Source organism: Manis pentadactyla, chromosome 18, assembly GCF_030020395.1.
Source record: "Manis pentadactyla isolate mManPen7 chromosome 18, mManPen7.hap1, whole genome shotgun sequence".
In the NCBI taxonomy this organism is placed as follows: Eukaryota; Metazoa; Chordata; class Mammalia; order Pholidota; family Manidae; genus Manis; species Manis pentadactyla.
Genome location: NC_080036.1, coordinates 2044239 through 2116327, shown reverse-complemented (window position 1 = coordinate 2116327; position 72089 = coordinate 2044239). Strand labels below are relative to the sequence as shown.

General features: G+C 38.2%; 1 long non-coding RNA gene across 1 annotated transcript; it reads right to left on the bottom strand.

The window, feature by feature from the left end:
* Positions 1–18751: 18751 nt before the first annotated feature.
* On the bottom strand, positions 18752–71575 carry LOC130681468 (uncharacterized). Its single transcript, XR_008994646.1, has 2 exons — positions 71309–71575; positions 18752–18847 (listed from the first exon to the last, which is right to left on the bottom strand). It is a non-coding gene; the product is annotated as an uncharacterized LOC130681468 (long non-coding RNA).
* Positions 71576–72089: the final 514 nt, after the last annotated feature.

Genomic DNA, 72089 nt, shown 5'->3' with positions numbered 1-72089 from the left:
CTCAGAATAACTGACATACCACAGCACTCCTGGACTGAACATAACCCAACAGACTGCAGGTGTCCTGCGTTTGACTTTGAACATGAATGCCTTAGATACTTTCCATGACTTAACTCTCTCTGCTTGCTTCTCACTAGTGGAAGGCTTAGAACAAAAGGTGATCACAGGAGGAAATGAGAGGGAAGAGGCAGTTAAAGTCACTATATGGAGCTGTAATCTTCTACAAAATGGATATTTTCCTACAAAATAGGTACACACACAAATATATACACATATGTACATAAAATACATACATGTATATCACCATCAAACATGATTCTATACTCAAGAAAACAATCATTTTTCCAGGAAAAACAACAGGAAGCTAAAAAATTACATTAAGTACTGTCTACTAACACCCTCTTTTTCTGTAGCAAATTGATTTTAAAGCCCTTACTGCAAGCCAGATATAAATTCATTTGGATTATCGCAATCCATACAGCCATCCTATGACATAGGTACTATCACTATTTCTGTATTCCAAATGAGGAAACCAAGGCTTGAAGAGGTTGCACAGGTTTTCCAAGGTCAATACCTGATGAAAGGAAGAGAGAATTAAATTCAGATCTGACTTCAAAGCCCAAGCTCTTATTAACACATGTAAAAAGCTTAAAATGGTACCTAGCATATAGTAAGCAATTAGAAAACATTAACTACTGAAACAGTACAATAATTTATCTTAAAACAATGTTGTGTTTTTTGTGCCTTTGACAGTAGGTCGACCTTTCTGTGCCTATATTTCCTCATTTATAAGATCAGGACACCTATTTCACAGTTATTATGGAAACCACATAAATTCAGGCTATAAAGACATTTAGAAAAATACATAAGAGTTTAAAAAGGCAAGGCACTATTGTATCACCATTACACGTAAAATCTCTCTTGTACCACAAAGGAGGCTTTTGCACTGTAAGCACAGGCGCCTAGAACTTACTGCACCATCCTCATAACAAGTTACATTAATAAACTTAGTAAAGCTGTACTAAATTATTCCAATATGATTCTTACCGAATGACAAGCAAAGAAAACAATGAACTCTATTCACGAGTGTGATTATAAATTTGGTGCTTAGGAAGCTATATTTGCTCTTTCAGTTCACTAGCATTGAGGGTGAATTTGGGTTATACACCAGCAGTTCTGTTCAAATACAGCCAGGACAAAATACCTATAGTTAGAAGTATAGCAGTGTAACTCTAAATTCTGGGCACAGCTAACTGCCATATTTACTTATATTAAAAATGAAGAGAATAGCATTCCAAAACCCTGTTCTTTGTGTCAATGGTCTGGTTGTCAATTTTAAACCTTGGTAAGTCTTTTTTATTGATATGTATTAGTTTTATGTTTATTTTTAATACTGCTACGGTTTTGGTTTCTTTTTAATCATTCTGAAGAGTTAAAAAATAAAATAAAAAGCTGGTGAGGGAGATTTCTCAGTCGATTCCGCTAGTCACCAAAATCAGAACTATTCTGTGAAAACTAAGGATGCTTGGAACAGCCTTCTTGTAGTTGAAAATTTTAAGTACACATATACACACAAAACCAAAAAAGTACCCAACTATTTTTAAGTGTGTATCCATGAATATAGCTTTATCTGCATATTCCTAAACCTATTTTTCTTCCTTTAGGATTTTTATCCTAAGGGTAATGTTGGTGAACCCCTTTGTAGTCCATAACCATTCACACTCCCATTTTTAACTCTCCAAAAAAAATCCGTTACTTACAAATCACTTCAATATCTGGTACTTTATTTTCTGGAAACACTTTATGTCTAATCTAAATTCCTTATAGTGAAATTTAAACTTGATTCCTCTCATTTCTATTTTCTCTGTAAAAGACAAGTAAAACCAGGATGCTCAAAAAAGATTAAGCCCATGCCTAGGTATATTTAAACTGTCATCATTCCTAAATCTAAAATACTAATAAAGTAACAGTTATTTCAGATGTAGTTGTTTGAACTGAGCTAACAAAAGGTTGTTCAATAGATAAAAATGATTTGTCAACAGCTATCAATAATAAGGACAGAACGTAAAATGAGTTCATTTCTCCATCTACACCTGAAGCAATTAACAACTATTTTCTGAGCACTAACTTTCTCTGCCAGGAACTGACCTAAATGCTAGAAATAAACATAACAGATACATTCCCTGATTCCAAGAAGTTTAATGTTTAGTGAGGGAGACAGATAAAAAAAAATGACTACATGGCAGAGTTGCAGACTCACAGTGCTGTAACATTTAACTCAGAGCAAAGACAAAGACAAAAGTGAAAAGAGAGGCTTCCTGGGAAAGGTGACCTCTAAGTCAAGTCCTAAAAGAAGAGATGGAAGTTTGCAAAGGGCAAAGACAAGCCAGATCAAGAAGAGTGCATGCTCTAAAAAGAAAGTGGCCTGCTTCTGAAGTAGCAAGTAGTTCCTTATAGCTGGAAGGTAGGGTATGCATGGGAAAATGTTAGGAGATAAGAAAGTAGGCTTGTGCCATTTCATGAAGGGCCAGTTTGCACTACAAAGGGCAGTTCACATTTTCTATTACCATCTTAAATACACCACTACTTTCCTGTAGAAGCAGAAAATCTAGAGTTCATACAAGGAGAACTTATAATTCCTAAGAATAAAATTAATAGTGTTCTATTGTCTATGATACCCAAAGTCCAACCTTGAAGTCATGGCATCAGTCTATAAACATGAACATTCTCCCTACAGCATCTGGACCCACAGTGAGTATCATTATATTATGGATGATGACATGAACCTTAGATATCCCTTCCAGACCTAGAAAAAGTCTTCCCCACTTCACGTCATATGTCACACTGAATTTGACAAAATCACTTTCAATCATGCATTCTGGCTTTTAGGAACAGAAAAAAAAGAATCTATCTTTTTCTACCATCTATCTATCAATCAGCAATTGTGCATGTGTACTTAGCAAATCCTGAGAAAAAGGTACTAAAATAGCTTCCTAAAAATAAAACAAGAGAAAATTAAAAATGGAAGATGATGCAGAATACAATCTACTTTTAATAACACTAGTCATAATTTAATACTGAAATTTTTTAACCTCAAAACATACTTATACTCTGCAACACTGGTTTGATAAAATCTGCACTATTAAGTCTGAGTGCCCATAATGCCTGCCCTAAGATATAAAAACACACCAACAAATGTGCAAATCCAGCAGATGAGTCACTCTGCCTTAGCCAATTCAATAATGTGATCAGTACCAATGGCAACAATCCCAGTACCTTTAATCACAGGGAAAAAACATCATCATCCTTGGGAACTCTCAAAGAAACCCAGTTTACTGCTTGATGTTGCAATGTAGAAATATGTACAAGGAAATCAAACACTGTCTTATAGCAACATCAAAGTGATGAACCTTCTGTATGACAGATCACGTAGCTCTCTCTACTAACACTTCACAGATTGCACCATAGAAAGAAGGTACATGATTATAAGACAGCAATAAGAAAATATAGGCATTCTCCAGAAAACATTTATCATTAACTCTGAAAATAGGAATGAACATATTTGATCTTATGGAGACAGTGCATTGTTTTCTGTAAGCATTTTACACTAGAATTCTATGTTTATATGCTTCAACTCAGTTATTATTTCTATAATTAACTTAAGTAACTGTGTCAAATTAACAAATGATTGCTTAACCTTGCAATAAACCTCTAGTTTATAAATTTACTATTTGATACTAGTCTGCTGGCAAGGACTGAACTATAGCATGATTAATATTTACTAAACTGAGCAACAGAGGTTAAAAAAGTATGGGTGTTACACTATTTTCCTTAGGTATGGTACACCCTACAGTTCTTTAAAAGCATTTGGCTTTTAGCACTTTATTCTTTAAAACAACAAAACACTAACTTCAAATCACTCTAACTTTCAACTTCACGTTAAATTACAAGTTATTCAAAACCAATTAAGCTAGAAACATCAACAAAACAGTTACAATACAAAAAAGTTAACAAGGCAATTTCTAGGCATCTTCACTTTTTATATAATATGCTGAAACTATTTTCTGAGCACCAATTAACAGAAAAGTAAATAAAAGGGTAATTTTCAAAAAAGAATATGTAAGTGTGTAAGTAGAATATACCATAAATCTCTATTTCCAAACTCAGGTGGTTATTTATTATGCTAGTTGCTAGACTCATACTAAAAACCTAAATATTGACTATGTGTATATAAAATGTACACACACACACACAATCTGCTCAAAGTTAAGCCACAGGCCAAGTAACTCTAAACCTCAGAACAAATTGCTCATGACCAGCTCATCAGTTTCTGCATTAAACTCAATCTAAAAGGCTCTTAAACTTATTCTCAAAGGAACACAAACTTGATTATTTATTTTCTGCTTTTAGAGTAAGGTATTCATGATTACTGTTATAATCCAGCATTAAACTGATTCAAATATACCACAAATAAAAATGATGTGTGTTTTCTAACACTCCTCACCCTCACAAAATGCACCCCCCCCAAAAAAATCGTTAACAAAAATATCAAAAGTATCCACTTGATGAACTTTAATGGGGCCATTAGCAAGCATTATTTACAGTATTATTTAATGACATAGAAATGTTCATGGTATAAAGTTAAGCAGAATAAAAGGACAACACTGTTCTTTTAAAACACAATATGGTGTCTGGAGTGGATATTTGAGAAGAAAAAAGACAATAGTGGAAAAACTGAGGAAATCCATATATAAAGTCTGCAATTTAGCTAAAAGGATTGTATGAGTGCTAATTTCTTTGTTTTTACAACTGTACCATAGTTACAGAAGATTAACATTAGGGAAAGCTGGGCATATGAGCGTCTCTGAACTATCTTTCCAACTTTCCTGTGATTCTAAAATTGTTCTGAAAAAAAGTTTATTTTAAAAATTATTCTTCATGCCTAGGAGCAAATTTGAAAGGATTCTCATTCAAAAAAAATAAAAATCACCATTTATTTTTCTCTCTCCCACCCGTACACAAAATACATAAAGGCAGAGGAAAAAGACTATATATACTAAAACACACTAAAATGTTAACATCAGTTCACCGGGTGGTAGGATGAAAAGAATTTTTCTGTTAATGTTTTCTATACAGAATTGCTTTTATAATCAACAACAAATAATTTAAGAACATACAAATCAATACTTTATTAAAGGTTCCTTTAGAAATAAAAGCTGGAAGTGTCTAAGCAGAGCTCAAAGGCAGACTACATACAAAACAGGTTAGGGCAGAGTGTGAAGAACACAGCAGCCAAGGGAAATTGCCTGAAGAATTTAAGTAGGCAAAAACCTAGTTAGTCAATGCTGGAAACCTGCCAAGACACAAAATGTATTAACTACTCTTAGGCTAACAGTGCTCACAGCGAGCAAACTTATGCTAAGAATTCACATCTTAGAGAAATATCCTGAAAGGCCCCCTAATACTAAGAATTTATGGAGATACAGAGACTGTGTTTATTCCAAACAAAAATAATGCAGTTGTGCAACTGTTTTATCTGTGCATAACTGCCTTCTGAGGGCCTTCTAGAAACACTCTTCAGCACCATGCTCTAAGTTTTTCTCCTCTACTACTTTCCTCACACTTTCTTACCTCCTGTGCCCAGTCCTTAGCTCTAGGCCTAAAAATGGCACTCTGGTGCATTTAGCAACATAGGTCGCATGAAGAGGGTTAGATACCACTGGGATTACAGAATCAAATCCCATTCCAGATGTCTGACAGGTCAGTATCACAAAAGTTTTATTTCTTTTTTTCTGACACTTTCAGGGTAAAACGTGTTCTAGCAACTCCATTAAGCTATATGAGGAGAAAATTTAATCAACAACAAAGGTTCCCCAATCAAAATGAAAAAACAGAATACATTTTGTCCGTTAAAGGAATCAGCCAGACAGAATTTTGATAAAGAATCTCTTCCAAGCTGTAATCAGGGTGATTTGTGTTGTTAGGCTATCTGCTCATATTGAAATAGCACTGTGCAGCCAGTTCTGGGTTTTGTGTTGTTTTTAAATATAGGTTTTAAATTTTATTTGTTTATTCTCACTCTCATTGTCAGCTAAAAGTAAAAAAGCCCCAGAACTGTTGCTTAATAAACATTTATGTGCACATCTTTTTTTACTCTTTCAAATTCTCAGGGACTCTTACACTCAGATATCCAGGCCTGTAAGAATAGGTGTGAAATAAAGCCCTATACTTGAAGACAAAAGAATATTTTATGTGAAAGTACATGGTAATTATTTCATGAGCTTCATAACAGCAATTTTAAGCTTCATGAAACCTTTCTGCTTACTTTCCAGTCTTGGTCTAGTTTAAGAAAATAGAGGCTATCAAGAAAGTGCTCCTCAGGTATGGGGGTCACTATTTTTTATTGTTGTTATTCTTTTGCATACTAATAGAGATAGATGCTGTTTCTCATCAAAACAGAAACAATTGATTTTAAGGCTGATCTTTTACATACCACTAAGAAAAAAAAGTTGCCAATTGAACTATGACATGCCACTGATAGTAAGAACACAAATTTCAGTGAATAAAATTGAAAAATGTCTCTTAGAATCAATGATATATAGTATCCTGTCAATGAAAACTACCAGCTCATTACAGATGACACTCACTAATGAATGGATGTTAAAAATATCTTTCCTTTGCTCCTTCCCAGATGCTAAAAGATAATCAAATGGTAAGACATCAGAGCGTCCAAGACTCACTGTTCTTTTGAGCCATGATAAATAAAACTACAACCAAATAATCTCACACTTTTACTAATTAACATATGCTACTTAATAGTTATTTAGCAAGATCCCTTTTTTAAATTGAGCTCAAAATTATCACTTAGATTTGCCTGAACACTGAAACACTTGACAGCTGTTTCATGAAAATGCATTGAATTGTAGCATGTCATAAATGCTGGAAATTTTGCATATAGTACAAAATTTCTCTTAGAAGCAATGTTATCATGTGGCTGTCAAAGTGAGCAAGTATACCCAAAGACTCAGGCAGCACCAGATGCCCTCCTGTTCATACCATATAGATTCAAACTGGCATTTGGATTATAGTAATTACAGCAGATGTGATGCCTGAAGAGTCTATCTGGGCAAGACAATTGCCTAAAAGTCATTATCCAAGCTGTATGACTTCTTCCAAGGTAGGTCACTCCTTGAAGTTCCTGCAGACTAGGGATGGACCTAGGTAAAGGTGAACAGACTCCAGGACTGAAACTACTGTTTATGGTGGATTCTGATCCTAATCCTCTCCCTTAAGCTCTTTTAATTTTTAACTTTAAAAGGTGCCTAACGTTAACTAGTATTTTCTTTCAGTTCCTCTTGAACTATCTATCTATCATATGCAATTCCAACATTAACAGCTTTGGCCTAATTATCTCGTATTTCTTTGGTCTAGTTATTTGGTAGTTATTTCAGCTAAAACAGGAATAAGATCACATAATTGGACAGCACAAATATGGAACATCACAGGCTACTGAAATAATGGTTCAGGTACTTACAATTTTTCTTGAAGTATTTTCTTTCTTACTAATTCACGGAAAAGTCTGTTTAAAATTTCAAATAATAGAACTCATTTTTTAATTCTTTCATTTATAAATAAACCAAAGGAAAAGATAGCCAAGTAAGGCTTTAAATTCCTTGTTGAAAAGGTTGAAATTGTTTGCTGGGTTTGCTAGCATGCACATTTTCACGTTTTGATTAATTAAAATGTTACAAATTAATATGCTTGTCTCTTAGAAAAAATATAAGGAACACATTTCCTCCCCTCACCCCCACAAGAAAATATCTGAGTTGCTCTTTTCCTAATGCATGGTCTGACTGTCAGGTGAGTCAGTCACACTTGCTTTAGTAATAAAAAGACAACCAAATCATCATTCAACTACCTAAGGCAAGGTTATTCTGAAAAGTAGAGAAATAAACTACTTATTTAAAACCAGTATTTATCTTTACATTATTAAAAATCTGTTAAAATTATATCAAAGAATAAGAAAGGGCTTTTGAGGTAGCAAATTATACTTTCAAAGGTACAGCCAATATTTTTTTTCAAGAATTTTGGTTGAAGATAAAAATTTTTAACTGATACCAAAGGACTTAAGGTTATATAAAAACTTGTTACCATTTGTGAGTAGGCCCTCAGCTGGCAGCAAATGCAGCATAATTAATGTTGGGCCTGTTTCAAGAACTAGCTGTGCCATACCCTTAAGCAAATTACTCTTCTACTAGATATTTTTTAAACTTGCATTGCTCTAAAGGTAGTATGTATTTACGAGTGGAATATAAGCAAAAATCTGGTAAAAGTTGTGCAGTACATCATTTTAGGTTATAAATCTACCTTAAGGAACTCAGTATTTTTTTTAAATAAACTTTATTTTTTAAAAAAATTTTTAGAGAAAAACTGAAAAGGTAATAGAGTTCCCATATATGCAAACCCAGTGTTACCTCATAGTACCATCTTACATTAGTATAGTATATTTGTTATAATTAATAAACTAATATACATTATATATAGTCGTACTTTATTTAAATTTCCTTAGGTTTTTACATAATATCCTTTTTGTTTCAGGACCCTATCCAGGATGCCACATTTCATTTAATCACATCTCCTTATGCTCCTCTTGGCTATTAGAGTTTCTCAGATTTTTTCTTTTTTGTCAGATGACCCTGACAGTCTGAGGGAATGCTGGGCAAGTATTTTATAAAATGTCCCTCTACTAGGATTTTTCTGATGTTTTTCTCATGATTAGACTAAGGTTATGGGTTTTCGGGAGGATAATGTGCCATTTTCATTACATCTATTCCTTGAAGCATACTATCAATATGACTTACCACTGTTGATGTTAATACTGATCACCTAGCTGAGGTGGTGTTTATAAGGTTTCTCTGCTGTCCTCCCAATCTCCTTTAATTAGTGGACTCTTTGAAGGAAACCATTATGAAGAAAACACACTTAGGGAGTAGGGAGCTATGCCCTACCTTGTTGAAGACAAGAGTATCAACCTAACTTGGAATTCTTCTGCACAGATTTCTCTCTCCTTCGTTTATTTTTATGTTCTATTATTTCACCGGTATAGAGCCATGGATAGCTATTTTATACTTCAGATTATAATCCAATACTACCGTATACTTTACTTATTTTCTTGCTCATGCTCAAATTATTCCAACTTTGGCCATTAGGAGCTCTTTCATTTGGCTCCGAAGTATCTTTGACATATTCCTATCATTGTGGTTTGTTTAAGCACTTTCTTACTTGTTTGCACCACAAGATGCTCCAGGCGATCTTATGTATCTCTTGCCCAGTCCTAGAATCAGCACTGGTTCCTTTAACTGGAGAACTGTATTAAACACCAGGATCTGGGAACCAGCGGTGGTCTTGCTACTATTGTGTCACTGCTGCCAGGGGGGTTCTGTTTTTAACTGAATTTTATGTCATTTTGTGGGGAATCTGCAAAACAAAATATGGAAATCAACTTATGCACAGACTAAACTAGGCCTGTGGAGTTTTAAAATTAATTAATGCAATTGCAGATGTTTTGCCATCACTTTTTTACATATGTCTTTTGAAAATAATCTGAAAACTGTGAGAATGGGACATGTCCTCTTTTTTTTCTTTTTTGAAACAGGAAACGGAACAAATGCATAATATCAGAAATAAAAAGGAAGCATCATTATGCTGTCTGTAGGTCAGCAAGCAGTTCACCAATTCTTGGTCTAAGGACCTACTTTAAAAAGTTAAGGATTTTTCAAAAACTTTTTGTTTAATTAGGTTCTATGTATTGATACTTACCAAATTAGAAATTAAATCTGAGAAATTTTTTAAATATTAATTTATATAAAGGAATAATAAGCCTATTACATATTAACATAAACAATATTTTGATATAAAGAACCTTTTTAAAAACCTATTTTCCAAAAAACTTAGTGAGAAAAGTGACACTATTTTATATTTTTGAAAATATATTTAATGGCTGGCTTTACAGAAGACAGCTGGATTCTTACAACTGATTCTGCAATATGTTGTTTTGGTTGAAGTATATAATCATATAAGAAAATCTAACCTTACACAGATATATAGCCGGATGTGGGGAAGTTGAGGTTCCTAAGGCCAGGATCCTCACTGAACTTAAACTACCTGATGATGTAACTGGCCTGTTGCTAGGCTACCACTTCCACACCTTTAGGCAATAAGCTATTACTGTGCTATATAGAGCTCAGCCCAGTACTCTGGGCGGAGGCAGAGACTAGTGCTCCATCTACTGCCAGGAGAATAAACCGGGTAATAAACCCTTACACCCAAAAGAACGTTTTGCTGTCAATTTATTTGGTCACACTGAATCCATAGCAAACTTGCCCAGGGCTGAAACCCATTGGCAAGACAATTGGCGAAAGTCGAAAGGGTTCATTGTTGACTAAGGAAAAAGACGGCTGCCCTTATGGAAGGGGTGCTTCAGCGGGCTGCCCCTGTGAATGGGGAAACAGTGGATTGTCCCCAGTGGGTATGTGGTCTGAGGTGGCTTGCCTCCTAGAGAATTGGGCCCCACCCCAGGACTGGAGGCAAGTGAAGGTGACACCTGAGACAGTAGGGGTGGCTCTTAGCATCGTAAGAAGATCCTTTGAGAAGCAGAGTGCCGGGAGGCAGCAGGGACTGTGGGTTGGATGCTTCTCAGTCTTAAAAAGGTCTACAGAGGAGACCCAAGAAATGGCGGCATGAGAACGCGAGCTGCAAACTTCTGTGGATTCCCTGAGGAGGGAAATGGCATTGATGCAAGAGGAGGTGGCACGAGAACATGAGCTGCAAACCTCTGTGGATTCCCTAAGGAAGGAGATGGCCTTGATGTGAGAGGAGGCAGCACAAGAGCATGGGTAGCAAGGTGCCATTGGAGACGAGATGGCAGCGCTGCCAGGTGTTCTGAAGGAGGAAGAGGCCATTAAGAAAAAAGACGAACTCCTGACGGAAGCACAGGCAGAGGTGGCATGAGAACGTCAGCTGCAAAGCACTGAGGTGAAAGTAAGACACCTTCTGAAGACTGAGATAGAAAGGTAAAGATTGTAGCAGAGGAGGCACTCGGGGGAGGGGAGAGAAAGGTGTCATCAGCCCCAAAAATGGAGGAGCTGGGGAAAGATGAAGGGGTGGTGCCGGAGGCACTAGCACCTCCTGTACTGAAAGCACACCCAGTGGTTGTAAAGAAAATAAAGACCCACCAGCTGAGAGTTCCCCAAGGACAGGAGCAGCCCCCTCCCCAGGTCGTGGAGCACTCTATGGTCCACCCCTATACACAGGCCGAGCCAGTGGATTTGGGCTCCTGGTTTCAGCAGAAGCCCTCGGAATCAGTATCGGCTTGGCTCCTGCGTCTGTGGGACTTAGAGGTGGATGGAATTGTTCTGTTGAGATCAGAGATGGGAATGCTGTCTTCCCTGACAGTGCAGCCTGCCTTGAGGCAGCGATTACAAAATGCACATCAGACCCCAGGGAGTCACTCCCTTCTTGATTGGCTTATGGCTGCACTTCGTGCTGTGTGGCCCAATCCGGGTGATCTACCATCCTGTCCAGTTAGATGGCAAACATGTGCTGAATTCCAACAGGTGCTACAAGAGTTAGGCATAAGAAATGCCATCTAGAGTCGAGAGAATTATGGCCCAGATGAAGAGATTTTCACTACTGGGATGAGAAATAATGTACTTCAAACAGCTCCTACATCCCTCTTTGGGTCTCTAGTGGTCATTCTTTCCCCTCACTGAGGGCATCCCATAAGTGAGGTGACACATAAAGTAGCAGACTTAGGAGAGGCAGAAGCAATGAGAATCCAGAAAGAAATAAGACCTGTTACCCACAAGAATAATTCACAGGGCCCCATGAAGGTTACTAGGACGCAGATGTGGGTTGATTTAATAGGGGCAGGAGCAGATGGGAGGAAATTAGATGGGAAGTCAAACAGGATCTTACTAGAGCTGTGGCAATACCTGAAACCAGAGCAGCAGTTCCAGCCATTAAGATCAAAGAGGCAGAGGTCAGAGACAGGGGCACAAGTCCGGCCTGTGTGTTTGGAAGACTTCCTGCTGGGGAGAGAGCCAACCTCAATTGAGCACACACAGGAAGGTGATTGGGGAACAACACTTGACTGAGGGGGAAGTCAAGGTATTCACCCTGAGGGACCAGGGGGGAACTGGAGGCCACATGCTGAAATAGCTATCCATTGGTCCCCAGTGAACATACAACATGTCCTGGCTCTGGTGGACACTGGGGCTGAATGTTCACTGATTCATGGTAACCCTGAGTGGTTCCATGGGACACCCATTATCATAGATGGATACAGGGGGAAGGCTATCAGAGTGAAAAAAAGCCTAAATCCCTTTGGGAATAGGGCGTCTACCCCCAAAGGAGTATACTGTGTATATATCTCCTTTGCCTGAGTATATTTTGGGGATTGATATCCTGCAGGGTCTATGGCTGCAGACCACTGCAGGTGAGTTCAGACCGAGAGTACATGTGGTGAAGGCAGTTCTGAGGGGACATGCTAGGCACCCACCCATAGCTTTGCCTGTGCCTCAGCAGGTGACTAATACCAAACCATACAAACCGCCTGGAGGGCATAAAGAGATTGGAGAAACTCTCGAGGAGCTGGAAAAGGTGGGTACTATAAAGCCCACCCACAGTCCTTTAAATTCCCCAGTGTGGCCAGTCAAAAAGCCAGATGGCTCCTGGCATATGACTGTGGATTACAGAGAACCGAATAAGGTCATACCCCTCTATGCATGCTGCTGTCCCCTCTATTGCAGGCCTGATGGATACCCTCAGCCATGAACTAGGAACATACCATTATGTGGTAGATCTTGCTAATGCCTTCTTTTCCATTGACATTGAGCAGGAAAGTCAGGAACAGTTTGCCTTCACATGGGAAGGACGGCAATGGATTTTCACCGTCCTCCCACAGGGATACCTCCACAGCCCCACCATCTGTCACGGACTTGTAGCCCAGGACTTGGCTACATGGGAGAAACTGCCAATGGTGTGGCTGTACCATTATATTGATGATGTTATGCTCACGTCTGATTCTCTTTCAGATCTAGAAGGTGCAGCACCTAGACTGCTGTTAACATTTACAGGAGAAAGGATAGGCTGTGAACACCACCACCAAGGTTCAGGGACCTGGTTTGTCTGTCAAATTCTTGGGGGTCGGGTAAGACCAAAGTTATACCAGAAGCAGTTATACACAAAGTCCAGGCCTTTCCTACCCCCACAACTGCAGCATTGCTACAGGAGTTTCTGGGTCTTCTAGGATACTGGAGAGTGTTTATCCCACACTTGGCACAAATTCTGAAGCCCTTATACCGGTTGGTACAAAAGGGCATCAGGTGGAACTGGGATGAGACATGTGCATCTGCCTTTACTACAGCAAAACGGGCAGTCAAGGCCATGCAGGCCTTGACTGTGATAGACCCATCAAGGCCCTGTGAGCTGGACGTTCATGTCACTGAAGACGGTTACAGCTGGGGTCTCTGGCAGCGGCTTGAATGAACTCGCCAACCCGTTGGATTCTGGTCACAACTCTGGAAAGGGGCAGAGGTACGATACACTTTGATAGAAAAACAACTGGCTGCCGTGTACCACGCCTTGCTGGCTACAGAACCCTTCACTGGAATGGCCCCAATAAAAGGTAATAACCACCTATGCCATCTTGGGGTGGGTACGAGACTGGACCCAAAAGCCAAGGAGTGGTGTGGCACGAACACCCACACTAGCCAAGTGGGGTGCTTACCTACAGCAGCGTAGTGCCCTCTCTAGTAGCCCCTTGAGTGAAGAACTCCAATGCTTGTTGGGGCCAGTGACATATACTAGTGAAAAGCAGGAAGAACTTGCTTTTGAACCATTAGTAGTAGAGTCCCTATTAGGAGGGAAGAGCCCCTATACCCAAAGATGCATGGTACACAGATGGCTCCAACAGTCGGCAGCTCCCAAAATGGAGGGCCATAGCTTTCCATCGTAAGACTGAGACAATATGGATGGAAGATGGTGAGGGTAAGAGCAGCCAATGGGCAGAGTTGCAGGCTGTCTGGCTTGTGATCCGCAAGGAGCCCTCCCCTATAGTTGTCTGCACAGACAGCTGAGCTGTCTATCGGGGCTTGACCCTGTGGCTACCAACCTGGTATCATGCCAACTGGCTGGTTGGTCCCCGACCCCTTTGGGGACAAGAATTGTGGCAAGACTTATGGGCCTGTGGTACAGTATACCATGTGACAGGTCATTTGCCACTGGCATCCCCAGGAAATGATGCAGCAGATAAATTGGCCCAGATAACATTGGTTACAAGGAAAGCCTGCCTCTGATGTAGCCCAATGGCTACATCAGCATTTGTTGCATGCGGGGCAAAAGACAATGTGGGCTGTAGACCATCGGTGGGGCTTGCCTTCGACCTTTGAAGAAGTTAGTAGAGCCCGGCAGGAATGTGTCATGTGCTCCAAAAGGGATGTACACCGAGTTCCACAGCAACATGGGAGAATAGTTAAGGGGCCTATACCCCTCGTCAGGTGCCAGATAGACTACATTGGGCCTCTACCTGTGTCAGAAGGATATCAGTATGTGATGACTTGTGTGGACACAACAGCTGGACTTCTGGTTGCTTTTCCCACCTGTTGTGCAGACCAGCAGATGACCAAACAAGGCCTGGAGCGTCTTTTTGCTGCCTATGGCTGACCACAGGTAATTGAGAGTGATCAGGAGACTAATTTTTTTGTTGTTGTTGTTATCATTAATCTACAATTACATGAAGAACATTATGTTTACTAGGCTCCCCCCTTCACCAAGTACCCTCCACAAACCCCATTACAGTCACTGTCCATCAGCATAGTAAGATGCTGTAAAATCACTACTTGTCTTGCCTTTAGTTAGTCTGCTTTCTTTGCTGTGATTTTATTTTCTCTGGTGACATCTATTTAGCCTTAGGAGTGCTCCCATCTAGAGCAGTCCCTCTAAAATACCTTGTAGAGGTGGTTTGTGGGAGGCAAATTCCCTCAACTTTTGCTTGTCTGGGAATTGTTTAATCCCTCCTTCATATTTAAATGATAATCATGCTGGATACAGTCAATATCCTTGGTTTAAGGCCCTTCTGTTTCATTGCACTAAATGTATCATGCCATTCTCTTCTGGCCTGTAAGGCTTCTGGTGAGAAGTCTGATGATAGCCTGATGGGTTTTCCTTTGTAGGTGACCTTTTTCCTCTCTCGAGCTGCCTTTAAAACTCTGTCCTTGTCCTTGATCTTTGCCATTTTAATTACTATGTGTCTTGGTGTTGTCCTCCTTGGGTCCCTTTTGTTGGGAGTTCTGTGTACTTATGTGGTCTGAGTGACTATTTCCTCCCCCAGTTCGGGGAATTTTTCAGAAATTATTTCTTCAAATACACTTTCTATCCCTTTTTCTCTCTCTTCTTCTTCTGGTACCCCTACAATGCGGATATTGGTCCTTTTGTATTGGTCACACAATTCTCTTAATATTGTTTCATTCCTGGAGATCTTTTTATCTCTCTGCATCAGCTTCCATGCATTCCTGTTCTCTGGTTTCTATTCCATCAATGGCCTCTTGCATCTCATCCATTCTGCTTTTAAATCCTTCCAGAGATTGTTTTATTTCTGTAGTCTCTCTCCCTACTTTGTTAGTTAGCTCTTGCATTTTTCTCTGCAGCTCCATCAGCATGGTTATGACCTTTATTTTGAATTCTTTTTCAAGAAGATTGGTTAGGTCTATCTCTCCAAGCTCCTTCTCAGGGGTTGTCTCTTTGATTTTGGTCTGGATCAAATTCTTCTGCCTTTTCATGGCAATAGAGGTAGTTGTGGAGAGCTGGCGCGTGTGTCGGCTGGGAGAACGTCCCTTCTTGCTAGTTTGTGGCCTTCCTCTCCTGGGAGAATGGTGATCCCTAGCCGCTTGTCCTGGGCAGCTGCGCACAGACGGGGTCTCTGATTCTTGCCCGGCCTCTGTGGAGTAAGCTCCGTGGTTGCTGTGGGCATGGCCGCTTTCAGGCTGCTGCTCCGCTATGGCGGAGCCACATCAGAGGGGGAATGGGTGGGAGGCTGTTTATCACCGTGAGGGGCCTCTGAGCTGCGCTGCCGCCCAGGGGGTTAGGGCGTCCGGAGTTCCCCGGGATTCCCAGCAGCTGGGCTGAGTGTCCCGGGACACTTCTGTCCAGCTGTGGGGTCCCTGTCCCTTTAAGACTTTCAAAAAGCACTCGCTTTTCTTTGTCCCGGGAACACTGGCTGCAGGGACCCGCTCGCAGGTTTTACTATCCTGTTTCCCTAGTATCCAGCATCCCATGCACTGTGTATCTGCATTCCCGGTGCGGATGGCTGGGGCTGGGTATTTAGCAGTCCTGGGCTCCCTCTCCCTCCCCGCTCCGACTCCTCTCCTCCTGCCGGGAGCTGGGGTGAGGAGCGCTCGGGTCCTGCCAGGCCGTGGCTTGTATCTTATCCCCTTTGTGAGGCACTGGGTTCTTGCAGGTGTAGATGTAGCCTGGCTGTTGTCCTGTATCTTCTGGTCTCTCTTTTAGGGATAGTTGTATTTGTTATATTTTCAAAAATATATATGGTTTTGGGAGGAGATTTCCACTGCTCTAATCACGCCGCCATCTTGGCTCCACCCTCCTCAGGGCACCCATTTTAATGGACATACACTGCAGGAATGAGTGCGCCAGCTGGGAATCAAATGAAAGTTTCATGTGCCATGCAATCTACTGCAGCAGGCATGATAGAGGGGCACAATAGCTTGCTAAAATCTGGACTAAAGTCAGATACCAATAGTCTGCGGAGATGTTCAGTCTGCTTATGGACCATGCTACGGTGTTTGAACAACAGACCCCGAAAGGTAGCCGTGAGCCCCGTAGACATGTGAACGCATATGGCTGCCTCCCCTATACAACTGCAAGTACAAACCAAGGAAGAATCACTGAAGTTGAGGTTTGGCCACCAGAATAACATCTTGCTGCCAACACCAACTGCACTGAATCCCGGAGACTCCATTTAGTGGATGTGGCCTTCGACCTTTCGACACCTGGACCAACGATGGCTGGCTCTCCTGTGTATTCCTGGAATAACAGTAGAGTGGCCACCAAAGGTCACAGTAGTGTATCCTGAACAGTCAGAAGGTAGGAGCATCTTACCGGGGAGTGTTGTTTTATCATTATGTCCAGTGCATGCACCTCCAGTAGCACTATATATAGACCCTTCAGCAACCCCCACAGGGAAAGGAGTAAAAGTATGGTATACTAGACCTGGAGGGGATCCCTCTTTTGCTTCAGTCCTATCACAGGACCACTCTCTTGCATGCATCCTACCTGATGGACAGGATTTGCCTATGTCGGTAGCATTAAAACATGTGTCTTATCGACCCTAAAGTCTTTGTGGATTGAGAACTTCCTCTGGTTTGAGGATTATTAAAAGTTTTGTTATTAGGAACCTCCTCTGGTTTGAGGATTATTATAATTTTTGTTACCTGTATCAAAATCTTGCTGTATCCTAATTTTTATTATCTCTAAGTTGTTATCCTCTGTTGCTATTGTGGAATCTGGTCACAGTGCTCCAGCTTTCTCGCACAGGGTCCATTGCAGAAGACTGAAAGTGTACAGATTGTAAGGCGAGAATCCTGGAGGGGTGAAGTGTAGGGAAGTTGGGTTTCCTATGGCCAGGATCCTCACTGAACTTAAACCACCTGATGACGTAACTCACCTGTTGCTAGGCTACCGCGTCCAGACCTTTAGGCAATAAGCTATTATTGTGCTATATAGAGAGCTCAGCCCAGTGCTCTGGGCAGAGGCAGAGATGCTACTGCTTGACCTACCACAGGGAGAACAAGCCAGATAATAAACCCTTTCACCCCAAAGAACGTTTTGCTGTCAATTTCTTTGGTCACATTGAATCCATAGTGAACTTGCCCGGGGCTGAAACCCATTGGCAAGACACTGGAAAAGCTAGTATTTTAATAATCATTACAAGTAACTTCATATCCTAACCTTGACAAATGGTAGTTTCTTGAAGGTTAGCTTCTTGAATGTGGATTCTAAAAGTTTATCATTTTTGCTAGGTACATAATGTTGTGGGCACGTTTTCGTATTTCAAAACATCAGTACTTGGTTTTTTGGTTTTACTCTAGCCAAGATTTGATATTCTGAAGGGTACTTTTAAGGTATAATTCACTTGTAAAATTCATTCATTTAATGTGTAAAATTCAGCAGTTTTTACTATTTTCACAAAGTTGTTCAACCATTAACCATCATCTAATTCCAGAACATTTTAATTACTCCAATAAGAAACCCTGTTAGTAAAAGGTACATTTTTATTCCCAGGGAGAAACATCTGAGACAAATTTAATTTAAAAAGATATACAAGAAGCATAAGTCTCTGCAACACTATGCTCAAATTTATATATATATTTAAATGTGTAGAACAGACTGGTAGGGAAAACAAATACCCAAAAATTAAGAGTAGCTGTATTTGGATAGTGGTATTAGAATGACTCTTTTTCATGTATTTCCTCTAAAGCTATGTTTTTATAATATTACCTCTATGGTTCTTAAAAAGGTATAGCACAGACATACACCTTGGATTGCTAGAATTTATACTACAATCCAAGTAAATACAAGTTGACACTTCTTTTTAATGCCCACTGTATTTTTTATTAAATGTCTTTCAAAGTAGATAAAATAAGTATAAAGTTAAAAAAAACTTTGGCCACACTTACTAATCTGGTTGAAATCCACAGCTGCATCTTACTTTATGACAAATTGGACTGTTTCATCACTTTGCATCTGGGCATCTACTTCTTAATGGTCATTTCTGAAATAAAGATGTAGTAATTAAGAATATATTATAATGAAAACATAAAATCTTTAAGGCAACTTTCTAAATTTACTGACTAGAGGGGACTATCAAATCAGTCCTGGGACAACCTGCTAGTAAAAAACATTAAAAGGGCTGAGGGGTAGGTGGAAGGGGTGGAACATAGGCTATCATCCCACAGGACCAGAATTAAACAGCTATGTTATATGTACTGAGTATAAAAACCTATAACCTCTTCAGTCCTCAATCCCTTTCATCTACCAGAGTCTTGCCATGTATAGACTCGATGAAAAAAGGGAGAGAAAGACGAGAACTGTAAATATTTATTATGCTTATTTGTCTATTTTTCCACACATGTAGACAGTAAGGTCCAGAGGAGACTTTTATCTGTTTTATTTATGGATATCTTTCCAGCACCTGAGACAATGAACACTGCGCAGTAAGTGCTCAGTAAACATTAACCGGAAGAATGAAAAAATTGATAATTTAACTGGAATTGATAAAATCTTCCATCTGACAGCATTTCAAAACGGCAAAGTCTCAAAATGCCATTTCTTCTACACATACACCATTGATGTTAATGCCAACTACAATCACTGTTTTCTCCCCCAATAAAGAAAGCTCATAAACAAAAGACAATCAAGACATGGTACCAACCCTCAAGAAACAGAACAAAAGCATGTATCACTTTGTAATTTTGTTTGTGCAACGTCAGGGAAAAACTCTTAGAAGGGCAATTGCTAGATATGCAATTTCGCTACTACTGCCAATGTGTGGTTGGTGTCTTTTTCTTTTTTAAACATATAGTTTCTTTTGGGGTGCCTGTGCAGACAGCTACGAATATGAGAAAAAAAGTTTTAAGGAGTGAAAAGTTGAAAGCTCTCAAGATAAGGAGATAAAAGGCATCCAGATTGATAAGGAAGAAATTAAACTGTAAACTATTTGCAGACGACATGATGTTACACATAGAAAACCCTAAAGACACCACCAAAACCTATTAGAATAACTAAATTCAACAAAGTTGCAGGATACAAAATTAATACACAGAAATCTGTCACATTTCTATATACTAAAAACAAACGAGCAGAAAGAGAAATCAGGAAAACAACTCCATTTACAACTGGATCAAAAAGAATAAAATACCCAGGAATAAACCTAACCAAGAAGGTGAAACACCTGTACTCCAAAAACTGTAACACACTCATCAGAGAAAATAAGACGACACTGATAAATGGAACTCTATCCCATGCTCATGATAGGATGAATTAATATTGTCAAAATGGCCATCCTGCCCAAAGCAATTTACAGATTCAATGCAACCCCTATCAAAATACCAGCAGCATTCTTCAATCAACTAGAACAAATAGTTCTAAAATTCGTAGGGAACCACAAAAGACCCTGAATAGCCAAAGCAATCCTGAGAAAGAAGAACAAAGCAGAGGAGATTACACTCCCTAACTTCAAGCTCTACTACAAAACCACAAGTAATCAAAACCGTTTGGTACTGTCACCAGAACAGACCCACAGATCAATGGAACAGAACAGACAGCCCAGATATAAACCCACACACATACAGTCAATTAACATATGATAAAGGAGTCACGAATACACAATGGGGAAAAGACAGCCTCTTCAACAACTGGTAATGAGAAAACTGGACAGCTAAATTTAAGAAAAATGAAACTAGATTATTGTCTAACTCCATACACAAAAGTCAACTGGAAATGGATCAAAGACCTAAATGTAAGTCATGAAACCGTAATACTCTTAGAAGAAAAGAGAGGCAAAAATCTCTTGAATAAACATGAGCAATTTTTTCCTGGACACATTTACTGGGGCAAAGGAAACAAAATCGAAAATGAACAAGTGGGACTACATTGAACTAAAAATATTCTGTACATCAAAGGACACCATCAGCAAAACAAAAAGGCATTTCAAAATATGGGAGAATATATTCATAAACAACTCACCTGATAAAGAGTTACCATCCAACATACATAAAAAACTCATACTCCTCAACATCCAAAAAAACAAATAACCCAATTAAAAAAATAGGTGGAGGACCTGGACACTTATACAAAGAAAAAATTCAGATGGCCAACAGGCACATGAAAAGATGCTCCACATCACTAATCATCAGGGAAATGCAAATTAAAACTACAATGAGATTATCACTTCACACCAGTTAGGATGGCCACTATCCAAAAGACAAGAAATAACAAATGCTGGCAAGGATGCGGAGAAAAGGGAACCCTCCTACACTGCTGGTGGGAATGTAAATTGGTGCAACTGCTGTGGAAAGCAGTATGGAGATTCCACAAAAAGCTAAAAAATAGAAATACCATTTGACCCAGAAATTCCACTCCTAGAAATTTACCCAAAGAAAACAAAATCCCTGATTCAAAAAGACATATGCACCCTATGTTTATCGCTGCACTATTTACAATAGCCAAGATATGGTCCAAGCCAAGATATAAGTGCCTATCAGTAGATGAATGGATAAAGATGTGGTATATATACACAATGGAATTATTGTTCACCCATAAAAAGAAAGGAAATCCTACCATTTGCAACTAGAGGGCAGAGAAAGACAAATACCATATGATTTCAGTTATTTGTGGAGTATAAAAACAAAGGAAAATGGAAAGAACAAAACAGCACTAGACTCACAGACACACTGAGAAGTGACTACCAGTTACCAAGGGGAAGGTTTGGGGAGGGTGAGAGGGAGGGTGAAGGGGATAAAGGGGCACAGTAATTCGCAATAACAATATAAATTGGTCACAGGGACGGCATTAATAACAATATAAATCGGTCACAGGGACAGCATTACAGCATGGAGAATATAGTCAATGATTCTGTAACATCTTATTACATTGATAGATACTAACCGCACTAGAGGGGGTGGGGATTTAATAATATGGGTAACTGTTGAACCACTGTGTTGTATGTTTGAAACCAACATAAGATTGCATATCAACAATACTTCAATAAAAATAAAGTTGAAAGGTCTCAAGAATACCCTCAAGGAACCCAACAGTTCCCTACTTCCCCTCCTGCTGGGAATGTAAGTAAACTGGTGCAACTACTGTTGAGAGGCAAAAATCTCTCACATGGCTAAATTATTATTCCACAAAATGCTACTTTTTATTAAAATTGTGTGGGAGGGGGTAATACAAGTATTAATATAGACTTGTTCTTTTTTTCTTTCAAAAAGAAGCAATGGAAGGATAAACAAAAACCACTTAAAATAGTCAGCTACAGTGAAAAGAGAAAAGCAGGGTAGAAGGGATAAGGATGGAAGATGACAGCTTCACAGAACATACCTTGTGTTAGAGTTTTGGCTTTGGAGACATGTTTTAAGCCCAAATGAACAACACTGAATACCAGAATGATAATGACCATCAACAACCGAAACAGTAAACATATATTTTTTTAATTCATGGTCATCTTTGGAAATTGCTAGGGCACTACCTTATTATTCTGAAAGTTGACAGAGGACAAGAATGAAGCATTTATCCTAGCTTTCTTATATGAAACATATCCCAGAGTAACCAAGCAGTGAGTAAGTGAAAGCTCTTTTTTCACAGGACTCCAAATAATGAATGTAGAAGGAAATGATAGGATAAGAAAATCAACATTTTATAACACTAATGAAATAACAGATATCAAAAATGATCAATGGTAGCTAAAGCCATTAGGTAAAAAGGTAGATGGGAAACTTTAAAATAATGGGTAAGTCAGGCTGACAAAACTTGAACCCAATGACTAATCTGATCATTCAAACAGGTCAATCATATATTAATGTGCAAAAGTACTCATCACTATCAATTACGTGTTCATCTATGGAGCTCTAGTTTCAAAATATTAAATATAAATTCCGTAGTAGTACCATTTCCACTCTTACCAGCATGGGCCAAGCCACCTTCTTTCTCATCTGCACTACTGCAGTAGTTCCCTATCTGATCCCCAGCATCTCCGCTTGGTAATGAGAAATAACCCCTCAGCAAGTTAGTCAAGTTAGTCCTTTTCATAGTCAGATCATGTCATTCTTCTGCTTAAACCCTCCAAGTCCATCTCACTAGTCTAAAAGCCAAAGTCCTTACAAAGGCCACAAGGGACCACGATCTGATTATTTTCCTTCCCCATGTCTCTAATCTCCTACCACTCTACCCCTTTATTCACTCAATTCTGGCCACACTGGCCTCTTTCCTCTCCTCAAACTCATCATGCATGTTCTTACATCAGGATCTCGGGACTTATTTTCCCTCTGCCTGGAACACCAGGTATCTCTCTGGTTTATTCCTCTTCCACTTCCTTTAGGACTTGGTTTTTTACAAGCTATTTCATCAAAAGAGATACACCCTGGTACCCTAAGCAAGCCCAAAATATCTGCCTCAAATTTTCTTATCTGGCATAGAATATGTAAGGAGAAATAAGTCATAAATTCTGGAAATGATATCATTTGAAACACAAGTCATCAATTTCCACATCTTTGTGTCTAAACATCTATAAAACTATATTGCCCCTTTTAAAAGATTCTATGAGCTCAACTTCAAAGAATTAATGAAGATGTAACTAACCACAGTGAGTTTTTTGTTTGTTTTTCTATTTGGTTTTGTGGGTTTTTTTGGCGGGGGTTGTTTTTTAAATCATCTGTATCCATAATTCTAGAAAGGAGTGGTGAAAGATTTGAATTAAGTCCCATTAAAAAATAACTAGCAAAATAAATGGCATTCCTTTGCCTCCCACTTCTTTAGGGATTTCTCTTTGGCATTACATTACGAAGTTCCAAACAATCTCAGGAAAACTTAGAGACTTCCAATTTTATCTATTATCTTTAGGCACGATGACCACCAGAAAGAATCAAAAGAACTCAGTAACTCTAACACAACTAGACTAGTTTTGACATGGTAGGGATGTTTGAACTTAATTATTTTTCTTTAAATAAACAAACTGCCCCTGGGCTAACACCTACTCTGCCTTTTAAACATCCTGTGGCTGGCAAGCTTCAGGGTCTTAAGAGAGACAGCCAGGGGACAGAGAAAAACAGCAAGGATGACTCAGTGATCACATTTAATAGCCTCTGAAGACCGAAACAAAGATACCAGTTTTGGCAAGAGTTCTCCAGAGCTGCCCCAAAACTGACTTATTCACATACCTTTCATCTGAACAATCTATTTTCACTTAGTTTAAGGTTCACAAAGCACTTGTTATGTGCCCATCCAACCCTAGGTACAAAATAAACCAAGAGCACAATGAAAACAATCAGCAGGGGTACTAAGGGTTGGATGATGACATTTAATTTTAAACCATGCTTTGTTTGGCAGTGGAGAACACAAAGAGAACTCAAGTATTTGGGTATAGAAATGCCCCTGCAAATTTGGAAATAAGACTTTAGCAAATTCACCCACTTGAAAGGCTAGTAATATTCAAGTAACCTTCACTGAGCAACTTCTGTGTGCCATATATTTACACTGACTCTCTTAATTTTCTGAACTCGCCTATATGAAAGGTATTAATAAAGCACACGGAGTCGTTAAGTAACCTGTCCAAACCAGAAGGAGCGCCAGGATGCAAAATCCCAGTCTTTCTTTTTCATTCTTGTAATGTGCACTAAACTGGAATAAAATTATTAGTCACAAATACATTTCCCCGTAAGAGTAATGTAAATGTATATGGGTCATTTTAGATATTTGTTACATTCTTCCACAGTTGCTTTAGGTAAGAGGACAAAGGGGAAGGTTCACTGTTACACATTAATAAGAAAGCTGTGGCATGAAGGGGTGAATCAGAAGAATATGCTACATTCAAGCCTAAGGGAACTGAGTTAAGAGTAAACCATACATACCACAGTTCACTAATTAGTATTCATTCAATGATTAACCTGAATCACATCTAACTGACCAGCAGCTCCTTCATATATCCTGAGAAGTCAGGGAAATAATGTTAAGATTTAGTAGAGTGGGTACATAGGTGTTTATCAAAATGTACTTTCTCAATGTTTAAAATACTTCTCTTTCTTGATATAGGCAGATATATATATATTCATACATGTAATAAAGTATATTAATTTCTTAATGTTTACAACATAATTATTACAGTTATGATGCCTAATTTTCCTTTTCTGGAAGTTTCTCTCATGTGAACACTTGAATTCCTTTCTAACACTATGACGTAACACTGATTGGCCTGTTCTTTACTCAACAGAACCTGATTTTTAACGTCATTAATCAAAAAACTATTTTGTAGGAATATTTTCTTTCTAAATTGTAAACTTAATTGGTTATTATTAGATGCACCCACTCTATATCACACAGCAAGTTACAGTAAAAGTAATTTATCTATTGTGAATAAAACACAGTTACTTAAGTGTCAGGCACATTACCCAGGAAATGTGGCCTTGCTACACTAATGTCCTCAGTTATGTGGAGATAGTGGAAATTCTTCAGAAAAAAGTATTCCCACTGACTAAAAAACATGCCATTTAAGCACTGTACTGCTTTATGAGGAGAGATTCTACAGATTGATGATTTAAAAGTTTCCCAAAGTCCTAAATACATATGCTAGGTATTCTAGATACTTTATTGTATCCTGGGAATTTTCAGCATAAATTAACACTTAAAAAAAATACTCCTCACAATCTTAAATCTGAATGGTAAAGAAAGATGAAGGAAAGGGAAGGGGAGGTCACACTCTCCCAAGACATCAAGTGTAAATACCTTATTTTTTAAAAACCTTAGGATTTTTAGAGTGGATTAAAGATCGTGGCATGAGAGGTAAGACAGAAACCTCCTCCTAAAACCACATACAATATAAAAATATACCAAACACATCATATACTGAAAGAGCAAGAGGAAAAAAAGCTGTGGCAGACAGTCTACACCTGGGGAAAACAGCAGACCTCAAGGAAAAGGGTAAAGTACCAAAGCCATAACTCAGAGGGACTCAAGCCTTCCCCCACTGCAGCTCGCTGGCGGGAGGAAGAGAAACAGAGCAGGGAGGGGGTGGAGGACTAAGACTGCTGAACACCCAGCCCTGGAAGATCTGCTCTGGGAGCATGAACCTACATTACATGGTGCTCTGGAGATTAGTGGGGTTGGGAACATGAGACAGACAGAATACCTGGAGACACTAATATTTCAGTTCTTGTGGAAAACAGATACCCACAACCAGCCATTCCGGGACAAAACAAAGGCAGGCAGTCTGAGAGACTTCCTAACAGAGAGAGGGCTGCTAAAGGGGCAAGGATTGCACAGAGCTTGCTCTTTAGGTGAAAGGACAGGTGGACAAAATTGTCCGGGGGCACTCTGCCCAACAGGTTGGGAACTTTCAGAAGGTTCAGTCACAACATCCTCATCACTGCCTAAGTGGCTCCAAGGCCCCCCACCGTGATACGGAACCTGCTGCGCCTTCCTCCCGACTGACACTGGCTCACAAACCAACCATTGTGCCAGGCCAGGCAGAGAGCAGCCCCACCTACAGCAGCTACAAGTGCAAAGCATAGTGGCTTCTCCCTGCATGCTCGGCCCACTGGCCCTGGCAGTGGAGACAGGCACTACAGCCGGGAAGCAGGAAAAGACCTCTTTCCTCCTGACAGGCACCACTGCCACTCCCCTGTGACCCCAGCTATCGCTCCAGGGGATGAGCAGGTCCAGAGAGTTGGGCTTCTGGGCACTAGAGGTCGCCACATACAAATATGAAACAACAAAGCAACCTGGTTCAAACCAAAATCCCACAAACACAAGAAAGAGAGCCAAGTGAAAATGAACTTATCACTCTTCCTGAAAGAGATTTCAAAATAAAAATTATAAACATGCTAATGGACGTACAGAAAAATATTCAAGAACTCAGGAAGGAATTCAGGAATGAGATACATTCAAAAAACAGTTTCTGAAATGACACACACAATGAAGGGATTCAAAAGCAGATTAGATGATGTAGAGGAGATGGTAAATGTAATAGAAGTTAGAGAAAAGAAATACAAAGAATATGAGACACAGAGAGAAAAAAGGATCTCTAGGAGTGAAAGAACATTGAGAAAACTGTGTGAACAATCCAAAGGGAACAATATTCACATTACAGGGGTACAAGAAGAAGAAGAAGAGAGAAAAAGGGATAGAAACTGTCTTTGAGGAGATAACTGCTGAAAATTTCCCCAATCTGGGAAGGAGATGGTATATCAGGCCATGGAGGTGCACGATCTCCCAACACAAGGGACCCAAGGAGGATAACACCAAGACATATAGTAATTAAAATGGCAAAGATCAAAGACAAGGACAGAGTATTAAAAGCACCCTGAGAGAGAAAACAAATCACCTACAAAGGAAAACCCATCAGGCTATCATCAGACTTCTCAACAGAAATCTCATAGGCCAGGGGGAGTGGCATGATATATTTAATGCAATAGAGCAGAATACCATACGTGGCAGGATTATCATTTAAATTTGAAGGAGGGATTGAACAACTTCCAGATAAGCAAAAACTGAGAGAATTTACCTCCCACAAACCATCTCTACAGTGTATTTTAGAGTGACTACTATAGATGGAAGTGTACCTAAGGAAAAATAGCTATCACCAGAAGAAATAAAACCATAGTAAAGAAAGTAGACCAATTAGTTACTAAGCAGATACAAAATCAAATCAATTACCCCCACGGTAAGTCAAGGGATAGACAAAAAGTACAGAATATGATACCTAATATATAAAGAAGGAAGGAGGAAGAAGGGGGAGGAAAAAAAGAATGTTTAGATTGTGTTTATAACCGCATACTAAGTGAGTTAAATTAGACCATTAGATAGTAAGGAAATTATCCTTGAACTTTGATAACCATGAATCTAAACCCTGCAATGGCAATAAGTACATACATATCAATAATCACCATAAATGTAAATAGTCTGAATGCACCAATCAAAAGACATATAGAGTCAAGGAATGGATAAAAAAACAAGACCCATCTATATGGTGCCTACAAGAGACTCATTTCAAACCCAGACACATACACAGACTAAAAGTGAAGGGATGGAAAAACATATTTCATGCAACTAATAGGGAGAAAAAAGCAGGAGTTGCAGTACTTGTATCAGACAAAATAGACTTCAAAACAAAGAAAGCCACAAGAGACAAAGGACATTACATAATTATAAAGGGATTAATCCAACAAGAGGACATAACCATTATAAATATCTATGCACCCAACACAGGAGCACCTACATATGTGAAACAAATACTAACAGAATTGAAGGGGGAAATAGAACGCAATGGTATTTTAGGAGACTTCAGTACTCCACTCACTCCAAAGGATAGATCAACCAGACAGAAAATAAGTAATGACACAGAGGCACTGAACAATGTATTAGAACACATGGACCTAATGGAAATCTACAGAACACTTCATCCAAAAGCAACAGGATACACATCCTTCTCAAGTGCACATGGAACATTTTCAAGAACAGATCATATACTAGGCCACAAAAACAGCCTCAGTAAATTCAGAAAGACTGAAATTCTACCAACCAACTTCTTAGATCACAAAGGTATGAAGCTAGAAATAAATTAAACAAACAAAAAAAAAAACAGAAAAGCCCACAAACACATGGAGGTTTAACAACATGCTTCTAAATAATCAAAGGATCAATGAACAAATAAAAACAGAGATCAAGCAATATATGGAGACAAACGACAACAATAACTCAACACTGCAAAATCTATGGGACACAGCAAAGGCCATGCTAAGAAGGAAATATATTGCAATACCAACTTATCTCAAGAAAGAACAATTCCATATAAACAGTCTAAACTCACAAGTAACAAAACTAGAAAAAGAAGGACAAATGAGGCCCAAAGTCAGTAGAAGGAGGGACATAATAAAGACCAGAGCATAAATAAATAAAATCGAGAAGAATAAAACAATAGAAACAATCAATGAAAGCAAGAGCTGGTTCTTTGAGAAAATAAATGAAATAAATAACTCCCGTGCCAGACTTACCAAGAAAAAAAGAGAGTCTACTCACATAAACAGAATCAGAAATGAGAAAGGAAAAATCACTATGGACACAACAGAAATACAAAGAATTATGAGAGAATACTATGAAAAATTAAATGCTAAAAAACTGGATAACCTAGAAGATGGACAACTTTCAAGAAAAATACAACCTCTCAGGGCTGACCAGAGTAGAAACATTTAATCTGAACAGACTAAATACCAGCAATGAAATTGAATTGGTAATCAAAAACTACCCAAGAACAAAACTCCTGGGCCAGATGTATTTACCTCAGAATTTTATCAAACATTTAGTGAAGACCTAATACCCATTCTCCTTAAACTTTTCCAAAAAACAGAACAGGAGGGAATACTCCCAAACTCATTCTATGGGGCCAGCATCACTCTAATACAAAAACCAGGCAGACAACACACACAAAAAAATTACAGACCAATATCCCTGATGAACATAGATGCAAAAATACTCAACAAAATACTAGCAAACTGAATTAAAAAATGTATCAAAAAGATCATCCATCATGCTCAAGTAGCATTTACCCCAGGGATGCAAGGAAGGTACAATAAGCAAAAATCCATTAATATCATACACATCAACAAAAAGAAGGACAAAAACCACATGATCACCTTCAATAGATGCTGAAAAAGTACTGGACAAAATTCCTCATCCATTCATGACAAAAACTCTCAAGATAGAAGGCAAGTATCTCAATATAATAAAAGGCAATATATGAAAAACTCAAAGCCAACATACTTAACAGCAAGAAGCTGAAAGCTTTTCCTTTAAGATTGGAAACAACACAAGAAGCCCACTCTTGCCACTTTTATTTAACATAGTTCTGGAGGTCCTAGCCACGGCGATCAGACAACACACAGAAATAAAAGGCACCCAGACTGGTAAAGAAGCTAAACTATCACTGTCGCAGATGTCATGATATTGTACATAAAAAGCCCTAAAGAATCCACTCTGAAACTACTAGAACTGATATCAGAATACAGCAAAGTTGCAGGATACAAAATACACAGAAATCTGTTGCATTCCTATACACTAATGATGAACTAGCAGAAAGAGAAATCAGGAAAACAATTACATTCACAATTGCATCAAAAAGAATAAAATACCTAGGATAAACTTAACCAAGGAGGTGAAAGACCTATACCCTGAAAACTACAAGACACTCATGAGAGAAATTAAAGAACATACCAATAAATGGAGACACATTCTGCGATCATGGATAGGAAGAATTAATATTGTCAAAATGGCCATCCTGCCTAAAACAATCTACACACTTAATGCAATCCCTATCAAAATACCAACAGCATTCTTCAACGAACTAGAGCAAATAGTTCTAAAATTCATATGGAACCACCAAAGACCCCAAATAGCCAAAGAAATCCTGAGGAGGAAGAATAAAGCTGGGGGAATTATGCTCCCCAACTTCAAGCTCTACTACAAAGCCACAGTAATCAAGACAATTTGTTACTGGCACAAGAACAGACCCACAAATCAGTGGAACAGAATAGAGAGTCCAGATATAAACCCAAGCATATATGGTCAATTAATATACAATAAAGGAGCCATGGACATACAATTTGGAAATGACAGCCTCCTCAACAACAGGTGTTGGCAAAAGTGAACAACTATATGCAAGAGAATGACACCGGATTACTGTATTATTGTCTAAGCCCATACACAAAAGTACACTTGAAATGGATCAAAGACGTAAATGTAAGTCATGAAACCATAAAAGTCTTAGAAGAAAACAGGTAAAAGTCTCTTGAATATACACCTTTGCAACTTTTTTCTGAATGCATCTCCTCAGGCAAGGGAAACAAAAGCAAAAATGAACACATGGGACTATAGCAACTAAAAAGCTTCTGTACATACAGGACAGGACACCATCAGCAGAACAAAAAAGGCATCCTACAGTATGGGAGAATGTATTTGTAAACAACATACTCGATAAGGGGTTAACATCCAAAATATGCAAAGAATTCAAAAGCCTCAACACCCAAAAAGTAAATAATCTGATTAAAAAATGGGCAGATGATAAGAACAGACAATTCTCCAAAGACATTCAGATGGCTAACAGGCACATGAAAAGATGCTCCCCATCACTAATTATCAGGGAAATGCAAATAAAAACCACAATGAGACATCACCTCACACCAGTAAGGATGGCCAGCATGGCAAATACTAAGAACAACAAATGCTGGCGAGGATGTGGAGAAAGGGGAACCCTCCTACACTGCTGGTGGGAATATCAGCTAGTTCAATTATTGTGGAAAACAATATGGGGGTTCCTCAAAAACTAAAAATAGAAATACCATTTGACCTGGGAATTCCACTCCAAGGAATTTACCCAAAGAATATAACTTCTCAAATTCAAAAAGACATATGTACCCCTATGTTTATTGCAGCACTATTTACAATAGCCAAGATATGGAAGCAACCTAAGTGTCCATCAGTAGATGAATGTATAAAGATGTCACACATATACACAATGGAATACTATTCAGCTAAAGGAAGAAAACAAATCCTACCATGTGCAACAACATGGATGGAGCTGGAGAGTATTATACTCAGTGAAATACGCCAGGCAGAGAAAGAAAAGCACCAAATCATCTCCCTCATTTGTGGAGTATAACAACGAAGCAAAACTGAAGGAACAAAACAGCAACAAAACTCACAGATTCCAAGAAGGGACTAACAGTTACCAAAGGGGAGGGGTTTGGGAGGGTGGGTGGGGAGCAAGCAAAAAGGGTTTTAGGGGTATTGTGATTGGCAAACATGGTGTGGGGAGGATCGTGGGGAAGACAGTGTAGCACAGAGAAGGCAAATAGTGACTCTGTGGCATCTTACTATACTGTTGGGCTGTGACTGCAATGGGGTATGCGGGGGCCACGATAACATGGGTGAATGCAGTAACTACATTGTTTTTTCATGTGAAACCTTCATTAGAGTATAAATCAATAATACCATAATTTTTAAAAAACACTGTTAAAAAGAAAAAAAACAAAAAAGAACTCACACACCTCAACACCCAAAAATCAAATAACCATATTAAAAATTGGGCAAAGGATATGAACAGACACTTCTCCAAAAATTCAGATGGCCAACATACACATAAAGATGTTCCACATCACTTATTATCAGGGAAATGCATATTAAAACCATAATGAGGTATTGCCTCAAACCAGTTGGGATGGCTAACACCCAAAAGACTAAGAACAACAAATGCTGGCAAGGATGGGGAGAAAGGGAAACCCTCCTACATTGCTTGTGGGAATGTCAGCTACTTCAACCATTGTGGAAAGCAATATGGAGGGTCCTCAGAAAACTAAAAACAGAAATATCATTTGAGCCAGGAATTTCACTCCTAGGAATTTACACAAAGAATACAAGTTCTCAGATTCAAAGAGACATATGCACCCCTATGTTTATTGCAGTACTATTTACTATAGCCAAGATATGGAAGCAACCTAAGTGTCCATCAGTAGATGAATGTATAAAGGAGATGTGGTACATATACACAATGGAATACTATTCAGCCATAAAAAAGAAACAAATCTTACCATTTGCAATACCATGGATGGAGCTGGGGGATAGTATGCTCAGTGAAATAAGCCAGGCAAAGAAAGACAAATACCAAATGATTTGCCTTATTTGTGGAATAAAACAACAAAGCAGAACTGAAGGAACAAAACAGCAGCAGACTCACAAACTCCAAGAAGGGACTAGCGGTTACCAAGAGGAGGGGTGGGAGAGGGTGCATGGGGAGGAAGGGAGAAGGGTTTGAGGTGTATTATGATTAGTACACATTGTCGGGGGTGGAGGGGGCGGTCACAGGGAAGACAGTGTAGAACAGAGAAGGCAAGTAGTGACTCTGTGGCATCTTACTACACTGATGGACACTAACCTCAATAGGCGATGGGCGGGACTTGATAATATGGGTGAATGCAGTAACCACTGTTTTTCATATGAAACCGTCATAAGAGTGTATATCAATGATACCTTAATATAAAAAAATTAATTAAACCTTAGGATTTTCAGTGCTTTTCTTTTTCTTGACAACAAAATACTGTGTGCAGACTTATCCTTAAGATTAAATAAAGACAATGGATGGTCTGCTTTTGAAATTAATGTTTGGGGCATCATCAACGGCAATTACTATTTTGATTTGTGTTTAACAAATGAGAGTGCGGAGCACAGAGTCTTTTTGTTTTTTAAAAACGATCATACACAGAATCTCCCTAAATTTTAGTAGTTTTTTCTCTCTCTGCCCTTTCTTCCTGTTGCATACACTCATACATAGCATGAATAACTGTTATTTTTTCAAGTAAATATTTTCCAGGGCTCTGGAGTTCAGAGTTCAGTTTCTTGTATATCTTCAACATCTTACATAATGGAGATACATACAAATCTAAATTATTACAGTGTCTGTGGCTTTATTGCTATTCATGAGTTGTAATACAACACACAATAAAATATTCACTACAGAGAGTGGCTTGGTATTAAAGCAGGTTTACTTTTGCTAGTATTCCAAGGAGCTGTTACTTGAGTAACAGAACTCCAGTATTTGATAGCCTCTTCTTGAAGATGCTGTCATCATATGTATGTGCCCTAGAGACTGTCACCCAATTCCATTAACTTCCTCAAGAATGGAAACAATTTTCATAAAACTCACTGAAGCCTCTTTGTTTTCTAGGGGATAATCCATAACTTCAAATATGCAAGCCAACCAAGAAGAGTTACAATTTTTTCCCTAAATTCCTTTTATCAGCTAGGGGGAGAACACTATTCCTTCTTTAGTGGTTATGGTAGGGTATAATTATTTTCAGCAAGTAATAGATGTTTCTTCCCACAACCAAACTCTAAGATAATTCCTCATGGTGGACACTATACAAAGAAAGAAGGAATGACCAATGTCTTCAACCAGTTTCCAGCAAGTTAAAAAGTAGAATTCATGTCTCATAAAAGGGTCTTCAATAAATGCCTATCTCAAAGCACACAATGTAAGTTATACCTATTTTCTCTGACCCCTGGCTATGAAAAACTGTTTCTCCTAAAATCCACAAAACTTTTAAGTACAGCCGTCATGCAAATCAAAAGAATTCATGACCCTCTATAACTTACACTTCCTTCATGATACAAAAAGAGCTTGCTTAACATTCTATGTTTAAGTGGCATTTAGGGTAAAAAAATGCTAGGAATGAGGGTGAGGAAGACAAACATCATAAATTGGCCATACCAGAAATAACAGAAAAGATTTTGAGAGTGGGGGGAGGGAGGAAACCTGTGCAATCATTTTACATTTTACAGGTGAAGAAAACTGAAGCAGCTTATGAGCAAGGAAAAAACTGAAGTTCATATTATAAATGGTGTTTTCCCCTAGAATCACCCATTCCAACAAATGTAGTTATTTTAGCTTAATACATATATAATACATGTAATCAGAACAGACTGCATGCTAACAAGTTTAAATGAATGCATGAATTCTGAATACTGTTACGGGAAATAAAAAATGGCCCGTGTGTCCTATAGGAATGACTGAATTCCAATAGTAACCTGTATCCTTGGAGCAGTTCTTTAGGACAGTCTGGGATGGATGGATCACTGCTCTGACCCAGGATGGCATTTCTTATATAGGAGACTAATTAAATTCACCATTAGCTAATGTCCCCAAAGATAAGAAACTGTGTATATGCCAATATCCTGTTTTCAACCTGGGAGCTTAATAAAAGGACTATTTCCCATTTGAGGACTGGTGGTCCACTGAAACAGTTCATTAAAAAAGGCACAAATCTCAAAGTAAGGTAGAACAGCAGAGTAAGTAACATCACTTGCACTTAGACAAAAATCCTTTGTATACAAGCCTGCATTGGGCCAAAAACAAAAAATTCACCGAGAAATCAGAGTTCTCAAATTAAAATTTATTTCCTAAGAAAGATCAGATGGACTAAGGACAAAAAGCATAGTATACTCAATGTTAAAACTGTTAAACTCAGAGAGAACAAAAACATTTTTAATTTCACGGACATTTACCTTACATCAAGTTCTCCTAGCACCTAATCAACATTTAAACTGTCTACAAGAGTATGAGTGTTGAAGGTCACTTGATCTACCCACTTTCAGAAAGGAAGAAGTGAATAAAATAACATTAACGAAGTGTTATTTTGGTAGCACTGAAAAATTTGCGAGACAGACTTGTACTAAAGGAATAATTAACAAGAGTTGTGGTTTATGAAGAAATCCTCTAGCTTGGTTGACATCATGGTAACTATGGGAAGTGTCTTCATGATTTTTCCCCCAAACCAAGTTGGATACATCCCAAGTTAAATAACAGCTCCTATTTATTACTCTAAGATATCACATTTTTTAGCTTTCAAGTACCTAAGTCAATTTAAAATGCAAAACAATATAGAGTTTTAAGCCTCTATTTGCCTAATGAAAGCATTGAATCAAACAAAAAAACCTCAATGACCTTCCTAAAGCAGAGGGGGGATTTCATTTCATTTCACCAATAACAAACAAAAATAAAGAATGCTACTTGTAGGATAACGTGTGTGTGTCACCCATTCCTTCTATATGTATTTGTCTGTCTCTGTCTCTCCCTATGCATGTTGCGTGTGTGTGAGTGAAAGAGAGAGAGACAGAGAGAGAGGGTGTATGTGAGAGATGAGCAATGTTTCTCCCTCCATGCCTGCCTGTCTTGGCCACCCTAGGTCTCCTCTCCTCTCCTTGTCAACCTGTCTCCCTTACATGTAAACTGGCTTTCAAGTACAGATACTCAGAAAGAAAATACCTATATGCAAGGAGTAACCATCACTGTGATAAGAGACATTATTCTAACATGCTGCAACCACCATCTATCTATTCCCAACAGCTTTCTTCCCAGCCAGAGCTGTTCATTTGAGGTTCTGTAAACAGGAGCTCCTTCCGCCTCCTAAGGGTCATTTTGAGGTCCAAAACTTTAAAAAGTATTATTAAAAGGCCTTAAATACTCTTTTAACAAATAACTCAGTAAAATATCTATAAAGTAAAACTATTTAATTCCAGTTAAAACAATACAGAGCATACCAGTGCCTGACTGACAGATTTTTCTGTATGTAAAAGACCTTCTCTTTCTCTAACAGATTTCTCTGCAGGACTACTTTATAGTTCAGCAATGCTTTTTTCCACTTTACAGAGTGTTAGAGCTTAATCCTGTTCATTTTATTACTTGTCAATATAAATATGATAGAAGGTTTGTGGGGTGAAACTGGGGGCCCGTTTTTTTTTTTTTAATCGCAGGAGCCAGTTACCATATAGAGTTGAAACTATGTTTTAATCAACAAAAGAACAATCTAAGCAAAATCAAATACAGTTTTTTTTTTAAGTGATAGTCTTTCAGATTTAATTTAGAAAAAAGAATCAAGCTTTGGAAATGTATGTGGGTTCCTAATATATAACTAACATTAAAAATTCAGTAGAGAAAAATCTGAACTTTGGCAAGATTTGTGTGTAGGGGTGGGAGGGCACAGAATTTTAAGGTTCATGACAATCATTCATTAGAGTTACGTTACAGGACAGAAGTAGTGGAGGCCTTTAGAGTTAAGCAATTTACCCTAGGAACCCATCTTCTGATTCCTAAATGAGAGATGTAATTAAAACATCTTCAGCTGCCCTTCAAACTGAGTCAAATAAAATTAATTGACATGTATTTGTTCTTTGATTTAAAATAACAAAAAAGTGCCAAATCCAAGCAAATTATTTCAAAACCCAACTGTTAAGATTTAATACAAATAAAGTTCTGATGTATGATAATTTATAAACACCTGGACTTACCAATGTCGAAAAAGTCATTAAGAAAAGTAAAAACTTTCGATAGTGTCCTTAAGTTCATTTCTATGGAAACTCCCAAGATGTGTTACAAATTAAGATCATTGTGGCCTATGTGCTAAGGGCTATTTCATTAATCACCAATTATAATTTATTGGTGATTTATAACTTATACCCAATCATTAATTAAAAATTTATTCCATTTAACACAAAAAAAAATTTTTTCTGGTCAAAATCCACATGCCCTAAAGGACACCAAAATCTCTATGGAAAAGTTCCTCTGCATTTGGTTACCTTATACTACATACAGCAGGAACTTTCTACTTCATGATTAAAGACAAAGTTCACAGAAAACCTAACTTCTTTAAATGAGGCATGACCAAGTCAGCCTTACAAACTGGCTGTTTGTGTTCCATGAGAGGCCCAGAAAATGCAGAAAAAGTACCTAAGACTAGGTCTGTATTATGTCCCTATTATGAGAAGTAATTTATGCTATGAAACAGCAACAGCAAAAACATTAAAAAAAAAAAAAAAAAAAAAGAGCTAACAGACTCCTATCAAAATAAGGTGCAAGAACAAAAAGTACATGAAACCCAAAAGAGAACAGGGGGAGAATGTGTGTATGAAGACAGGTTTAGAGCAAGGATGGCAAACCCAAGGCATGTGCACTGCTATTTCTCCTCCCCCAGAACTGGCCAACACAGACAGGGAACAGGTGACGGTTTTGGGAGAGCTCTGGGGAAGGACTCAGAAACCTCTAGCTAGCTATTACCAGGTAGTGGGAGTTGTCAGACCAAGCAAAACATCACCATTCCTGGTTTAGACTGCCTGGAAGAAGGTTGTGGAGAAAAACCATTAAGGAAGGAATGAGTGTTAAGGAAGAACAGTAAGAGCCTTAAGTATTTACTGAGCTATTTCTCATTTTATTTTTTTTAGGTTGCCTACACTGTTTGATTTAATCCTCACAACAAACTTCTTAACTACTTCTAGTATGCCCATTTTATAGATATGAAAAAACTGAGCTGTCCAGAATTTTAAACAATGAACTTGCCTAAGTCATACTGCAGGTAAGTGGTGGAACTAGGGCTCAAACAAGGACCTAAGCACTTTCTCACTCCTTTAATGGATCATGGAATTCCACAACTGTGCTAACCCTCTATTCATCCTCCCATGTAAACCCACCAGAACATATTTTTTTAAATAAAATTTTAATTATTTAAGTAATAACATGTTTCTAATGGAAAGTCTGGAAAATATAAAGGATGTTTCAAAATTCATCATTTTTATTGCTTTTGTAATTAGTATTTTAATGGATACCTTGTATATAAATCTGCATCTTTTTACTCTGTTTATAAAGTACCATAAATGGAATTCTGGGTCAAAGAGTGTGAATACATTCTGCCAGAACATATGATTTTAATATTACTGAAATAATAAAGAGATGATAATTTCCTTAAGAAAAACAACTATGCTTTATTCTCTCTTGTACCTACAATGCCAGGACATGAATGAACGAATGAAGGTTTGTCTTCCCTTAGTACATAGTCTCTGAAGAGAGATTTCAATAAAGCAGGCTCCTCAGTTAGAAGACGACAATTAACGCCTAGTAGCAAATTCATTAATGGGATGCATAAAACTCTTCTTAAGGAGAAAAAGACTTTCATCTATCTCCAAATGTTTAATATCTTACAGTATATTTAAAGGACGTTATATTTCAGTAGTTACAGAGCACACTGAAGACATTATTTCTCCCAGTTTGAATTATTATCTAAATGTCATAATCTGTTATTGTCCATAGAGATCATTTTCAGAACACGTTCACACCCAGAATTCAAAAAGTTAAATATTTTAATAGTAGCTAGATTTGTCGTTTTACTTTGATTTTATATGAAAAATCATCATCTACTACCATCAGGGTCTAATGATATCATCATAACAGGCAATGTCCCCATAAAGATGAAAGAGAGAGTCACTACAAAACAACGTGCCAGGCATTGATCTAGCACTTTAGATGCACTAATTTAATTCTCGCAAAATTACATGGCTTGTAAGTAATTTATCTCTATTTTATAGGTAAAGAAACTGAAGCAGAGAGACTTTAAGACACTTGCTTGTTTCTTCAAACCCAGACATTATGGCCACAACTCTAATCACTGCATAGTAGTGACTCCCAGGGGTAAGCAAAAAACTTGTAAAAGTTTCTGGCATAACTTTCAGTGGACACTGGTGATGAAGGACATAATGAAACTGTGCTTGTCAGAAAAGAGGAAATTTTATCAATTCACGTGGATTATTTATCCATTTAATAAATAATTAGTTATTGTTTATTGTGGAACAAAAGCTCTCTCAGAATGTGGGGGTGTTCTCCAAACCTTGAGAAACACTAGGTTTAAGAAAGAAAGATGGACAGAGATCACAACATAATGTAGATATCTAATATAGATATATTGACCTAGCATAGTTAGGATAAAACAGTATTATTCACAGATGTCATGGCACAGAAGTAGTAATTAATTCTGCCTAGGGCACTCAGAGAAGTTGTACAGAGTAGGAAATACCTCAACTGCACCTTGAGTAAGACTTCTACAGAAATTTCTAGGTAACAGTCATCTCCCAAAATTGTCCCCACAGAAGGACCAGGTTCTCAGTGCATGAAAACTGCTGCAGTAGTACAAAGCATGTCTTAGCACAGCAGCACCATCTTAGGTTTGCTCAGGGTCTGAAAGCAGGGGGCGGGGGTATGGAACAGATCTTAGAAATAAAACCCCTGCCATACAATGGGAGCCAGCAATAAAGAGGAAGCCCATCTGTCAAGCCTGACTTTATAGCCAATATAAAGCTGCCTTTGCTGGCATACCTGTATTTACAATCCTAATTTTTAAAAACCCTAAATTAAAAATATAAATAAAGAATATAAGGGGAAGCAGGAAGGGACTTTTGTTCTCCCAGCTGACACATGCCCCACTCACCAGCAATCACTTCCAGCGCCATGAAAAGGCAGAAGAACCTTGTTCGGTCCAAAATCCCTCAAACACCACAGAGAGGGCCTGGTGAGAATGAAATTACCAATCTTCCCGAAAAAGAATTCAAAATAAAAGTCATTAGCATGCTGATGGACCTACAGAGAAATATGCAAGAGCTAAGGGATGAATTCCGGAGGGAGATAACAGAAATGAAAAAAACAATGGAAGGATTTAAGAGCAGACTGGATGAGGTGCACGAGACTGTAAACAGAATAGAAATCAGAGAACATGAACACAGAGAAGCTGAGGCAGAGAGAGATAAAAGGATCTCTAGGAATGAAAGAATTAAAGTAAGAGAACTGTGTGACCAATCCAATCCAAACAGAACAATATTTGCATTATAGGGGTACCAGAAGAAGAGAGAGAAAAGGGGACAAAAATGTCTCGGAAGAAATTATTGCTGAAAACTTCCCCAATCTGGGGAAGGAAATAGGCTCTCAGATCACAGAGGTCCACAGATCTCCCAATACAAGTGACCCAAGGAGGATAACACCAATACATAAAGTAATTAAAATGGCAAAGATCAAAGACAAGGACAGACTATTAAAAGCACCCTGAGAGAAAACAGATCAGCTACAAAGGAAAACCCATCAGGCTATATCATCAGACCTCTCAGCAGAAACCTTACAGGCCAGAAGAGAATGCCATGATGTATTCAATGCAATGAAACTGAAGGGCCTTGAACCATGAATACTGTATCTAGCAAGATTATCATTTAAATTTGAAGGAGGGATTAAAAAATCCCCAGGTAAGCAAAACATGAGGGAATTTACCTCCTATAAACCATCTCCTACAGTGTATTTTAAAGAGATTGCTCTAGATGGAAGTGCTCCTAAGGGTAAACAGATGTCACCAGAGAAAATAAAACCACAGCAAAGAAAGTAGACCAACCAAACACTAACTAAATGCAAAATAAAATCAGCTATCCACAAAATCAGTTAAAGGAAACGCAAAAGAATACAGAATAAAAACCCTAACATATAAAGAGTAGAGGAGGAAGAATAAGAAGGGAGAGAAATAATCATCAGACTGTGTTTATAATAGTATAACAAGTAAGTTAAGTTAAAGGGTTAGATAGTAAAGAAGCTACCCTTGAACCTTTGGTAACCATGAATCCAAAGCCTGCAATGGCAGTAAGTACATACCTATCAATAATCACCCTAAATGTAAATGAACTGAATGCACAAATCAAAAGACACAGAGTAACAGAATGGATAAAAAAGCAAGACCCATCCATATGCTGCCTACAAGAGACTCACCTCAAACTCAAAGACATACACAAACTAAAAGTGAAGGGATGGAAAAAGATATTTCATGCAAATAATAGGAAAAAAAAGCAGGTGTTGCAGTACTTGCATCAGACAAAATAGACTTCAAAACAAGGAAAGTAACAAGAGACAAAGAACAACATTACATAATGATAAAGGGGTCAAACAGAGGATATAACCATTATAAATACCCATGCACTCAACATATGAGCAACCACGTATGTGAAACAAATACTAACAGAATTAAAGGAGGAAATAGGATGCAATGCATTCATTTTAGGAGATTCAACACACCACTCACTCCAAAGGGAAGACCAACCAGATAGAAAATAAGTAAGGACACAGAGGTAATAAACAACACACTAGTACAGATGGACCTAACAGACATCTACAGAACTCTACACCCAAAAGCAGCAGGATGCACATTCTTCTCAAGTGCACATGGAACATTTTCCAGAATAGACCACATACTAGGACACAAAAAGAGCCTCACTAAACTCAAAAAGACTAAGAAACAGAATCTACACACATGAACAGAATCAGAAATGAGAAAGGAAAAATCACTACAGACACCACAGAAATACAAAGAATTATTTGAGAGTACTATAAAAACCTATATGCTAACAAGGTGGAAAACCTAGAAGAAATGGACAACTTTCTAGAAAAATACAACTTTTCAAGACTGACGAAGGAAGAAACAGAAAAACTAACAGACCAACTACCAGCAACGAAATTGAATTGGTAATCAAAAAACTAGCCAAGAACAAAATTCCCAGACAAGATGGCTTCACCACAGAACTGTATCAGACATTTAGAGAAGACATAATACCCATGATCCTTAAGTTTTCCAAAAAATAGAAGAGGTGGGAATACTCCCAAACTTATTCTATGAAGACAGCATCACTCTAATACCAAAACCAGGCAAAGACACCACAAAAAAAATAAAACTACAGACTAATATCCCTGATGAACATAGATGCAAAAATACTCAATAAAATCTTAGCAAACTCAATTCAAAAATACATCAGGAGGATCATACACCATGATCAAGTGGGATTCATCTCAGGGATGCAAGGATGGTACGACATTCGAAAATCCATCAACATCATCCACCACATAAACAAAAAGAAGGATAAAAACATGAACATCCCCATAGATGCTGAAAAAGCATTCAACAAAATTCAACATCCATTCATAAAAACTCTTAACAAAATGGGTATAGAGGGCAAGTACCTCAACAAAATAAAGGCTATATAAGACAAACCTACAGCCAACATCATACTTAACAGCAAGAACCTGAAAGCTTTTCCCCAATGATCAGGAAAAAGACAAGGATGCCCACTCTCCCCGCTTTTATTTAACAATAGTACTGGAAGTCCCAACCATGGCAATCAGACAAAACAAGGAAATAAAAAGCATCCAGATTGGTAAGGAAGAAGCCGAACTGTCACTGTTTGCTGATGACATGATATTGCACATAAAAAACCCTAAAGAATTTACTCCAAAACTACTAGATCTAATATATGAATTCAGCAAAGTTGCAGGATACAAAATTAATACACAGAAATCTGTTCCATACCTATACACTAACAATGAACTAGCCAAAAGAGAAATCAGGAAAACAATTCCATTCACAATTGCATCAAAAAGAATAAAATACCTAGGAATAAACCTAATCAAGGAAGTGAAAGACCTGAAAGACCTATACCCTGAAAACTACAAGACACTCCTAAGAGAAATTAAAGATGTACTAATAAATGGAAATTCATCCTATATTCTTGGCTAGGAAGAATTAATATTGTCAAAACGGCCATCCTGCCCAAAGCAATTGATAGATTCAATGCAATCCCTACCAAAATACCGACAGCATTCTTCAACAAACTGGAACAAATAGTTCTAAAATTCACATGGAACCACAAAAGACCCCAAATAGCCAAAGAAATCCTGAGAAGGAAGAATAAAGCCGGGGGATCACACTTCCCAACTTGAAGCTCTACTACAAAGCCACAGTAATCAAGACAATTTGGTACTGGCACAAGAACAGACCCATAGACCAATGGAAGAGACTAAAGAGCCCTGACATAAACCCAAGCATATATGGTCAATAAATATATGATAAAGGAGCCATGGACATACAATGGGGAAATGACAGCCTCTTCAATAGCTGGTGTTGGCAAAACTGGGCAGCTACATGCAAGAGAATGAAACTGGATTATTGTTTAACCCCATACACAAAAGTAAACTCAAAATGGATCAAAGACCTGAATGTAAGTCATGAAACTATAAAACTCTTAGAAGGAAACATAGGCAAAAATCTCCTGAATATACACATGAGCAACTTCTTCCTGAACGCGTCTCCTCAGAGCAAGGGAAACAAAAGCAAAAATGAACTCATGGGACTCCATCAAACTAAATAGTTTCTGTATGGTAAAGGACACCATCCACAGAACAAAAAGGCATCCTACAGTATGGGAGAATATATTTGTAAATGACATACTCGACAAGGGGCTAACATCCAAAATATATAAAGAACTCACACGCTTCAACACCCAAAAAGCAAATAACCCAATAAAAAAACGGGCAGAGGATATGAAGAGACAGTTCTCCAAAGAAGAAATTCAGATCGGTAATACACACATGAAAAGATGCTCCACATCACTAAACATCAGGGAAATGTAAATTAAAACCACAATGAGATATCACCTCACATGAGTAAGGATGGCCAGCATCAAAAAGACTCTAAGAACAAAAAATGCCGACGAGGATGCAGAGAAAGGGGAACCCTCCTACACTGCTGGTGGGAATGTAAGCTACTTCAACCATTGCAGAAAGCAATATGGAGGTTCCTCAAAAAACTAAAAATAGAAATACCATTTAACCCAGGAATCCCACTCCTTGAAACTTACACAAGAATTCAACATCTCAGATTCAAAAAGACATATGGGATGCCTAACTGGTTTTCTTGGTTTCACTGGAGATGGCTGGTAATTATAGATCTGCTTTGGTTATGTAACTGTATTCCTATTATGTTAATGTGTGTGCAAAATTTAATTAGTAGTTTAAAACCTATACATGCTGAAGTTACTCTACAAGAAGATATGTCAAAGAAATAATCTTCCCATGTTTTCTTCCACCTGCTACTTCTATAGCTTTTCTTCTTCCTTCCTAATTACAACCCTTAAATAGAATACGTGCCTCATATCGAATTTACCGAGTATCATAATTCCTCCAAGTGGTAAAGATACCTCAAGACAAATGCTGGGCATAGAAGCCACAGGGCATAAATCTACAAAGAAGTAAAAAGCTAACCTTTTCAAACAATATGGCCTCTCTCTCACTTACCAACTTTACATTTCCCTGTATGGCCCCGGAAAATGACTGGTTAGCCAGAGATGGGTAAGATTCCTCAAGGGAGGAACAACCTAAGACAGGCACAGTCACAGGGGGGCCATCAGGTGAGAAATTGGGGATCAACAGAGGTGAGGCTTAGAACCTCACCCCCCCTGTTTTGAGAGAAATCTTCTGAATCCATGGATGTTTTATTGCCCTTGTCTAGCTTGGATTAACACACAGTCTACAGGCACACACCTGATCATCTACATTTGCTCTCTTACAACACTAAACTATGTTTTCTACCTTTATCTTGCATCCACCTACCACTTCAGCATTTTATTAAAAATAATAATAATAATAATAATAAAGGGAGAAATGTGGTATCCACATATAAATCAAGTATAAAAATCAAACGAATATTCATATTTGACCTGATTGTTTATAGTTCATAATGCGTGATCAAAACCGAAAGTTTCTGTGATGACTGCCCTTGTACTATTCACCATGTAAGAACTTATTCACTATGTAAGAATTTGTTCTCCATGTAAGAACTTGTTTGTTATGCCTCAGAAGATTGGAGACTGACAAAAATTAGGCCTTGGGTGGATTAATGATTGTGCATTGAGCATTGAGTCCCCTATACAGAATTTTATTGTTAACAACCATTTGATCAATAAATATGAGAGATGCCCTCTCAAAAAAAAAAAAGACATATGCACTCCTATGTTTATTGCAGTACTATTTACAATAGCCAAGATATGGAAGCAACCTAAGTGTCCATCAGTAGATGAATGGATAAAGAAGATATGGTACATATACACAATGGAATAGTATTCAGCCATAACAAAGAGACAAATCCTACCATTTCCTACAACACAGATGGAGCTGGTGGACATTCTGCTCAGTGAAATAAGCAAGGCAGAGAAAGACAAGTGCCAAATGATTTCCCTCATTTGTGGAGTATAACAACGAAGGAAAACTGAAGGAACAGGGAGCCAAGATGGCAGCATGTGTAGGGCAGCGGAAATCTCCAAAAACCATATATATTTTTGAAAATACAACAAATACAACTATTCCTAAAAGTGAGATGAGAAGATACAGGACAACAGCCAGGCTACATCTACATATGCGAGAACCCAGCACCTCATGAAGGGGATAAGATACAAGTCGAGGCCCGGCGGGAACTGAGCGTGCGCCTGACCCTAGCTCCACGGCGGGAGAAGAGGAGTCAGAGCGGGGAGGGAGAGGGAGCCCAGGACTGCTGCTAAACAGCCAGCCCTAGTCATACGCACTGGGAGTGCAGACACACAGTGTGTTGTGTGCTGGATACTAGGGAAACGAAACAGTAAAACCTGCAAACGGGTCCCCGCAGCCGGCTTCCCTGGGAAAAAAGAAAAGCGAGTGCTTTTTGAAGGTCTTAAAGGGACTCACAGCTGGACGGAAGTGGTCTGGCACACTCAGCCCATCAGCTGGGAATCCCGGGGAACTCCGGGCGCCCAACCCCCTGGATGGCAGCACAGCTATGAGGCCCCACACAGCGATAAACAGCCTTCCGCCTATTCCCACTCCGGCGCAGACCCACCATAGCGGAGCAGGAGCCTGAGACCAGACTCAGAGGAGAGCAGCTACCCAACACAAGCCACAAGGGGTCGCCGTTCTCACAGGGGAGGAAGGCGATGAGCAAGTGGAAACGGACTTTGTTCTCCCAGGTGACACACCCACCAACCGCCCACGGGTACCTCTATCGCCATGAAAAGGCAGAAGAATTTGATTCAGACCAGAATCACACAGACATTGCCTGAGAGGGAACCAGGGGACATAGATTTAACCAATTTACCTGAAAAAGAATTCAAAATAAAGGTCATAACCATGCGGATGGGGCTGCAGAAAAAATGCAAGAGCTAATGGATAAAGATGGGAGAGAGTACAGAAATAAAACAATCCGTGGAAGAACTTAAGAGCAGACTCGAGGAGATGCAAGAGGCCATTAATGGAATAGAAATCAGAGAACAGGGACGCACAGAAGCTGATGCAGAGAGAGATAAAAGGATCTCCAGGACTAAAACAATATTAAGAGAACTATGTGACCAATCCAAATGGAACAATATCAGCATTGTACAGGTACCAGAAGAAGAAAAGAGAGAAAAAGGAATAGAAAGTGTCTTTGAAGAAATAATTGCCCCCGTTCTGAGAGAAATCTTCTGCATCCGTGGATGTTTTATTGCCCTTGTCTAGCTTGGATTAACACATAGTCTACAGGCACACACCTGATCATCTACATTTGCTCTCTTACAACACTAAACTATGTTTTCTACCTTTATCTTGTATCTACCTACCACTTCAGCATTTTATTAAAAATAATAATAATAAAGAGAGAAATGTGGTATCCACATATAAATCAAGTATAAAAACCAAATGAGTATTCATATTTGAACTGACTGTTTATAGTTCATAACGCATGAGCAAAACCGAAAGTTTCTGTGATGACTGCCCTTGTACTGTTCACCATGTAACTTATTCATTATGTAAGAATTTGTTCTCCATGTAAGAACTTGTTTGTTATGCCTCAGAAGATTGGAGACTGACGAAAATTAGGCTTGGGGTGGATTAATGATTGTGCATTGAGCATTGACTCCCCTATACAGAATTTTATTGTTGTTAACAACCATTTGATCAATAAACATGAGAGATGCCCTCACAAAAAAAAAAAAAAAAAAGGACAGACTTCCAATGGTAAAATAAATAAGTAACCAGGATGTAATGTATAGCATAAGGAATATAGTCAAGATATTGTAACAGCTTGGTAGGGTGATAGCTGGAACCTAGAATTATGTATATAAATGTTTTATCACTGTGTTGTACACTTGAAACTAATGTAATGTAATACTGTGCGTCAACTACCCTTCAATAAAAAATAATTATAAAAAAAAAAAAAGAAATAATTGCTGAAAACTTCTCCAAACTGGGGAAGGAAATAGTCGCTCAGACCATGGAGGCCCACAGAATTCCCAACACAAGGGACCCAAGGAGGACACCACCAAGACATATAATAATTAAAATGGCAAAGATCAAGAACAAGGACAGAGTATTAAAGGCAGCCAGAGAGAGAAAGAAGGTCACCCACAAAGGAAAACCCATCAGGCTATCATCAGACTTCTCAACAGAAACCTTATAGGCCAGAAGAGAATGGCATGATATATTTAACACAATGAAACAGAAGGGCCTTGAACAAAGGATACTGTATCCAGAATGATTATCATTTAAATATGAAGGAGGGATTAAACAATTCTCAGACAAGCAAAAGTTGAGGGAATTTGCCTCCCACAAACCACCTCTACAGGGTATTTTAGAGGGACTGCTCTAGATGGAAGCACTCCTAAGGCTAAACAGATGACACCAGAGAAAATAAAATCACAACAAGGAAAGCAGAACAATCAAATACAAACTAAAGACAAAAAATAAAATCAACTACACACAAAAGCAGTTGAAGGAAACACAAAAAAGCAAACACACACACACAAACACACACACACACACACAAGAAAAAACACCTAACATACAAAGAATGGAGGAGGAGGAATAAGAAGAGAGAGAAATAAAGAATCATCAGACTGTGTTTATAATAGCTCAATAAGTGAGTTAAGTAAGATGGTAAGACAGTAAAGAAGCTAACCTTGAACCTTTGTCTTTCAATATTCACCATAAATATAAATGGACTGAATGCACCACTCAAAAGACACACAGTAATAGAATGGATAAAAAACCAAGACCCATCTATATGCCGCTTACAAGAGACTCACCTCAAACCCAAACACATACACAGACTAAAAGTCAAGGGATAGAAAAAGATATTTCATGCAACCAACAGGGAGAAAAAGCAGGTGTTGCAGTACTAGTATCAGACAAAATAGACTTCAAAACAAGGAAAGTAACAAGAGATAAAGAAGGACATTACATAATGATAAAGGGGTCAGTCCAACAAGAGGGTATAACCATTATAAATATATATGCACCCAATACAGGAGCACCAACATATGTGAAACAGATAGTAACAGAATTAAAGGAGGAAACAGAATTCAATGTACTCATTTTAGGAGACTTCAACACACCACTCACTCCAGAGGACAGATCCACCAGACAGAAAATAAATAAGGACACAGAGGCACTGAACAACACCCTAGAACAGATGGCAACTCACAGACATCTACAGAACTCTACACCTAAAAGCAGCAGGATACACAATTCTCAAGTGCACATGGAACATTCTCCAGAATAGACCGCATACTAGGCCACAAAAAGAGCCTCAGTAAATTCAAAGAGACTGAAATTCTACCAACCATTTTCTCAGACCACAAAGTCATGAACCTAGAAATAAATTGTACAAAGAAAACAAAAAGGCTCACAAACACATGGAGGCTTAACAACATGCTCCTAAATAATCAATGCATAAACGACCAAATTAAAATAGAGATCAAGCAATATATGGAAACAAATGACAACAACAAAACAAAGCCCCAAAATCTGTGGGACGCAGCAAAAAGTTTTAAGAGGCAAGTATATAGTAATCCAGGCATATTTAAAGAAGGAAGAACAATCGCAAATGAATAGTCTGAAGCACAATTTTCGAAATTGGATAAAGAAGAAAAAATGTGGCCATAAGTCAGCAGAAGGAGGGACACAGTAAAGAGCAGAGAAGAAATAAATAAAATTGAGGAGAATAAAATAGAAAATCAATCAATAAAACCAAAAGCTGGTTCTTCGAGAAAATAAACAAAATAGATAAGCCCGTAGCCAGACTTATTAAGACAGAAAGAGAATCAACACACATCAACAGAATCAGAAATAAGAAAAGAAAAATCACAACAGACCCCACAGAAATACAAAGATTTATTAGAGAATACTATGAAAACTTATATGCTAACAAGCTAGAAAACCTAGAAGAAACGGACAACTTCCTAGAAAAATACAACCTTCCAAGACAGACCAAGGAAGAAACACAAAATCTAAACAAACCAATTACCAGCAAAGAAATTGAAGAGATAATCAAAAAACTACCCAAGAACAAAACTTCCGGGCCAGATGGTTTCACTGCTGAATTTTATCAGACATATAGAGAAGACATAATACTGATTCTCCTTAAAGTTTTCCAAAAAATATTAGCGGAGGGAATACTTCCAAACTCATTCTGTAAAGCCAGTACCACTCTAATACCAAAACCAGGCAAAGACACCACAAATAAAGAAAATTACAGACCAAAATCCCTGATGAACACAGATGCAAAAATATTCAACAAAATATTAGCAAACCGAATTCAAAAATACATCAACATAATCATACACCATGATCAAGAGTGATTCATCTCAGGAATGCAAGCACGGTACAACATTAAAAAATCCATCAACATCATCCACCACGTAAACAAAAAGAAGGACGGAAACCACATGATCATTTCCAGAGATGGTGAAAAAGCATTCGACAAAATTCAACATCCATTCATGATAAAAACTCTCAACAAAATGGGTATAGAGGGCAAGTACTTCAACATAATAAATGCCATATACAAAAAACCCACAGCCAACATCATACTGAACAGTGAGAAGCTGAAAGCTGTCCCTCTAAGATCAGGAACAAGACAGGGATGCCCACTCTCCCCACTGTTACTAAATATAGCACTGGAGGTACTAGCCATGGCAATTAGACAAAACAAAGAAACACATAGCATCCAGATTGGTAAAGAAGAAGTCAAATTGTCACTATTTAAAGATGACATGATATTGTACATAAAAAACCCTAAAGACTCCATTCCAAAACTACTAGAACTCATACCTGAATTCAGCAAAGATGCAGGATACAAAATACACAGAAATCTGTTGCTTTCCTATACACTAATGATCAATTAACAGAAAGAGAAATCAGGAAATCAATTCCATTCACAATTGCATCAAAAAGAATCAAATACCTAGGAATAAACCTAACCAAGGAAGTGAAAGACTTATACCCTGAAAACTACAAGACACTCTTGAGATAAATTAAAGAGTACACTAACAAATGGAAACTCATTCCATGCTTTTGGCTAGGAAGAATTAATATTGTCAAAATGGCCATCCTGCCTAAAGCAATCTATAGATTCAATGCAATGCCTATTAAAATACCAACAACATTATACAATGAACTGGAACAAATAGTTTTAAAATTCATATGGAACCACCAAACACCCCAAATAGCCAAAGCAATCCTGACAAGGAAGAATAACGCTGGGGGCATCTCGCTTCCCAACTTCAAACTGTACTACAAAGCCACAGTAATTTAGACAATTTGGTACTGGCACAAGGACAGAGCCACAGACCAGTGGAACAGAACAGAGAGTCCAGATATTAACCCAAACATATACAATTAATATATGATAAAGGAACCATGGACCTACAATGGGGAAATGACAGCCTCTTCAACAGCTGGTATTGGCAAAACTGGACAGCTACATGTAAGAGAATGAAACTGGATCACTGTCTAACCCCATACACAAAAGTAAATTCAAAATGGATCAAAGACCTGAAGTAAGTCATGAAACCATAAAACTCTTGGAGGAAAACAGAGGCAAAAATCTCTTGGACATAAACATGAGTGACTTCTTCATGAACTTATCTCCCTGGGCAAGGGAAACAAAAGCAAAAATGAACAAGTGGGACTATATCAAGCTGAAAAGCTTCTGTACAGCAAAGGACACCACGAATAGAACAAAAAGGCATCCTACAGTATGGGAGAATATATTCATAAATGACAGATCCGATAAAGGGTTGACATCCAAAATATATAAAGAGCTCATGCACCTGAACAAACAAAAAGCAAAAAATCTGATTACAAAATGGTCAGAAGAGCTGAACAGACAGTTCTCCAAAGACGAAATTCAGATGGCCAACAGGCACATGAAAAGATGCCCCACATTTCTAATTATCAGGGAAATCCAAATTAAAACCACAAAGAGAAATCACATCACACAACTTAGGATGGCGAATCTCAAAAAGGCTAGCAACAACAAGTACCAGTGAGAATCCGGAGAAAGGGGAACCCTCCTACACTGCTGGTGGAAATGTAAATTAGTTCAACCATTGTGGAAAGCAGTATGGAGGTTCCTCAAAAAGCTCAAAATAGAAATACCATTTGACCTAGGAATTTACCCTAAGAATGCAGCAGCCCAGTTTGAAAAAGAAATATGCACCCCTATGTTTATCGCAGCACTATTTACAACAGCCAAGAAATGGAAGCAACCTAAGTATCCAGCAGGAGATGAATGGATAAAGAAGATATGGTACATGTACACAATGGAATATTATTCAGCCATAGGAAGGAAACAAATCCTATCATTTGCAACAACATGGATGGAGCAAGAGTGTTATGCTCAGTGAAGTAAGACAGGCAGAGAAAGACAAATACCAAATGATTTCACTCATATGTGGAGTATAAGAACAAAGAAAAAAACTGAAGGAACAGAACAGCAGCAGAAATACAGAACCCAAGAATGGACTAACAGTTACCAAAGGGAAGGAACTGGGGAGGATGGGTGGGAAGGGAAGGATAAGGGGGGGGAAGAAAGGGGGCATTACGAATAGCATGTATAATGTGGGGGGCGGGGGCACCTTGAGGACTGTGCAACACAGAGAAGACAAGTAGTGATTCTACAGCATCTTCCTACACTGATGGACAGTGACTGTAATAGGGGTTGTGGGGGAGACTTGGTGATGGGGGAGTCTAGTAATCATAATGTTCCTCATGTAATTGTAGATTAATTATACTAAAAAATAATAATAAATAATTTAAAAATTCAAAGGATATTTTTTGAAGTTTTATGGAATTATATATATATATATAAAACATATATAGATAAAATAATAGGGAAAATAGCATAGAAGTGTAGAAGGATTTTATATAATACACCACAAGTGCCTTTAAATTCTCCTTTTAGAATCAAGAGATACTATTAGGCTACTTAATCAGTAACATCTCATGGGTGTGGATTATGCTAAAAAGGCATTTCAGAACTATAATCAAAGGAACCAGCCACAGAGAAAAACCTTGATGTTCTACTGGAAAAAATGATGAAAGAATGCATATTTGAGTTAAAACAGAAAATACGTATCTTTTGTAATGACTTTCTGCTAACCAACCTTTTCAGTTATTTATTCAACATCACATAAGATCTTCTTATATAGCTACCTCAAAAATTTATAGGAATATTGGGAAGACTAAATAAAAGTACTAAGGCACAGTGCCTGGCTCTTAATAACATTCAATTAAAAACATCTGTTTTAATTTCACGACTCTGTTATTACCCTAATGGTCTGCTGGTCTAAGAATATAGTACTACTATCTTCCAAAACACACAAAAAAGGAAAAGATGCACAATTTCCTTGTTACTCTGTTGTTTCTCCTTTTCGTGTACATTATTATACATACTCCATACAATATTAGCCATAGAACCTGTGCAGTGGACATTAAAAAGTGAAGCCACCCAATACTCCAGAGTGTTGCTAGTCTCCCAGGGTTATCCAGAGCCTTAAGGATGACTGTACGGTAACACACTGACATGACAGCACAACCTGGCACTTAAAGCTGACAAGAACTGATGTGCTGGTGTGGCACCTGTGGAGGGAGCAGCAGCTCTCTGAAGAGGGGACAGGGGAAAAGGTCGAGGATCCAATGGAGAAGAGTAACCATGAGATGAAGTCAGAGATCAGAAAGAAGCAGTGTACAAATTGGCAATCATTTTGCAAGTTTTAACAAACCTGGAAGCTAAAAAGTTACAGGAAAGGTAGAGAAGAATCTGGTGATTCAACCTCTTGCTAAGAACCACTGAACACTGGCACAGATATTAAAATGCTTTTCCAAATTACTTAAAAGCAAAATCATATTTTTAAAAGTCCATGTCATTTTGACATTATAATCAATTTTACTCTATATGGAAAAACTGTTACATAAAAAAGTGCACTCTAAAATTAGAACAATGAAGTACTTTTTTCACCCATTATGGAAGGAGGGGAAATAGCACTAATTTCTGATCTAATAAGGAAACAGTAAAAGAATACTGATAATACCATCCTTTGAGAAGCAATTTGACCTAATGTTTCAAGTCTAGTAAATCCTCTAAGGCATGACTTAATCGATGCAATGAAATCAAGCCACACTTTCTAGTTCCTGTAAGAATTCAGTGTTTTTGAGTATTAGCTTTGTTTTCTTAATGACATAAAGTTTGTTTTAACACTGCTATCAAGGATTCTGTTGTGAGAGGAGACGTAAATTAGCTCATATCCTCTGGCTCAATACCACACATCTGGAAGTCTGCCCTGAGGAAATAGCTAAAAATATGAAGAAATCTATATGCCCAAAGGTGTTTCCTGCAACATTCCTGAAAATAGCAAAAATTAAGTATGACAGTGACACAGAAAATAGTACATTGTTCTAAAAAAGGCAGCAAACAACTAATTGGGGTAAGCATTTAATAATGTCAAATCATTATGTTGTATATTTGAAACCAATACTGAATATCAACTAGAATTCAATTAAAAAATGAAGAAGCAAATGAAACTGAGCATATACTATGATATAAAACATCACATGAAAAAGCTGTAAAAAACTCCAAAATGATGACTGTATTAGAGTGACGGATTCATGTTTTTTCTATTATTTAACCTTTTTGAAATGTGACTTATTAGAATGAAAACAAATTATATTTTTAAAACATGCATCTCAAGAGGTTAAGTACTCTAAGATTTCATTCACACAGCTCTCAAAATGACAAGACGGGCTGGGGGTTAATACATAGAGGCAGCACTAACGAGTTCTTTTGTGATGATGGAACAACTTTGTATCTTGACTGTGGTAGAGGCTGCACAAAACTAACATGGGACAAAACTGCAAAGAACTACACACACACGCACACACACAAATGCAGGTTTTAAAAAAATGGTGAAATCTGCACACAGTCTGTAGTTGAGGTAACAGTAATGTACCAACATCAATCAGCCTCCGAGTTTTCACACTGTATGGCAGCTATATAAGTTACCACCATTGGGGAAACTGAGTGGAGAGTTTATAGAACCCTACTATTTTTACAACTTCCTGAGTCTCTACCTCAGAATAAAAGTTGAAAGAAATATGCACTTCTATCTCAAGATTGAGCTTATTTTTGAGGGGCAGGCAGATAAGGGAATGTAAAATGAGGCAGGTTAATATATAACTTCCAAGGCACTACAGTGTACTATTTACCTACTGCACAAAACCTCATAGGAGACAAATAGCAGTTCTTAGACTGAACATAATTTTCTGGCGCCAGTCTTCAAAAAAAAAGCTTCAACTTAAATGAAAATATCAGTCAATTTTCAGAATATGCTTAACTGAATAGCTTTGAATCTCGAACCCTGTACTGACATAATCCATTATGAAATCACCTTCAGAATTTTCTCCCATGCCAGAAAAATTTCAACAAATATAAATAAGATTTACTTACGCATATTCAATTTAAATATATAAATGACTAATACAGAATTTCGGGGAAGGATTAAAGATGGCGGCGTGAGAGGAGAGAGACAGAGGCTTCCTCCTAAAACTGGATACAATTAGAAAATATAGTTGGCGCAACGAATCCTGAGAGAGCAACAGGAAAGAGGATGGCACCAGACTGCACACACCTGGAGAAAAGAGCAGACCTCACCGAATGGGGTAACGTACCAGAGCCATGGCTCGGCGGGACCCGATCCCCTCCCCCACCCCAGCTCACCGGTGGGAGGAAGAGAAACGGAGCAGGGAGGGAGTGGAAGGCCTGGGACTGCTGAATACCTAGCTCCGGAGATCTGCGCTCCAGGCACAAACCTACATTTCATGGTGCTTTCATCGTACTCTTCTGATTACGGAGTTGGAAAGCTGGGACAGGCGGAGTTACTGGGGAGACTGGGATTGCAGCCACTTGTGGAAAACAGGGATCCATACCCAGCTGCTCCGAGACAGAAGCTTGTATCTGTGTGCTTGGCCCACTGGTTCAGGCAGTGGAAACAGGCACAGGAGCCAGGAGGCAGGGAACAGCTCTTTCCTACCCCAAGTACCGCTCCACTGTGACCCCCGACATTGCTTCAGGGGCTGAGCAGCTCCAGAATAGAGCTTCTGGACACTAGAAGGTACCATATACAAATATGAAACGCCAAAGAAACGTGGTAAACAGTTAAATTATTAACACAACTCCCGAGAAATATTTAAATGATTTGGATCTCGTGACTCTTTCCGAAAGGGAGTTCAAAATAAAAATCATCAACATGCTAATGGAGGTACAGAAAGACATCCAAGAACTCAGGAATGAATTCAGGTCAGAGATCCAATCGTTAAAGAACACGATGGAGGGTATTAAAAGCAGGTTGGATACAGTGGAGGAGACAATAAATGAAATAGAAACTAGAGAAGAGGAATAAAAAGAAGCTGAGGCACAGAGAGAAAAAAGAATCTCTAAGAATGAAAGAATATTGAGAGAACTGTGTGACCAATCCAAATGGAACAATATTCACTTTATAGGGATACCAGAAGAAGAAGAAGAGAGAGAAAGGGATAGAAAGTGTCTTGGAGGAGGTAGTTGCTGAAAACTTCCCCAATCTGGGGAAGGAGATAGTCTCTCAGGCCATGGAGATCCACAGATCTCCCAACACAAGGGACCCAAGGAAGACAACATCAAGACACATAGTAATTAAAATGGAAAAGATGAACAATAAGGACAGACTGTTAAAAGCAGCCAGAGGCAGAAATAAAATCACATACAAAGGAAAGTCCATCAGGCTAACATCAGACTTCTCAGCAGAAACCTTACAGGCAAGAAGGGAGTGGCATGATGTATTTAATACTATGAAGCAGAAGGGCCTGAAACCAAGATTACTTTATCCGGCAAGATTATCATTTAAATTTGAAGGAGGAATTAAACAATTTCCAGATAAGCAAAAGCTGAGAGAATTTACCTCCCAGAAACCTACTCTACAGTCTATTTTGGAGGGACTGCTCTAGATGGAAGTGTTCCTAAGGTTGAATAGCTGTCACCAGAGGTAATAAAACCACAGTAAGGAAAACAGAAGAGCTAATTACTAAATAATGCAAAAGTAAATTAACTATCCCCAAAGTCAATCAAGGGGATAGACAAAAAGTACAGAATATGATATCTAATATATAAAGAATGGAGGAGGAAGAAAAAGGAGGAGAAACAGAAAAGAACCTTTAGACTGTGTTTGTAACAGCATACTAAGTGAGTTAAGTTAGATTCTTAGATAGTAAGGAAAGTAACCTGGAACCTTTGGTACCCACGAATCTAAAGCCTGAAATGGCAATAAGTACATACCTATCAATAATCACCCTAAATGTAAATGGACTGAATGCACCAATCAAAAGACATAGAGTCACTGAATGGATAAAAAAACAAGACCCATCTATATGCTGCTTACAAGAGACTCACCTCAAACCCAAAAACATGCATATACTAAAAGTCAAGGAATGAAAAAAGATATTTCATACAACCAACAGGGAGAAAAAACCAGGTGCTGCAGTACTAGTATCAGACAAAATAGACTTAAAAACAAAGAAAGTAACAAGAGATAAAGAAGGACATTACATAATGATAAAGGGCTCAGTCCAACAAGATGATATAACCATTATAAATATATATGCACCCAACACAGGAGCACCAGTATATGTGAAACAAATACTAACAGAACTAAAGGAGGAAATAGAATGCAATGCATTCATTTTAGGAGACTTCAGAAGGAGTGACATAATAAAGATCAGAGAATAAATAAATAAAATTGAGAAGAATAAAACAATAGCAAAAATCAATGAAACCAAGAGCTGGTTCTTTGAGAAAATAAACAAAATAGATAAGCCTCTAGCCAGACTTACTAAGAGAAAAAGAGAATCAGCACAAATCAACACAATAAGAAATGAGAAAGGAAACATCACGACGGATCCCACAGAAATACAAAGAATTATCAGAGACTACTGTGAAAACCTATATGCTAACAAGCTGGAAAACCTAGAAGAAATGGACAACTTCCTAGAAAAATATAACCTTCCAAGACAGACCAAGGAAGAAACACAAAATCTAAACAAACCAATTACCAGCAAAGAAATTGAAGTGGTAATCAAAAACCTACCCAAGAAGAAAATCCCCAGGCCAGATGGATTTACCTCAGAATTTTATCAGACATACAGAGAAGATATAATTCCCATTCTCCTTAAAGTTTTCCAAAAAATAGAAGCAGAGGGAATACTCCTAAACTCATTCTATGAAGACAACATCACTCTAATACCAAAACCAGGCAAACACCCAACCAAAAAAGAAAATTACAGACCAAAATCCCTGATGAACATAGATGCAAAGATACTCAACAAAATATTAGCAAACCAAATTCAAAAATATATCAAAAGGTTAGCATGTATAGTGTGGCAGGTGGGGGGACACGGGGAAGGCTGTGCAACACAGAGAAGACAAGTAGTGATTTTACACCATCTTACTATGCTGATGGACAGAGACTGTGAAGGGGTATGTGAAGGGGGGAGCCTAGTAAACATAATGTTCTTCATGTAATTGTAGATTAATGATAACAAAAAAAAGAATACATCAAAAGGATCATATACCATGACCAAGTGGGATTCATCCCAGGGATGCAAGGATGGTACAACATTTGAAAATCCATCAACATTATCCACCACATCAACAAAAAGAAGGACAAAAACCACATGATCATCTCCATAGATGCTGAAAAAACATTCGACAAAATTCAACATCCATTCATGATAAAACCTCTCAACAAAATGGGTATAGAGGGCAAGTACCTCAACATAATAAAGGCCATATATGATAAACCCACAGCCAACATCATACTGAACAGTGAGAAGCTAAAAGCTTTTCCTCTCAGATCGGGAACAAGACAGGGATGCCCACTCTCCCCACTGGTATTCAACATAGTACTGGAGGTCCTAGCCACGGCAAGTAGACAAAACAAAGAAATACAAGGAATCCAGATTGGTAAAGAAGAAGTCAAACTGTCACTATTTGCAGATGACATGATATTGTACATAAAAAACCCTGAAGACTCCACTCCAAAACTAGAACTGATATCGGAATACAGCAAAGTTGCAGGATACAAAATTAACACACAGAAATCTGTGACTTTCCTATACACTAACAATGAACTAATAGAAAGAGAAATCAGGAAAACAATTCCATTCACAATTGCATTAAAAAGAATAAAATACTTAGGAATAAACCTACCCAAGGAAGTGAAAGACCTATACCCTGAAAACTATAAGACACTCTTAAGAGAAATTAAAGAGGACACTAACAAATGGAAACTCATCCCATGCTCTTGGTTAGGAAGAATTAATAGCGTCAAAATGGCCATCCTGCCCAAAGCAATATACAGATTCGATGCAATCCCTATCATATTACCAACAGCATTCTTCAATGAACTGGAACAAATAGTTCTAAAATTCATACGGAACCACCAAAGACCCTGAATAGCCAAAGCAATCCTGAGAAGGAAGAATAAAGTGGGAGGGATCTTTATTGTACAAAAAAAGCAAGATCCCTTGCTCCCCAACTTCAAGCTCTACTACAAAGCCACAGTAATCAAGACAGTTTGGTACTGGCACAAGAACAGAGCCACAGACCAGAGGAACAGAATAGAGACTCCAGACATTAACCCAAACATATATGGTCAATTAATATATGACAAAGGAGCCATAGACATACAATGGGGAAATGACAGTCTCTTCAACAGATGGTGCTGGCAAAACTGGACAGCTACATGTAAGAGAATGAAACTGGATCACTGTCTAACCCCATACACAAAAGTAAATTCAAAATGGATCAAAGACCTGAATATAAGTCATTAAAACATAAAACTCTTAGAAAAAAACAAAGGCAAAAATCTCTTGGACATAAACATGAGCAACTTCTTCATGAACATATATCCCTGGGCAAGGGAAACAAAAGCAAAAATGAACAAGTGGGACTACAACAAGGTGAAAAGCTTCTGTACAGCAAAGGACACAACCAATAGAACAAAAAGGTACCCTACAGTATGAGAGAATATATTCATAAATGACAGATCCGATAAAGGGTTGACACCCTAAATATATAAAGAGCTCACACACACCTCAACAAACAAAAAGTAAATAATCCAATTTAAAAATGGGCAGAGGAGCTGCATAGACAGTTCTCTAAAGAAGAAATTCAGATGGTCAACAGACACACAGAAAGATGTTCCACATCACTTGTCATCAAAGAAATGCAAATTAAAACCACAATGAGATATCACCTCACACCAGTAAGGATCGCCACCATCCAAAAGACAAACAACAACAAATGTTGACGAGGTTGTGGAAAAAGGGGAACCCTCCTACACTGTTTTTGGGAATGTAAATTAGTTCAACCATTGTGGAAAGCAGTATGGAGGTTCCTCAAAATGCTTAAAAGAGAAATACCATTTGACCCAGGATTTCCACTTCTAGGAATTTATCCTAAGAATGCAGCAGGCCAGTCTGAAAAGGACGGATACACCCCTATGTTTATCGCAGCACTATTTACAATAGCCAAGAAATGGAAGCAACCTAAATGTCCATCAGTAGGTGAATGGATAAAGAAGATGTGGTATATATACACAATGGAATATTATTCAGCCATAAGAAGAAAACAAATCCTACCATTTGCAACAACATGGATGGAGCTAGAGGGTATTATGCTCAGTGAAATAAGCCAGGTGGAGAAAGACAAGTACCAAATGATTTCACTCATATGTGGAGTATAAGAACAAAGAAAAACTGAAGGAACAAAACAGCAGCAGAATCACAGAACCCAAGAATGGACTAACAGTTAACCAAAGGGAAAGGAACTGGGGAAGATGGGTGGGAAGGAAGGGACAAGGGTGGGGAAAAAGAAAGGGGGCCTTACGATTAGCATGTATATTGTGGGGGGGTATAGGGAGGGAGGTGCAACACAGGGAAAACAAGTAGTGATTCTGCAGCACCTTACTACGTTGATGAACAGTGACTGTAATGGGGTTTGTGGAGGGGACTTGAAGGGAGGAGTCTAGTAAACATAATGTTCTTCATGTAATTGTAGATTAATGATAACAAAATGAATAAAACAAAATGACTCATACAGAGGGTGTAACAGTTGGTCATCTCTAGATTGTGCTTCAGGACAGCAACACCACATATCTTAATTCACCATTTTTACCTCAATGACAAGCATGGTTCTTGATACATAGTGGGCCCCCAATAACTATTTCCTGAATCAATCAGTCAATAGGTAAATTCATGTTCTGACCAAGATTCAACCGCCACGCCCTATTCTCAGCTTTAACTGAAACTAGGAGGTTGAAGGTACAAGTAGAAAGGGGTGAATTTGGATAGAGCCCAGCTTACACCAATTCACCAGTCACAAGATTACATTAACCAACACTACATCCTAGTAACCTAAGGAAAACCTTAAGTCATTTCATCTTGATCAGCCAAATCTTAAAGACTTGTTTAATAACTGGAAAAAGAACTGAATTAGTACCAGAAAATCTGTCTCACTAACCTTTATCACTTAATGCTTTCAGTTAAGCAAAGAAAGCCAAATTTTCTTTGCTACGTATAAATTCATCAACTTTCTGATCTGAAAAAATTTAGCTACAAGTATGCAAGGCATCAAAAATCCCTTCTGCACAAGCTTTATTCTCTCAGCAATTATATTTATATGTAATTATATGTATATACTTATTCATGTCTATATTCCTATGTAAATATAAAATGTATAAATAAATAATACAATTACAACGGAACTACTACCTTACAAGAACCTTACATTAGATAGCAACTCTATATTACTAATTCATTCCACAGTCCTAGGTACTCACTATTTAACAGTGAACAAGACACAGACCATGCCCTAAGTTTACAGTCTATCTAGTAACTTAGAAAGCACTGTACTTCGTAAAAAAATTCTTAAGTAAACCAGGATTTGAATTCCAATAACATGTCTCTGACTCTTAGTTTCCAGAACTGTAAAATAGACACTACCTGTCACGAATATTAAAATAAAATCATGAAATATAAAAAAGTTTGTCAAAGTAGAAAGCACTATACAAATGAAAGGTATCTTATTACTGTACTTAAGTTTTTCATTAAGAAAAAAACAAAACACTAGGATACCTTCCTGCAGAGTGATTATTAGTTGCAAGGGAAAATAAATAGTAACTATAAAGTGAATAAACCAGACAATACCTTCATCAAAATTTAATTAACAAGGGGCAAATGAACATTATGTACATCCAGACGTGATACCCTGAGAGGGGCACATGGCTTTTCTAGAGGTCTAACTGGATAAATAAATAATCATGAGGCAATCAGATCAAAGCAGATAAACCCAAATGGAAAAACTTCCTACATAATAACTGATGTCTATTCTTCAATTGCAGGAAAGACAAAGGCAGGCAAAGGAAATCTTCCAAACTAAACGAGACTAAAGAGAAATGGTAAGAAAATACGTTACCAACTACAATATGTGATCATGAGATGTGTGAATTGAAATATAAAATGCTGATTGAACTATTTATCATTTTATATTTCTGAAATTTGATAATGGTACTGTGATTACATAAGGGAATATCCTTGTTCTTAGGAAAGACATCCTGAGGTATTAAGAGGCAAAAAAGGCATGCAACCTACTCTTTAATGACTCACAAAAATAAACATGAATGTGTGTGTATGCCAAAAGACAAATATGTCAAAATGTTAAGAATTGGTGGATATGGATAAAGGATATATATGAGTCTATGTGTCATTCTTGCAACTTTTTTGTTAAGTTTGAAATTATTTCAAAACAAAGTTTAATTGGATACTAACCTCAGAGTTTACTTAATAAGCTCTAAGCTATACAATTCAAGTAGTATTAAAAATCAACCTGCGAAATTAATACAGAAAAAGTCTTAAAGAACTTTACAAATTACAAAACAGACAAGAAAGCAGGGCAGCAAGAGTCACCAAACAAATAGCAGAAGCACATGTAAAGATGTCAGATATTGGAATTATCAGACACAAAGTATAATTGGTTAGCATCCTAATTTCTTAAATTTGTAATAGGTTTTTAAGAAATAAAAGATATCTTGAGAACATGACCAAAAGAATAAGACTACCTAAAAAACAAAGTCTTAAAAAGGAACTAAGTGAAACTTGTACAAATGAAAAAATGTAGTAAATGAAACTTTCAAAAAACTGAATGAACATGCTACAACATGGATGAACCTTGAAAACATTATGCTAAGTTAAATAAATCAGACAGCAAAGGACAAATATCATATGACCCACTCACATGAGGTGAATAGTTCAAGTCATAGACAAAAAAAGTAAAATAGTTGTTGCCAGGGGCTGGGTAGAGGAACAGGACTTACTGTTTAATGGGTACAGCTTTCAGTTTCTGGTGATGGACAATGGTGATGGTTCCACAATAGTGTGAATGCACTTAATGTACAACTTACAATAGTTAAAATGGCAAATCATATTTATGTATATTTTACAACAAAAGTGGAAATAATACTTAAAATAAAGTGAAAAATATCAAAAATAATTCAGCAAACTAGTTGAACACAGCTAAAACAAAAATTAACTAACTGGAAGAAAAGACACTAATTTTGCAGAACACAACACAGAAAGATAAAAAAATGGAAGATACCAAACAAGGGTTAAGAGGCACTGGTGGGGTGTGGGCAAAGTAAGAACATCTGACATACTTCAAATACAAACACAAGTTCAGGATAAACAATACAGAAGAGAAAATGGCCGGAAATTCTTCAAAACTGTTGAAAGACATCCATCTTCAGATTCCATGGCCTAGTGAATTCCAACGATGATAAATAAAATCAACTTGTCGACATATCAAAATGAAAGTGCAAAAGAACGCCAAGGACAAAGAAAACATTCTGAAACCAGCAAATAAATAATGAAACAACAGATACCTATAAAGGAATGACAATTACATGGATTACAAATTTTTCAACAGCATTTAAAGCCAGAAGAGAATGGAACAAAATCTATTAATAAAGAAAAAAAAAAACTGCTACCAAAGAATGCACACTCAGAAAAACCATCTTCAGGAATGAGACTAAGATAAAGATACTTTCAAACAAAAAGTTTTCCAACAACAGACCCTCACTACAGAAAACTCTAAACCATATTATTTCAGGCAGAGAAAAACTGATCTCAGATCCCTGACAGGAGGGCAAGAAGTACAAGGGAATGATGAGCAAAGGCCCTTTGAAAATAAACAGGCAAATCAAACAAGTATTTAAAACAATAATAATATCTAATTTGTTGGGAGTCAGGGAGAAATAAAATAAAGGAAAACTACATAGAGTTGAACTTCCAAACTTGAAGAGAGAAGGAAATAGACTTTTTTTAATAATACATTCATTAAGAGTAAAAGAAAAGTAAGGGAACAATTAACACAAAATTCAGATGGCGGTTTCTTAGGAAGTATGTCAGAGAACACAAATGGTGAAGAGTAAAAGGAGCTTCAAAGATGCAGGCAGTGTTCTATTTTTCAAGCCAGTTAGTGGTACATGGTAGTTCATTCTATAATTACATAAACTGTACATTTATTATGCCTTTATAATAAAAAAATTTTTTAATCAACACAGAACAAAAAAAGTGACCACTCCCTAAAAATCTAGAATACGTCACAAACCTTAGTCTTTAAAATTGAAACAAAGAAAGATTCACTCTTTCATTCAACAAACACTTACCAAACCCTAATCTCTGCCTACAACTGAGCTGATAGGTGGAATGAAGATTTCCAACCTCTCTTCTCCCTATTCCTTGCCCTGCAGAGCTGCAATCTAATACAGCAGCCAACAGCCAGAAGTGGCTATTCACATTTAACTCATTAAAATTAAATAAAATTTAAGATTTAGTTCCTCTGTAATACTAGACACATGTTAAGTGCTCAGTAGTCATATTAGGATCATTATATTGAATAGCAAATACAGACCATTTCCACCATTGCAGAAAGTTCTATCAGACAGTGCTGCCATTTTTCCTATAACACTAAAAAATATATTGATATTGAGTATCTTAAATATAAAACAGTATCTTAAAATTGATTCAATTTCCTTTTAAAGTCATTTTATTTCTATGAAATTAAAGCTCTTTCGTAGTATTTAAAACATTTTGCTGATTGTTAAAAATATACAGAAAGTAGTAGATGGATGGATAAAGAAGATGTGGTACATATACACAATGGAATATTATTCAGCCATAAGAAGAAAACAAATCCTACCATTTGCAACAACATGGATGGAGCTAGAGGGTATTATGCTCAGTGAAATAAGCCAGGTGGAGAAAGACAAGTATCAAATTATTTTACTCATATGTGGAGTATAAGAAAAAAGCAAAAACTGAAGGAACAAAACAGTAGCAGACTCACAGAACCCAAGAATGGACGAACAGTTACCAAAGGGAAAGGGATGGGGGGGTGGGAAAGGTGAAGGAATAAAGGGAAAAAGGGGCATTACGATTAGCACACATAATGTGGTGGGGGGCATGGGGAAGGCAGTACAGCACAGAGAAGACAAGTAGTGACTATAGCATCTCACTACGCTGATGGACAGTGACTAAAATGGGGTATGTGGGGGAGACTTGATAATGGCGGGACTCTAATAATCACAATGTTGCTCATGTAATTGTATATTAATGATACCAAAATAAAAAATATATAGAAAGTGTCAGGAATTGGTCACCATCCCTTATGTCCCACCAAAAACCATAATAACACAAGATTTTTTTTAATGAACGAAGATTAAATAGTTAAGCACAGTGTTACTAAACTGTAATACAAGCCATGTCGTTGGGATATAAAAACCCACAGGATGAATATACCACCCGTTCTAGGGAGCACCAATTTTAGCTGACACTGTTTAGAACACTGTTTACACAGATAGAGAATAGCAAACACATAATTCATATGAATTTTTAAAAATAAAATCTGTACGCTTTTTTTTTTCATGATGCCTGTAGGGCATCATCAAATTTTCTACTGATAGCAGGACGCTGGGCTGCATCTCCAGACTTCTGAGCATACCATTCATTTCTGTCATTAGAAGTACTTTGGAGGAAAAATTTAAGCTCTATTAAAATAAATTAATTCCATGTTTTTTTATTTACCAAAGAGAATAATACACAACTCTACAAAGCAATAACATCCTTAACATTGAAAGCAGCAAACCTCCAGTTTTCTTTAAAAGACAGAGGGCCTAAGCTATTTCAACTGAAGCTGAACATTTTGCTTTAGGCATTCTAACATATATTAAGTACTTCTACAGCACTTTCAATTTTTTAAATTATCTAACCAAAAACACTCAAAAGAACCCCAAATGTTAAGCCTTAATTTAACAGTCACTTAGGCTAGGTTTGCACCGTAAGTACCACCCCCACTGCCCACCACCACCTCTAAGTGAACCAAGGCGTCAAGCTTCTCATCCAGACAACTGAGGGCGTCAATAAGCATGTATGCTAATAATTGGTTCCTGTCCCCAGGAGGACTATTGTGGCTCCACTTACATAACTTATTATGCAAAGTACTGAACTCCTCTTTCTCTAGAAAGCATTTTGAATACTGATATTTGCACAAGGTTTACTTGCTATATTAAATAAAAAAGCTTTTCTCAATCTAGCTTCAAAGATCTTTCCTTCAGAAGAGGTGAAAAGGAAAGCCAACTGCTACTACTTCACTATGTCAAAGACAAATTATTTATCTTGTTGGCTAGTCAACAGAGTAATGACTTAAGCAGCACCCTGAGCAGGCCCCACAGATAGTCAGTTTCCTCCTGGGTCTCTGGTTGAGAAACAGAGCCTTAAATAACCTGGGGCAACTTATTTGAACTGAAAATAATCTCACTGTCCCTTGAAATGTGCTATAAGTATTAACATAAAACTTGGCAAAATTTAATTCAGTGATGGTAAGAATCATAATACAACCCCTGCAGTGTAACAGAAGAGTATAATGTACTCCAAGCCTAACCTGAATATGCATAAATAAGTGCTGTCCACCAATCCCCTGGTTCTGTTTAAACCAAGATTTTCAGATTTCACATAACCATATCTTAAAAAAATAAAAAGGGCCGATAAGCACAGAGTTGCCAACTTTAAATTTTTGCCAAGGACATTTAAAAAGAAAATAACTACCAGTTACCATCATCATTATTTCCTAAATGAACTAATATACTTATACTAAAAATGGTAAAAGATAATTTTAGAAAAAAAATTATTTTAAATTCAATACATTTAGTTTATGAAAAGCTAATTCATTGTCATTTCACTTCAGACAAGTGAAAAATCTGTCACAGATACCACTCCATAATCTGGCATTGGGGAACCACAGGTCTAAGCAGCTGACTCCTACTTGGAAAAAGAAAGCAACAGCAGGACATGCCCAAACCAAATATTAAGCTACTCAATATTGATGAAACAGAGGCTTGGAGGGGTTTAGGGACTCTCCCAAGGTCACAGACCAAGAATTCTGACAGAACTGTCTAATTCCAGATCAGGGTTCCTAACCATTATGCTAAATTTCCTCTAATATTTAAAGATCCACACAAATCCAGTCACCTTTGTGACCAATGACAACCGAGGAATTTCCAAGACAGCTGGTGGGAGTGAGAGGTGTACTCACTGGCCATCGCTCAGACTGAAGCTAAATGGAACTCCTGACCTTTGCCTCATTAATACCAGGCTGACTGCAACTAAGTCAACCAGTCCAGACAAAGCACACCACTCCCTCCCTCCAGCAGCACTGACTCAGAACTCAGGACATTTACAAGTGCCTGTAATATAGTGAGAAACATATCCCTGAAAGACAAAAGCAATGTATTAGTTCTCAATAAGGAAATAAACACTTCCACAGTAACTTAGCCTAAAAACAGTAAACCTGTCCTCAGAAGTTAGAACTCTTAAGCCTCCTTCTGCAAACTACTACAATCTTTTACACATTAATACACCAACCAGTTCCCCCTATTAAATATCTAAACAGAAAAACCACATAGAAAATTAAAATACATAGTTTTTATGTATGTATCATTCTGTGATGCATAAAAGTATCTGATCATACTATCCTTCTCTGACAGTCAGAATAATAGAGACAAAACTACTCATGTGAACCAAAAGTACGTATAAAAGAGAGTTGGAAGAAAAATATGTAATTAAATGCTTTTTAATATGTGATTTAAAAATATGCAATACTTTCATAAATAAATTGTGAAAGGCACTATTAGCAGATAGTAGTAATAGGAGGCACAAAAATTATCTTTGAATATTTAAAGGTTCCTGATATTGATACCAAAGTTGAAAGTCATCCATACAACGAACAGAATACTGTATCAGAGATGTGCTTCCAAATCCTCACATTTCACTTGCCAGCAAATGTCTAAATGAAACAAGCAAACAGTCCTTAAGTAATCAGTCTGACACTCTGGACCAGAGTCTGAAATAGTCTGTCCTCCCTGAAACAGGGTAACAATAGCACAGTATTCATGCTAGCAATGGCAAGAAAACTGTATTTCCCCATTGGGTTTTCAAAGATCAGATTATTTGTACTCTATCTGAATCTGCAGTGTGAGGGAGCAGTACATAGACTATCAAATTTTTTACCCACTATATAGAGTTACCTATTTAATGTCTTTTCCTTCTGTTCAAACAGATGCCATCTAAAACAAATGGTTGTTTTTTCTTTCCCCTCTCAACTTTCCTTTGGTTCTTTTATCTCCTTAGATTCAACTGGTACATCTATTTATTTTATTCTCTAGATTCATGTTAAATGTATTTCTACCACTGACCTCTCTCATGAACTACAAACCCCCATTTCCAAATGCCTCTGGGCATTTCCAGTATTTAGGAAGTATATAAAAAGCTCAACATATTTCAAAATGAGACTATTTTGCACCTAGTACCACCAACTCCAACACCACACTCAAAATGATCCACCTTCCACTTCTTCCAAACCTTCCCCCACAACCTCGCAGCCCACCCGCCTACCCCACCCCAACACCATTACCCTTACGAAATATTTATACTACACTGAAAGTCAGCTTTCTGCAACAAATCATTCCATACACACTATTAGTTTCTCATTACCTACCAAATGTTGAACTCCTGAGTACAGCATTTAAATATGTCCCACAATCCAGCCCCAATTTACATTTCAAACCTCATCTCTTATTCCCAAAAAATGAACACTATATTCTAGGTAATCTGGTCCACTAACTTTTCTCTGAGTATACAATGAATTTACCCACCTCCACACTTGTGCTCACATCGTTCCCTTCATTTGAAAAGCCTCCTTCATCCGTCTACTCCCATCTCCTAAATTTTTGTCTGAGAAAAGTCTTCCCCTCTGCAATGCTGAACTCATGTTACCAATTTATTGGGAGGTAGCATAATATAGTGTAAATGGACAGGCTTCAGCAATAGGCAGATTCGGATTCAAATGGGGGCTCAGTTACCTGCTAGCTACATAGTCTAGGCAAGTTACTTATTTGGGCACCAGTGTCCTCACTAAGATGCTTACATATTATTGTGAAGCTTAGAAAATGCATGTAAAGTAACTAGCATAGGGCGTGGCGCTAGCAAAGTGTTCAGTAAGTAACAACTTCAGAGCTATCCTCGTAGTACTATACCTCCACCACTGTCCGTTATTCCAGCTAAAAATGAACCCATTTTCCTTTCTACAACTCCAAACTTTAGGTCAAACCACTCACGTAGTATTTACATATATTTATGTTGTAAATTTTTATGCAAATATCTTAATCCCCTTCTAGATTTCAAATTCTTACAGACCAAAGACTTACTCTTTGTATCCTATAATGCCTAAAGTGCTTTTCATAAAGCACACAATACTCCCCTCCAATTAGAAAAATATTTTCAATATGCCTAAACAATACAATTCATGTCTTCATGATGTGACTGACACACCGTAGAAAATTATTGTCAAAACACGAATCTTGGTTGTTATAGTGGACTCTTTATTTGTTCCTACATGGTTACTTAACATACCTTGATGCCTAACATAGCGCATGTTCAGTGTCTGTTTAACTGACTTGAATGATATAATACAATTTACAAATTTACGACAAAATACATTTTATAATAAAATTCACAAATTCACGATGCAAATATTCAGTATCTACTGAACTGATCTGAACAATAAAATTTGCAATGCCTAGGGGTATCTGATTTTCCCCAATAGCCTTTTTCTTCTCTGGAAATAATTCTTGAAATAATTCCCAACAAAACATATTACGTTGTACCTTGAGTACAGATCCTTAACCATTATCTACCCTGACTCCTTCTCCAGATTCTCTCAATTCCAATATTCCAACTGTATGCTCTAAACAAATAAGCACTTCCAATGACTAAGAATTTGCAGTTTCTATCTAAATCTAAAGGCCAGGCAACTAATCATCCCTCCAAAGTTTTTTCCAGGGACTTTAAAAATCATCCACCCTTTGCCTGTTTAAGATTAACTGATACCTTGAAATTAATATCCTTGAAAGAAATTTTCTTTTACATAGGAGATCTCACTGAACTTGTCATTTCAGTCTATTTTCCCTAGTTCATGGTATTACCTCCCTTTCCAGTGATGGGAGGGGAGGGAATGAGGTAAGTATCCAAAACCTACAGTGTAAGTACTCATAAAAGCACAAGAGAAGTGCAGGAAGTATCACTGGTCTCACAAAGGTGATTTGTGTACACTTTACACTGCAAAAACACTGATCATCTAGAGTCACAAGCTGCAGTAACTGCCTTCCCTTATGACAACTTTAAAATCACTATTCAATATGGAGAACCCGACAAACATTTCAGCATTTAATTACCTAAAATTTGCATACTAAAAAATAACTACCTGCATCACTTTTTCCTCTAGAAAATTCTCAATTTACCCGAGGTAAACACCTCAAAATATAAGTTAAAAAAGACAACATAAAACATCTCTGCCCACCTGTGTGAACTTCTGCAGCCTCTTTGGAGTTACCAAGAACAATTCTTCTGTAAAAGTTAAGGAGAATGACAGTTCCAAATAGGAAAGTATATACAAACTTCGGGAAAAAGTGGTATTCTTCCAACCCTCTGCAATCAATTCGTGCAACAACCGCAGAGACTGAAGACTCATGATTCAACTGTGACTTCAGAGAACCACAAGAATTAAGAATGCAAATTAGAGAACAGTATTTTTTTAAATGTCTGCAGGAAAATAAAGGAACTTATCTTAACTACATATTTTCCTCAAGCAACTTGTTTTGTTAAGAAGTGACTTCAACAACAGCTTGAGCAAGTTCTCCAATGAACAACGATCCTGAGAGTCTCGCTGGTACCACACGGACCTCCGTATCCAGAACCACTCCCAAGCGCACTCCCAAATTGATCGCAGGCAGTCCCTAATCGGGTCTGGATGAAAAGATTTGCAAGAGAACCTCTGTATCTACTCATATAGCCCCGCCCTCGGACTTCAGGAGACGACACCCCTGGAACCTGGACTAATTACTGAGGCCCGGGACAGACCTACAGGACGCAAAAGTCAGGAACTGGGACCCAAGACTGAGTCTGGTGTCCAACCCCAGGATGGACACAGGAAACCGAATCCGGGAAGCAGAGCTAAGATTCTGGGGGAGCAGAAATGAGGGGGACAGAGGAACCGAGGCCCAGCCCAGCCGCCCTCTTGAGTCCCAAGAGCAACAGCAGCTCCGAGCGAGAGCCCCCATCCCGGCTCCGCCCCGCCCACCCCATGACCCCGCCGCCCGCTCCTCCCCGCCGGTCGGGCTCGGCGAACGGCTCCGCGGTCGACAACCCCTTTCCCCGAACCCCGACAGCCGAGCCCGCATCCCCGAGTGGGCAGCGGGGGCCCGAGAGCGCCAGCCCCGACGCGGCCCGCGGCCGTCCCGGTCCGCTCCCCCGGCTACTCACCGTCGGCCTGGGTGCTGGGAGGGGGCAGGGCGCGGACACCCAGCTCTGACCCGGGTGGGAGACCCTACTCGGCGCCGACGGCCTCGGCGGCTGCGCCTACAAGACCTCTCTCCGGCCCGAACCTTGGGAAAGCACTTCAGGGCGAACGGGGCAGGGAAGCGTTCCGGCAGCGGAACTGCTTGCGGGCGGCTGTGGCCAGGGCCTCCCCGGCGCGGCCAGGAAGGGGCGGGGCCTTTCGCGCGCTGCGCTCGCACTGCCGCCCCCGGTCTCGTCGCTAACCTTTCTTCCTCGCCGCCCCTTGGTCCCTGACGCCGAGCAATGCTATTGGTCTCCGACTTGTTCCGCTCCAGCCACCTAGGTTTACAGACGGGAAAACCGAGGCTCGAGATTTAGGTGCAAAGGCCCAGGGCTCACACCCGGCTTCCCGACTCTCCAGTGTTCTCTCCCCACCCCAGTAGTCCTCCTTTAAAAATTATGATTGTTAACATTTATTGAACTCTTACTACGTAATAAGCAGAGTTTTAAACGCTTCGGGTGTTTAACTCAGTTAATCATCCGCAAACCACTTGAGGTTGGTATTATGATCTACATCTTGTAGAGGAAACCAATCAAAGGTACCAAACCCAATACCACAAAGATTGGTTCTTGATTTTATTTTAACTCCTGTTGTGTATATAAATCCTGATCTACTACTAACAACATTTAAAGTTCTTTGAGGGCAGGAACCAAATTATATTCTTACATTCCATCATCAGTTGGGATTTCAACAGAGGCCAAGAGC